Source organism: Diabrotica undecimpunctata, chromosome 7 (assembly GCF_040954645.1).
Source record: "Diabrotica undecimpunctata isolate CICGRU chromosome 7, icDiaUnde3, whole genome shotgun sequence".
NCBI lineage: Eukaryota > Metazoa > Arthropoda > Insecta > Coleoptera > Chrysomelidae > Diabrotica > Diabrotica undecimpunctata.
The window spans coordinates 154,196,667-154,268,755 of NC_092809.1; the positions used below are offsets into that span (position 1 = coordinate 154,196,667).

Sequence of the window (72,089 nt, forward strand, 5' to 3'; positions counted from 1 at the left end):
GGCTCGGTTATTGTATCTGGTATATTATTGGCTGTTGGTAGAGATGCATACCATCCATGCAGTTCCTCTGGTATAATTTCTTTTTTACATAACTTCATTAAATCCACCTTTTTTTGTTACTAATAGGCAGTAGTTGATTATAAGCTCTTTTTATTTCATTCGCACAATTTTTCCGATCTCTTCCGCGTACGTTCAGTTCAATATAGGGCTCTGTGTAACTGTACCGAAATTTTATTATGTCTTGATTTGATTTTTCATATCGTAAAGATTTGATTTCAAGCCATCTGACTGTGTTACCATTCTCATCTTTCAGACGATTTTTAATTGTGCGTATTGAGAGATCTTTAAGATCCAACATATCGGAAAAATGCAGCTGTTTAACATGGTAGGGATTAGCGGAGCTTCTGTTTCTGTTTGATCTGGCTCTTTTCATTATGTTCATTCCCTCTATAACAGAATTAACAGACACATGCCTTTTTTCCCTTTCAATGGCACTATGCATGCTGTCAACTTCCATGAAAGAATGTCCGGATTCTAGGTATTTCTGCTCTATGATTTCAATAGGAGTAGTTTGGGTCAAATAGAGCAGAAGCGCAGAGATGTGCTGATTGCGATTTTGACCCCACAAGTGTCTGAAAACAATGAAATCTCTTTAATATTCTTTGGAAGTCCATTAATCCACTGCATTAAAGCTGTACCAATTTCATTGCTGCCTCTTCTACCATCCACCTCAGACCACAGCATGCAATATGCTTCATTTGAAAACCGTGACTCGTAAACAGTGAAATTATAAAGGCAAAGTTTACGACAGTAATATAACAGAGACTCTTCACCAGACGGTATTTGAAGAACACTCTGTAAGTCAAGCGTTGCAGACATAAATGTGGGGTCATTTTCAGATCTGATCTTATCTTCTTCTTTAGCAATTGTGGCTTGCTTTTTTCTTTCTAAGTGGGCGTTGTATTTTTGTTCTAATTCAGGTGTTACAGAATCTATTCGTTTTGCATCCCTAAATTTATTACAGAGGGTGCATTGATCCTTTTTTGGCACGAAAAATGATAAATTGTAACACTCGCAAAAAATTTTTCTGTACTTTGAATGACTCATCGGAACTCGATTATTCTCGTTACAATGGACGGTATACAATGAAAACATTTTTCTAATAGACAATTTTTCATCTAAGTAACATCTGTGAGTAGTTTTCCTACAATAATGAGACTCTATTGTAGGAAACATCTCGATGTGTTGTTTCACAAAAGCCACATCTTCTGGTTTAATTTTATTATGAGGAGATTTTTTACCTCGTCTATCTTCTGCCGTAAAAACACCATCGTTAGAACCCTTAAAGGCTTTATTAATAGGACCGTTACTAATATTAAAAGTTTTTTGAAAGAAATTCTGACAGACTTGATATTTCTTGTCATTGCTTATAAGAAAGTATGCTATGCTGCACTTTCTCTTTTTATTAATTGAAACATTTGCCAAAGGTGTCGCCGGTTCTTTTGTTTGAACCATTTTTAAAATGAAATCTTTCTGTCTTTTATAATTAGAAAGAGACCAGTACTTTTACAAATGCTGATCCTATCCACTTCCGAAAAATGTTGACCACATTTAAATTTACAAGATTAACAGTTTGCTAGTTGTGGAATCTTTGCTGGCTTTATACCTTTTTTTGTTTTATAGGACAAACAAACTTATTTTTCTTCTCAATATTTTTTAAACATTTAGAAGGATCAGATTTTATACATCGAGAAGACACTTTCTTTAGAGGTGTATTCTTATCATTATTCCCAACAGAATTATTTATGTCGCTTGTTTCTTTTATATTAGTTAATTCTTCATACTGCATAGACTCATTACTACTTTCTGAGATATCAGTTTGAACCCAGTCCTTATCTTTAACGGAGTCGTCTTCTGATTCATCCTACAAATAAGTATTTATTACTTATTGTTTTTGAAACTAAGTGAAATAATACGTGTTCACTCACTAACTGCATATCAATAACTGAGAAATAGAAGTGTAAAATCAAACACAGCAGTGATTTATTATTCTGGAAGAAGTCACTAAGTGCCATTAATGAGTTTTAACGCATATCTCTACAATTTGTTCGTATGTAAAAAGTTACTAAGTCACTTAGGTATTTTTATCTGCTTAATATTTTCCGTATTAACGGGTTAGTGATTTTTTAACACACAAAAATAGCCATTTAGAACCACATTTAGCAAGTAGTGACTTTTATAATAGAAAGATATGATGAATTTTATGTGATCGGCGAAGTTAATGAGTTTTTTCACAAAATGTCAGTTAGTGACTTTTCGCCGGGATATGACGATATCTATAATGTATTAAATAAGATTTATAAATGTTTTATTTTTGGGAAATTTCGATTACTGCTTATATGAAACGTTTTTTATGGAAATATGAAAAACTAAATAACGAAAATTTTATTAACCGTTATTGTCTTGACCTACGATTAGTTTACCGTGAGATATATTTGCTATAAGATATTATTTTATTGAATTAAAATAATATACGACGACAATTTTCCTAGAACTATTTATTGCTTACTATACATGTGTACAGAACTGAGTTTCATTCGATATTAGAGATAGTGCAAGCACTTGTGACCACGGCGCATTAGACGAAATTTGGTTTAGTCTCCACTTCCATGCGAAACGCATTGTACTATGCACTGTATAATTCCACTTACAATAGAACCTTTCTGCATTTACGTGAATTTGACTCCGCTTTCGAGCAGCTCCATGGTCATGAGTGTTTGAACTATCTTTACTAAAAATACATTCCAAATTGCCTAACAGAAACCCCTATTAGAGGAAAGGTTTTTACTAAGAACTATATATTTTACCTTGGGGTAAAAACGTAAAATACAAAATCATTGGTATTGTCCTTATCAGAACCGTATACAGACGTAGCGGATGCGACAACAATAGCCGACGGATTTGCCGAGTACATACTTTCTAAAGGGAGGTATTATAATAGACAATTTTCTCCAGAAATATGTAAAACTAATAAATATTTTAATCTTTTAATAGATTTCTCCATAACTTTAAAAATTACAACTATGAATCTAAATAAAATAAAATCGAAAAATAATATGAACTAAATTATAACGAGACGGAACAGTTATCCTTAAAAGAATAGAGACATCTAGAGGAAATTTCTTACACAAGTTCCGTTAACAGGCCATTCACGTTCTGATTTTTAGTCCGACTAGTCTTCCAACTTTCACAGTTGGATCTGAAATCGGACCGTGAGAGGGCTGGTTGGATTAGTTGGACAACTAGTGGTACGAGTTGGAACATCTCTAGACTAGAGGGACGACTTGAAGGTCCGACTTCCGACTGGCGATGAAGTATGAGCTTGAATGGTGAAGTTGGAAGTCAGATCACAGGTCGGATCGAAAATTTCCTCAGTTAATAGACCTTCGGCACCTGTTACGTATGAGATTTCTATGCAAATGAGAGCAAATATTTAATAGAAAATAAGCTTTCAATTGCACGAAAATTGCCCCTATTAAAATACCCGATTCTTCGTCATCATCTACTTTTTGTTAGGGCAAATCATTTTCCTTTCTGTAGATCTATTTCGAACACTCCCATACAGGTACAATTTTCAACACTCCGGATTAAATCATAGTTGTACTGAAAATAGAAGTAACTGTTTCTTTATTGTTCTGAAGTTATTTCCTTGTGGCATCTTATGCAAATTTGCTATTTTAAGTGGAAATAAGCCTGAATATTAGTTAGAAATTAAATTTATTTGACGGTTTGACTTCAACTTCGGAATATTTTGATAAGGATCTCCTCCTAATTATATTTTGCGTAGTGTTTACTCGATACATTTTTTGGTTAAGCGATGTACACCTTCGTGAAAAAGACTAGAACTGAAGTTGGATCGCTAGTTGGATAGCAAGTCGAAGCGTGAGTGGAGACGAATACCCAACTAGTAGTCCTACTAAGTGGGACCGCAAGTCAGAACGTGAATGCCCAGCTTTATAATATTTACCTTACTTCTCATTAGTTGGCACCTTGACCTTATGTTAACATTAAATATAATGTAAACTGAAGAATTTTTTTTCTATGACTATCTTAAAAAGATTTTTTATGAATAAATTCACTTCTATTTTACCAATTATATCAACTGTTCTATTTATATTTTCACTCTTAAGACTTCTGTAGGAAAACAACTATTTATTCAATGTCAACTGTGAAAAAATTTCACATTATATATTAACTTTTTTCTATTAACCTTCTGATTGGGTAAGTAAACTTTTAATTTTCCCTGTGCAATAATCGCATCGTTAAAAATTATTTCCATATTGTAGCGTTCGTAATAATTTCTTATAATACTTACTTTTACATTTAAAATGTGTCTGATAGACAACGAATGCAAATGTGTTACGTTTTGATGATCTATATTCTCCACATAAACAGGAATGGTCTTAAAATTGTAGTTACTTGAAGTAGCATTAAGAAGATTAATTTCTGTAATAGCCAACAGTCCATCAACATAACGAGTAGAAGGAAAAACAGCAAGTTGTATAATCGCAGATAACCTAAGAGTGTCGTAACTTTTTTATAGTGGATGACTGGGACGTGTTCCTTTGAGAAGGAAATGACTGTAAAAAGGCGCCAATTTGTCAATGATCGTAAATAGTCTGGACACCATTATATTTTTACGTCTTATTGGAAGATAAAATGTAAACGTTAAATATCCAATCTATTAATGAAATTATTAAAAGATGTCTAACTTTTTCAGGAATACTTCATAAAAATATTATTAAAACGTACTGTCATGGTTGGAGGAAAACTACAGGGAACGTTTTTGCAGTCGAACAACGTAAAGCTGTAAATTTACATCACCTTTAAAGCCATTTCCTTCTTACTTTTTTTTTCTGTTTTTCTTTTGTTAAAAGTTTGCCTTTTGTGTAAGATACATAGTTTATTGTGTTTTTTGTTGAATGTCCCAAATGGGGATCGTGGCAGCTGCCATGAAAAACAAAACGGTTAATTATGAAAAACATATTTTATTCAAGATAGGCATTGAATTACACTAGACTCAATATATTTACGAATGCCATTTTACCATACACTCTATATGTAATCCGACATTACATTTGATGCATTGTTTTCTTACATTAGTCTTACATATTGCACATTTTCTCTGTTTTCCTTCGTTGGTCCTTTCCAAAAACTGACCTATAGAATCTTTTCTAACTGACTGTAGAACACGTTTTGGAGATAACGTTTATGAGGATCGGTCAAGATTTTTTGGATTGGAAATTGTCTTTACTTGAAGATAAGCTGTATTTGCCTTCTTAATGTCAAGAGCGGTATAGTCTTATTAGCGAGAAAATATACTACATATGCATTTACAATTGTCACATCAATAACGTTTGTAAAAATGGGGAACTACCATTTTTTGCTCCGTATACGTATTTGATATTTATTGATGTACCAATCCAATTTATCCATGCCAACCATGAATATATTGTAATTATGTATATAGTGAGGTTGTGTAATGTTGATCTGGTTTTTTCAGTCCGTGACCATCGATTTCCTTTATCTAATGGACTCATCCCTTGGTGTTTTGACAACATTCTGATACATTTATTGTCTTTTTATATGACACCAAACACTTAATTTTTAGTATCAAATCCATAATCTATGACACCTCGGTTTTTCTTCTTCAAGTCGGTTTCTGACTTCAGCGGATAATTGTTTATTCTGTTAGATCTCACTGTACCGGTGGCTGCTATTTTTTCCGGTAAATCTTCATCAAGTTAAAACTAATGAAAACATTGTCAAAATAGAAGACGTGGTTTGAGGGTTTTTTGATTAACAGATATATTATTCAGTATCACGCATTAAACTGTGGATCAGCAGAAACACGTGGAAAGTGATTGAACAAAGAAAGCAACTTAAAGTTGGCCCCTGTGATCAACAGACATATAAAGCTCTCTCCAGAGATATTCAACGAAGATGCCGAAAAGACAAACAAGAATACATCTCTGAAATCTGTCAAGAAATAGAAAATCACGGATATCGAAATGAAACCAAAGACCTCTTCCGGAAAGTGAAAATTCTTGCGAGAGAATTTAAACCCAAGAACTATGCAATAGAGGACAAACATGGTATTATCATAAGTGATATCGACGGAGTGTTGGAAACATGGAAAAACTATTGTTCAGAGCTCTACATGGAAGAACACGTAAATCTAGGCCACACTTCAGCCCTCGAAAACATCGCATACAACCCTGAACCTGAAATTCTGCTGTCCGAGATTGAAGAAGCTGTAACTCACCTCAAGAAGAATAAATCCCCTGGCTGCGATGATATCACGGGAGAGCTCCTTCAGAACATGGGAGACAAAGGATGTTACATAATGTGGAAACTTTGTAATAAAATTTGGAGATGCGGAAAGTGGCCCAGAGAATGGCGCACATCATTGTGCATACCAATCCATAAAAAAGGAACAACTACAAAGTGTAGTAATTATCGTACCATCTCACTGATTTCCCATCCAAGCAAAATATTACTAAGAATCATTAAACGCCGTTTGCAACAATACTTAGACAAACAAATTCCCCAAGAACAAGCAGGCTTTGTCAAAGGGAAGGGTACGAGAGAGCAAATCCTTAATATGCGGCAGCTCATAGAAAAGGCCCGCGAATTTAAAATTCCAATAATAATCTGTTTTCTAGACTACCAAAAGGCATTTGATTGTGTGAAGTGGAAAGTTCTCTGGACAGTTCTTCATGAGATGGGAGTTCCAGATCATTTGGCAATATTAATTAAAAACTTATACGAAGATAACTCAGTTAAAATAAGAATTGAAAACCAGCAATCTGATACCTTCAAAACCAGCAGAGGTGTACGACAAGGGTGCATACTATCTCCAGACCTGTTCAATTTATATGGAGAATACATAATGAGGAACGCACTCGATGGATGGAGAGGCGGCATCTCCATTGCAGGAAAAAAGATCTCAAACTTAAGATTCGCAGACGATACAACACTGATAGCAACATCTGAAGAGGAGATGTCGAGACTGATAAAGAGAGTAGAAACCGAAAGCAACAAGTGTGGGCTCAAGATTAGTAATCAGAAAACAAAAATCATGATTGTGGACCACGCGAATATCCTCCAAACAACAGGCGCCCTAAATCAATTCGAGAAAGTAGACGAGTTCACGTATCTAGGATCTAGGATGCTACGCGTCTCGTGGACGGAGCACAGATCCAATCAGTCGATTCTTGAAGAGCTAAACATTCAGACCAGACTCTCCTCTCAGTGTCTTGCAAATGTTTTAAAGTTTTTTGGCCACATTGCGAGAAGAGACAATGACAACTTAGAAAGACTAATTGTGTGCGGAAACGTAGAAGGACGTAGAGGCAGAGGACGCTCACCTATCCGATGGTCAGATCAAGTACAGAAAGCCACTGGAGAGACGTTTTCCGAGTCCATGAGAGCAGCCCAAAATCGCAAGAGATGGAGAGAATTGACAGCCCGCATTGTAGGAAATCACGATCCTCAGCAATGAGGAAACGACAAGAGAGAGAGAGAGATCACAGATGCTCCTAAATCTTAGACTTAATGGTCATCATTCCTTTTTCTAGTGTATAATTCGGTATGAAAACAATACCCACTTTCAACGGACTAATTTTAAAATCTGGTTTACGTGACTTTGTATGTAGAGAAGCATTATCATTGAAATGTAAATTTCTTTTTATTTCTAAATACCTGTTTCTTGATAAACATTTTCTTACACTGTCTATACATAAACTATAAACCCTCATCTTCACATCAATACATTTGTTCTTGAGGTAACGAATGATGACCGGTAAGCATCAAAAATCTCAGAAAATTTCTTCCAAAAATCCACCGAGAACGTAAAGTTATGCCTGTTATTCTGTCCAGCATATATGACAGATTGTTGTATTATATCACACATAATGTCGTCATCAAATAGCATCTCGAACACCTCTACAGGAGTTTTTACCTTTAGCGACTGGCTTATTTGTTCTTTAGCTTGTACAAAATCCGTATTATCCCCAAAGCTTTTTATAAAGTCTGACCTACATTTTTGCCAATCTGAATTTGGTTTTAGTTTCCGAGCTTCAGTTTTCTTTTGGCGCTTCTGTGGGATTTCGTTTTGTCTCATCAGGTGTCTCGTTTACCGGTGATAATGATTCAGTATTTAGAGCAGCTGAACGTATTTTCCGGGAACATTTTTTGGGTCTTCTAGAATGTTCTGATCTATTTCTTTCTCCACTCACTATCCAAATAGAAGTATTTTAGTTGACACAAAGCCATTTACCTTGAAATTTATGATAACTGCTACCAACTGATACAAAAAACAACTTGATCCCCAAATTTTTTTACTTTTTTCACGGACAAAAAATTATGACATTTCGAAAAAATAAATGAAAAATGTTACTCAGAAAGTTGAAACTTTTTATTATCAATTTTAGAAAAAGTTCCTCCGTATCCTTCCTGATCCTCCGTAACATACTGAAGCAGGTTGGTCGTGTAGAAAAACAAGATGTAGTTTAATGGCTTTCAAGATATTCGGTTCCCTTAATCTTGCTAGAAGATATCGACTGTTCAAATTATTGGTTAATCTAACTCTAATTATAATTGTTTATAGAAAGGAAGAAGAAGCAGTTGATAGTAAATCCTTAATTTTCGTAATCTTCGATTAATGTTATTGTATTACCCATTTATTACTAAAAAACTAAATGAAAAATAAGAATTGTTTTTTCCCACATATTCTTTGAAGCTAAGGAGTTATGCTCTCTACTATAACTATTTTAATTATAAATACAGCAATGTAGTTACAACACTTCAAAACACATCTTACATACATCGCCTTGTATATTTCATGGACTATTAAATCAAATAATGGGCCGTATGAATACGAAATGAGTACTGTTCGTAAATAAATTAATATGTGTATGTACTTCAAAGGATTTTTGAATAACAATTTAAATTACTGTCTAGACTGCAGTGCGTTATTGTTTGTTGGCGAGTTCACGGTTGGAATGCCATCGTTGAAATCTGTTTTATCTCACATCTCCTCGGAGTATTTATGAACGGGTAAAAGTTAAATTGAATGTAAATGTATAATCGTTACATTAAGGTTTATTGAGAGCTTTGTGTTGTAGATAATTAGAACAAAATGTCGTAGTATCTAAATCCTGTATGTTTACGCATGACGTCCATAGTTAAAACTTTAAAAATTTTACAATATTTTTCTTTTAGTAATATATCCTCATTGAACGATGGCAATTATTTTTGCTCACAACAGTTTGTTTACAGCAGGTCTGAACACTTTCAGCTTTTTCAGCCCCACCTGGCATTGTGCTTCCTTTTCATTTATCTCACATTACAAACTAAAGATCTTCTAAAAGTACTGGAGAGTATCAAGAAATGCCTTTATGGTCTTTTTATCTCAATGAAGGGAAACCCATAATCTGCACCTCTACGAGGTAGAAGACGGGCAACATTTAAGTAGATAGCTTAGGTGGCTGACGCAGATAGGGACCGAGTGTTTGCTGGTATAAGAATTCAACGTTATTCTTAGGAATGACGCAAGGGCACCCTCTAGTCCTGGGGAGGAGAAATCATCCCCAAAGGCGGATGAACGACATCCCGTCGTCAACAGCATAGGATGCGAAAGGGAAGTGGGAACCCATCGCATTAAATTCCCAAGATAGTTAATATGGCAAGTCAAAATCAAAACATGGCCCCTAGTTTCCGGCAGGCGTTCAATCGTCAAGGGGTGCTAAGAATCCCCGGAAGGAAACTTCAAATTGCTACGTGGAATGTTAAAACTTTATATAGAGCAGGCAAACTAGCAAATGCTGAAAACGAGACGAATGAAGTGAGACATACTTGGTATGTGCGAGGTGAGATGGAAAGGAGAAGGATATGTAGATACAGTAAATGGCAACCGTTTTTATTATGCAGGCAAAGATGATAATGCCCAGTCAGGTGTAGGAGTGTTGGTAACAGCATCCATAAAACAACACATAAAAAGTTTCCTACCAGTCAGCGACAGATTAATAATTATCAAATTAAATGGACAACCATCGGACATCAATATAATACAAATATACGCACCGACATCAGACAGCCCAGACGAAGATCATGAGATTTTCTATTCCGATATTGAAAAGATCAAAAAACACATGAAATCAGACGACCTCAACATATTTATGGGAGATTGGACTGCCAAAGTAGGAGTAGAAAAAGTCGAATCGATCATCGGCCCATATGGTTTAGAGACCAGGAACAAACGAGAAACACGCTTTGTTGAATTTTGCCAAGAGAACAACCTAGTGGTTCTTAACACATGGTTAAATTACCTAGAAAACGTCTATATACGTGGGGGTCTCCTCAAGATTGCGAAGGAAATATTGCGAGGAACCAAATCGACTACATTACAATTAACGAAAGGTTCCGTAATGGTATTCTAAATGTAAAAACGTACCCAAACTGTGACATAAATTCAGACTACAATCCTGTAGTCGCAACCATCCGATTAAACTTAAAAGAGTAGACAAGGCTAAACCCAGTCAGAGAATAGCATGAAGTAGTGCTAACCGAGGACAGCAACAGAAGTATGAAGACATGGTAGACACGCAGTTAGAGTCTAAGACAATAGCTCCCACTAAGGAGAAGACAATAAAAGAAAACATTAAAGACATGTGGGGGAAAATTAAAAATACTGTCTTGGAGGCAGCAGATCAAAGTATACAGAAAGAAAACCGTAAACAAAGAAAACCATGGATGACAAACAAAATATTACAAATTATGGAGAGGAGACGGATGGTAAAAACAAAAACCTAACAAGATACAAAGAACTCAACAGGGAAATTGAGAAAAAAATAAATGTAGCTAAGGAAGAGTGGATGAAAGAAAAATGTAAAGAGGTAGAAGATCTGCATATGAAGCACAAAGATAGAGAACTACACAGAAAGGTTAAAGAAGTAGCTGGAATATGGAAACCCAAACACTTATCGATTGTAACAAACAAAAAAAACCAAATGGAATTGGACCCTGAAAAACAGAAAGAAATATGGGAGTAATATCTTAAAGATTTGTTTGGTGATTAGAGAACAGAAGAACCCCCACAAATAGATACAGATGAAAAATTAAACATTCTCACCGAAGAAGTTTTGCAGGCAATAAAAGACGCAAAGAAAAACAAGGCACCCGGCAAAGACCTAATAACAGCCGAACATTTTAAACACCTAAGTGATAATGCTGTCAGGAAATTATAACATCCCTTTACAACATTATATATGAACATGGCATAATACCGCATGACTGGCTAACATCCACATATATAGCTCTTCCTAAAAAACAAAAAGCAAGGAAATGTGAGTGCCATCGAACTGTATCCCTAATGAGTTATGCCGCTAAGATTTTTATGCGAATAATTTATAACCGAATTCAAAATAAGTGTGAAGAATACCTGAGTCGTTCTCAATATGGCTTTAGAAAGGGTACTAGAGAAGCAATTATGGGATACACTGATGGCAGAAAGGTATCTTGAGGTTTAAAAACGGCTGTATCTGTGCTTTGTCGATTATAGAAAAGCCTTTGACCGCATCAAACACGGAAAATTGATCGAGGTGCTAAAAGAAGTAGGGTTGGACGAACACGACATAGCTATTGTAATGAAATTTATTTATGTCTTTATTTAATTTATAATGTCTTTATTAAAAGGTTCTTATTTTAATTTATTAAAAAGCACAATAATTTATATCAATTTATTTAAAGAATAATACATAATTTATAGAGCCGAGCGCAACAATTAAAATCGCGGGCGCGGTATGAATTTCTGTTATTCGAGAACGGCGGCGATCTCCCCAGAATCTCAGACCGGTTTTATTTCGGCCTACCTGAATCGGATGATTCATCTAGATCCTTAGCCGAAATTTCTACAACAAAACGGAATTAGTCATAATATTTACAGTTATTTTAGACCATGATATTTATCGTAACACTATCATAAGTAGTACATACTGGAACCACACAGGATGCGTTCGAACAGAGAACGGAAACACCAAGTACATGAACATAGAACGAGGAGTGCGTCAAGGGTGCATTTTATCCCCACCATGCATTTATGTGTCGTGGGTTCCATGGACGATCCTTCGCATTCAGGTCACCAGCTATGACGACCGTTACAGGCTCCATCCTAGCCTCTTGCATAATCGAGTCAATGTACTCTTCATATACTCGAAGCGGGATGTTTGGTGAAACATAGGAATTATACACTACCAGGTTTCCGACATATAACTTAACATAACCATTCTTAACGGAGTGTCTGGTAATGCCAGCTCCTCGATTCACAACGTATACGGCCACGTCAGATTTCCTATCTTTAATGATCCCCTGTCGAGAGACCAACTTTACAAGAGGGTGGTTTAAGGGCGAAGCCCGGGGTTAGAAGTGGCAAACTTTTTTGTATTTTTTTTTTGGGGTCGCAAAATTAATATTCTCGGCGAAATTCAGCTAGTTTTTATGATTTTTAGACGTCAAATCTTTGACGACCGGACTACGCCTTGGCTAATATGTAGTTTATATATTTAAATTAAAAGTAAAGTTAACAAAACAATAATTCATAAATAATATGGATTTACTTTACATGCGTTAAGATTTCAAAAGTTTGGAAGAGAGGGTGTTGAGCCAGTCAGGCCCTGAGTATACCCAATGTTATTTTTAAAGTTAAAGTTTCATTTAAATGTTATTAGTGTTAAAGTTATAATTATGAAAGTATTTGAGTAATTTTGTCCATCAGTGTGTATAAATGATCATTATTTTAATGTACAATCTCGACAGAAAACCGTATTAATATTAAAATTATACCAGCATATCTACTGAATTATTTAAATATTTTAAAATTCAGAATATGGTAATCATACCTCGCAAAACCGCATTCAGGCTCAAGGTATGGTACTTTTTTGACGACCTTCAGTGACAAGTTTATTTGTGTCTTATCAATTAACATTCCCAAGTAGGTAATTGTTACCTTGGTAGCGTATTAAATTGATAGGCATCATTAACTACCAGCGATGAAAGAAATAAATTGACGACGATCGTTAAATTCTCGCATACGATTGGCTGGCAGCCAGAAATCGTTAAATATCTGTGTTGGGGCTATTTTTATTTAGAGATAAGCAATGAAATTTTTAGAACCAATTAAGTTTAATATTATTACGGCAAGATATCGACCAGTAGCTGAGTTTCTATTTCTATTATATGATTGAATATGGAAACATTTTATTTTACACGATCTTCTTTCGTTTTGTTACGGGCGAGAGTGGCGAAAATTATGATTGATTACACTTGCATTGCCAAGGTTGTCTCTTCGAAAGTACTTGTAAAACAACTGAGCTGTAATTTAGCTATTATAGCACGGCTTCTTTAAACTTTGTATTTCAAAATCGACGAAAAACTGGATTCCGTATAGTTATGTACACTGGCAGACGGATTTATATCATAAGTAGTTACTGGGCAAATGAAGTAGTTCATCCTCTATTACTCATCATCATCATCATCAATGGCGCTACAACTCTTCGTGAGTCTTTGCCGCGTTTTTTATTGCCTTCCATGTTTGTCGGTCCTGTGCCAGTAATTCCCATTGTCGCACTCCCATTTTCTCTAGATCTTCTTTGACTGCATCTTTCCACCTTTTTCTAGGCCGCCCTACAGACCTTCTTCCCTCTGGCCTTTCCCAGAACACATTGTTTATAAGGCGATTATCGTTACTGCATATCACATGCCCTGCCCATCTGAGTCTATTGGCCTTTATATATCTGACTAGATTTTCTTTTCCGAATAGAGACTCTAGCTCGTTATTGTATACTTCCATACGCGACTGCTGGTCGTATTATGGTCTTATATATCCGGATTTTTGTATCTCGTGAAAGAAGTTTTGACTTCATTAGATGTTGCATTGCAAAGAAAGATCTGTTTCCTGCCATTATTCTCGTTTCAACTTCTTGCTCTAATTTGTTGTCATTTGTGTTTGTTGTTCCTCTATTACTACCAGTTATCCTCTATTACTACCAGTCGCAATCCCAGATAAAGGAGAAAGGTGGTAGGGTTAGGTTAGCAGTCTGCCATACATAAAAAAATAACAAACACTCAAAAACCGGTGAACAGACTCGTATAGAACGGAAAATACGTTAACAACAGAGAAGAAGAATGTCGAACTGGAAAACGAAAAAAAGAATGTGAGTGGCTACTTGGAACATAAAAAGCCCTAACAACAGAGATCAAAAAATAGAAAAGGAGTTGAGAAAACATCAAATAAACATCTACGCCCTGTAGGAAACAGGGCGCAGATGTGGATAGGCTTCATCACCTATGATAACATGGGGTACAGTGATGTCTGAGTTTGGTAAAGCACATTCGTTGGGCTCATCTAACAAGTACAAAAACAAGGCTGAAGACCTAAAAGTTTCCATCACTCTGTTTGCCGTAACCTCCAACATCAATGTTTATAAATCTATAATTAGCATCAACCAATCCTTGCAAAACAATTGAAAAATATTTTTTATAGTTATAAAATGTTGTGCCAGAATGAGCAGGGCAGTTTAATCTAATATGTTTCCCGTCGATGAAGCCGATGTAGTTAGGAAAGTTCCAAAGATTATAATAATCGTCTGCTACTTTCCTAACATCATCTTCTCTGGGGATTATCATGTGTATCGGTTGAAGTGTTTCCCAGATTATTTTAAGCATTTCTCTAACAATTTCTGAAACTGTTGCGACTCCCATGCGGAAAGTAAACGCCAAACTTCTAAACGATTGACCAGTTAATAAATACCTGTAATGTAATATAACGTTGCTACCGTGGAAATATCTTCTATGTGTTGAAACCTAAAATTTTCAGGACACAAAGAAAACACGTTTATGTAAAAATAATACAACTTGATGACATTTTATAGTGTTATAATTTTATTTTTTTTTGCTTTTCTTAACGCCGTAACACAATAACAAAACAAGCAAATGTAATTTTGAAACAAAACTTTAATATTTAAAGTAAAATATACACGTACGAGTTTTTAATATACTTGAAAATGACACATAGGAGGTTTAACTAAGTTTAATGTTTATTTTTTTGTTTTCTTATCCGGCTGGTAAGGTAGGTTATCGTAAAAACTATGATGATCTCTTTCTAACACGAGTTTAAGGTCTTGTAGGCATTTCCATTTCGATTCGGTTATTGGAATAGGACGTAAATATAGCCGGGTTGGTCTTTGAATAATGTTATTTCTCAATGTCTCAAAATTAAAAAAAAGCTGTGGTCCAAAACTTTAATATTATAAGGTTGTTTTGACCGCGCATTTCTCATTTGAGCTATCTAGTCACTAGGAGAATTTATGGGAGGTACAATATATTTTTCAAGTGTAGCACGAACGCTGTCGCATTCCATCATTGTATGGCCTTTCTCAAGGAACAGCTGTTGGCTTAAAATATTTTTCTGAATTGCCAAATCGCTTAAAACACTAGCTAGTACCTTATTGCGATTTTGATAATTACATCCATCGGATATAATTGTAAATTTTTTGTATATATCTAATTTTGATAAAAGAAAATCCACAATACATGATGTAAACTCGTTAGAAGATACGCCGCTATTTGATTCATGCCACACATATAATGAAACATCTTTGTTATTTAATTCAAAAACTGTAAAATTGTGAAGCTGAAGTTTTGGCTTATAAAACATTCTTGAAGCTTCAGTCTTGGGGCAGAGCAAAACACTTTGGAGATCTATAGTCAACACTAAGTGCGAATCATCAGTTTCAGATTTAGCTGCATTTTTTGCCTCTCTTGCTTCATTTTTCATCACGATATGGTTCTGATATACATCTAGAGCAACTGTTTTTACTTTATACCCGCAAAATACATCGCAGTGGTCTTTGCGAGGCTTATGTATTTTAATATTTTTATTTTTTAGTACATCCAAGAAAAATGTTCTTGAAACGCTTTTAATTGTATTTTGTTTGCAGCACTCTTCGTACACACTGTGCATGTGTGATAAAGACCCAAAAACAAGACCTCGAACTAAAAGAAACTTAATAGCGAGCTAGATTCAAGAGAGTCTATGAGTTTGTTAATGTATATCAACTATTTATTTTTTTTTTGCTACTGTCCTTATTTCGAAACGAGGTATAAACACATTTTCTGTAGAATTAGATCGTTGTTTGGAATAAAAGTTTTAAATATCAATAAAAGAATACATATTCTTTCCATATTCTGCGTTTAAAATAAAATAAAATCCAAATTGAAAAAGTCCAAAGCACATTTATAAAAATTATAGTAGTGTTTTTAGTCGAGATCTCACTCTAAGCATTGAAATGCGGCTTATAAGAGATTATATCATGTCAGTGTTGTACTACAGCATAAAAATATGGACACCAAAGAAAAACAATATGAATAATATGGAAGTTTTTCATGATGTTCATGGTTTTAAGATCCCTCTCTACGTCGTCTTCTCTCCCTCGTATCCATCTTTTACGGGGTCTTCCTCTTGTTCTGTTTCCTTGGGGCTTCCATCTCTGAACTACTTTTACAGCTCGATTATCTGGCATTCTTTCTAGGTGACCAAGCCAGTTTAGTCTTTGTGATTTTACAAATCTGACAATATCTGCGCTCTGCATTAGTTCATCCAGCTCGTGGTTCATTTTAATTCCCCACGAACTATCGCTGCATTGGGTTGGTCCAAATATCTTCCTTAGTATTTTGCGCTCAAATATTCTCAGTTGATTTTCATCAGTGGTTGAGAGGGTCCACGTTTCACATCCATATGTGACCACTGGTCTAATTACTGTTTTGTAGATTCTCAGCTTAGACTCACGATTCAGTAACTTACTTTTCATTAAGTCTTTGTATGCATAAAAGCACTTATTACCGCTAAGAATCCGTGCTTGTATTTCTTGACTGATGTTGTTGTTGTCATTTATTATTGAGCCTAGGTAGGGAAAAGTGGAGGCATATTTGTAGGTATGGTTGTCTACCTTCAGATTCTCATGTTCATTCGATTTTGTGCACTCCATATATTTTGTTTTGCTTTCATTTATATATAGACCAAACGTAGCAGCTTCTCGTTTCAGTTCTATAACTTTTTCGCACAATACCCTTTTGTTGCGGCTTATTATGGCAACATCATCCGCATATGCGCATATTTGCATAGATCTTATATTAATACAGCCGTTTACATCCAGTTTTCTAACAACTGCTTCTAAAGTTAGATTAAAAAGTGTTGTTGATAAGGCATCCCCTTGTCTAACTCCATTTTCAATATCAAAGGCCTGCGTCATATCTCCATCTATTCTCACCATAGCTTTGGAACCCTCCAGAGTCATTCGTATAAGTTTAACCAACTTATTGGGTATCCCTAACATAGATAGTTGCTTTAACATCTTTTGTCGATCTACTCCATCAAACGCCTGTTTGAAATCGATATACAAGTTGTAAATAGGTATGTTATATTCAACACATTTTTCATGTATACCTCTTAACATATGTATTTGGTCTATAGTTGACCTCTTTGGTCTGAAGCCACATTGGTATTCACTAATAATCTCCTCCGAAAACGATTCCAGGCGGCTATATATAATTCCTGATAATATCTTGTAGATGACATTTAAAACTGTTATGCCCCTATAAATAAAAATTAAGTTAGAGACGCTCAACTACTTATCAATAATACACCAGTGGACCGAGTAAAATAGTATAACTATCTTGGAACAACAGTAAATGAACAATGGGATCACTTACAGGAAATAAAATGTAGAATAGAGAAGGCTAGGAGTGCATTCAATAACATGGCCAAACTCTTTAAAAGCCACAATCTTAATCTGGAGATAAAAGTAAGGCTCCTACGATGTTATATCTTCTCAATATTGTATTACGGAGTTGAATCCTGGACACTAACTGAAGCAATGGAGAAAAAACTTGAAGCCTTCGAGATGTGGCTATACAGGCGAATTCTAAGGATATCATGGACAGACAAGATAACCAACGAGACCGTATTACGAAGAGTGGGCAAAGAAAGAGAGGTGATGTATACCATTAAAAGGAGAAAGTTGGAATATCTCGGACATATAATGAGAAACAGCACTAAATACAGATTACTGAAGGTAATCCTACAGGGTAAAGTATTCGGAAAGCGAGGAATTGGGAGAAGGAGAATATCATGGTTGAAGAACCTGAGGAAATGGTTCTCCACAACAACAACGAATCTATTTAAAGCATCAGTCAATAAAATAATTATAGCCAGAATGATTGCCAATATTCGGAACGAATAGGCACTGAAAGAAGAAGATGCCCCTATAATTTTTGCAGAGTCGTTTGTCTCTCCCTTTGTACATAGGAAGTATGATTCCCACTTTCCAATCTTCTGGGATGACTTCTAGTGTCCATATGCGGTCGATTAGTTTATGGATACGCCTCCATAGCGCATGTCCACCATTCTTTATCAGTTCTGCAGTTATTCCATCTGTGCCAGGTGCTTTGTTATTTTTTAGATGTTTTATGACGTTTATCGTTTCTTCCAATGTTGGTTGCTCAACTAGTTGTTCTGCTGTGTGGTGAATTATCTCTTCATCTTCGTTTTGTTCTTTTTCTGGGTTTAACAGCTCTTGAAAATGCTCCTTCCACCTTTTCATTATTTCCTCTTTCTCGCTGATAATTGCCCCATTTTTGTCCTTGCAAACTGTTGATCTTGTTATGTATCCTTGGTTGCATTGCTTGATTTTCTTGTAAAATTTTCTAGCCTCTCTTCTGTTATTATAATCTGTAATTTGTTGTATTTTTCTATTTAACATTTCTCTCTTTTTCCTTCTGCATATTTTCTTTGCATCTTTTCTGAGTTCTTCATATGCCTTTCTATTCGATCGGGAATCCCTTTGTAGACATTTCTGTCTAGCTATATTATTGCTATTTATTACTTGTTGGCAATCTTGGTCAAACCATTCCTCGTTTCTTTGGCTTGAGGTTTCACCTAATGTTTCCTTTGCCAGGGCTCAGGATGTAGTACAGAATATTACGAATATCATGAGTACAGAGAATCAATCTCAAGGTGTTAAGATGAATAAAAAACCAGAATATGGGACATATTATGAAGGAAAACTAGATAAATGGGAAGGAAAACACATTGCTTATTACAAAATGTGCGCACATTTTTCAACATTACCAATATCGATCTATTTGTACCCATTTAATACAACATCATTCTTAAAAGTACGCATAGCCTTTGTGATTGCTAACCTTCGAAATGAAGATATTACTTCTGAATCATTGGCTGTATCTATTTCCTACAATATCCTTCAATTTTCTATATTTCACGCTGCTTATATCTAGTCTCACAGTATTCTTTTTATGTCATCGGTCCATATGGCCCCAAACACTCCCAGAGCTCTCAAAAGGGGTAAGAGTAAAATATAACTAGTAAACATTCAAGAGTATCATAGTAAATTTATAACGGGTTCCTCTGAGATTTCACATCAATTCAGTGTTTTTAAAAATGAGTTAAATCAAAGAAAGAAGTTTAATTAGGAAAACAAATTCAATGGAGCTTGGAAAATTTAAAAACAAAACCACTTTAGGGCAAATAAAATTAACCAGTTTGGCTTACAATAATTAGATTTATTACAATTTCAAAAAATATTTATTGTTACAACTACAGGAAGAAGAACTAACCGACCCTATTTAAGCTGGCAAAGGGATAATACAGGGAGATTCGTTGAATCCTCTATTGTTTAACTTATGGATGAAATAATAAAGAAAGTAAGAACTTCAAAAGGATACCAAATAAAAAAAGAAAATAATCTGCTATGCAGACGACGCAAAACTACTTTTTTACATTTACAACGTATGCTGCACCAATTTAATATTACCGCCAAGAGATTTAACATGTTAATTTTCCCAAAAAAGACAAAATGCATGGTTACAACAGAAAATTTACTAAGATGTAAATTGGAGCTGGAAGGTCAGATAATAGAACAGGTGATGGAGTTTAAATATCTAGGCATCACATTACCTAGCTACGGAAAGCTCGAAACTGAAGTGGAAGATCAAGTGAATAGAGCAAACAGAGTCAAGTTGCCTGAATGAAACAATATGGAGAAATAAAAATAGGGGGAAGAAAATGAAAGACAGAATTAACAAATAATGACATACGCGGCAGAAACACGACCTAACACAGAGAGAACAAAAAGGATGTTAAAAACAGGAGAGATGAAAACACACAAAATTGATGGCAAGACACTATGGGACGGAGCTAGTACAGATATACCATGTAGATGCAAGGTGGAGAACATCAAGAACTGGGTAAGAAATAGAAGAGTAGAATGGAACGATTATATACAGGGTGGTCCTTAAGTAATTGTACAAAAAGAAACCGTAGATTCTACACTTTAAAATATTACGATTTAAACCAAATTGCTTTAATAAAATGTTGATATTAAGAAAGATACAGGGTGTTAAAGTGTAAATTTAAAATTTTAATTTTCGCTATAACTTTTATGTTTGTGAACATTTATGTATCAAAAATTCATAACTTGGTACTATTGAACATCATAAATTATAATTTGATGCATACTTTAATATAGCTGATAGAGGGCGCCACATATATAACATATGTGGCATACATTTGCACCTTAACTTTTTTGCTCTTTAAGATACCGGTGTTTGTGATATAAAATATTAAAGATACATTATTTTAACAAAAAAAAAGTATACTTGTTAGTAACTTCAAAACTCAACAGTTTTCGAGATAATCGCATTTTACAAATCAACTACATAATTCAGATTTAACGCAATTACTCCAAGCAACGAAAGAAAATTAAACAAAAACATCAATACTTCTGAATTTTGGTATAAAATGCCTTTAATAAAGTTAATAGTTAACGAAATATTAAATAAAAGAAATATATTAGCAGGATAGAATAATAGGATTTGACAAAATAACAGAATAATTGGATTTTACATCAAACATTTTACGTTTTGTAGTAAATTAAAGTCATAATCAAAATATTTTATTTATAAACCATATTAAGAAATAGTTAAACTAAATAACATTAAACTTTTTGTCAAAGTAAGTGTTCGATATGTCCATTTTCTTTAATTCATTTGTCAACACATTCCATAAAAGATTGTCTCATATCAAATAGCATCATTGGTTCTAAAGAAACTGCTGCAGTATTTATAATAAGTATTATAAGTATAATAATAAGTATTCTTTGGGGATTTTTATGCATTAAGTAATTATATTAATATCTTACCACATGACCAAGGAATATGACTACCACGAACAATCCAACGTTCAGGAAAGTTGTATTTAGGTATGTTTTCACTTTCCTCTCTCTATAATGTGGTGGTGTACCATCTTGCATAAACCACATATTTCGCCTTAAGTTTGATGACAATTCTTCCAATAAATCAAATAAAATCATTTTATAAAAAATGTAAATAAATCTCACCATTCAAATTACAAGGTAATTCGCATGTCCGTAAAAAATAATTACCAATTGTTCCAAACCATACGTTTATTTAAAATTCATGTTTAAAATGCATATCGTATGGTTTGGTACCATTTGTAATTATTTTTTTATGGACATGCGAATTACCTTGTAATTTGAATGGTGAGATTTATTTACATCTTTTATAAAATGATTTTATTGATTGGTACACCACCACATTATAGAGAAAAGTACAGTGAGAACATAATTAAATACAACCTGAACATCCTGAACGTTGGATTGTTCGTGGTAGTCATATTCCTTGGTCATGTGGTGAGATATTAATATAATTATTTAATTCATAAAATTCCCAAACGAATACTTTATTATTATATTATGTTTATTATATATTATACTTATAATACTTATTATAAATACTGCAGCAGTTTCTTTAGAACCAATGATGTTATTTAATATGAGACGATATTTTATGGAATGTATTGACAAATGAATTAAAGAAAATGGTGGACATATCGAACACTTACTTTGACAAAAAGTTTAACTGTTTCTTAATTTGGTTTATTAATAAAATATTTTGATTATGACTTTAATTTAATACAAAACGTAAAATGTTTGATGTAAAATCCAATTATTCTGTTATTTTGTCAAATCCTACTATTCTATCCTGCTAATACAAATATTTATTTTATCTAATATTTCGTTAACTATTAACTTTATTGAAGGCATTTTATAGCAAAATTCAGAAGTATTGATGTTTTTGTCTAATTTTCTTTCGTTGCCTGGAGTAATTTCGTTAAATCTGAATTATGTAGTTGATTTGTAAAAGGCGATTATCTCGAAAACTGTTGAGTTTTGAAGTTATTAACAAGTATACCTTTTTTTTGTTAGAATAATGTATCTTTAATATTTTTTATCACAAACACCGGTAACTTAAAAAGCAAAAAAGTTAAGTGCAAATGTATGCCACATATGTGGCATATGTGGCGCCCTCTATCAGCTACATTAAAGTAGGCATCAGATTATAATTTTTGATGATCAATGGTACCCAGTTATGAATTTTTGTACATAAATTTTCACAAACATGAAATTGAAAGTGAAAATTAAATATCAACATTTTATTAAAGCAATTTGACTTAAATCGCAATATTTTAAAGTGTAGAATCTATGGTTTCTTTTTGTACAATTACTTAAGGACCACCCTGTATAGCCGAATGACAACAAATAGAGTAGTACAGACGGCAAGAGACGGCTCCTCCCGATTAGGAAGACGATCAGTAGGAATACCATGAAAACGATGGAACGACAACTTACTGGAGGCACATTGAAAAACAGACAGAGCCATGTGTACATAAAAAAAAGCAGAAGAAAAGACACCTAATTGAAGAAGAAGAAAAAGAGCATTAAATTCATAATTAAAGACATTAATTAAGCTACCGGCCAGTGTACTTCAGTATCAACCATTTGGAAAATATTAAATTTCTACGAAACTACATTAACCGTTTGACTAAAAGTAAAGATAATTAATTTAAAACACGTTTTACAAATAAATCGCCGCTTGTCGGAAAAGCAATTCTGTATCATTTCAATCTTGAAGTATTTTCTATTTTCCGTCTCATACATCACATGCCAAAAACGTTTCCAACAAATATTGCTCGGTCACGCGATACCGCACAGAGGGCGATAATTTGTTGGTCTCCTTGGTAACCGGGAGTTTCACCCCAAGGAGTTTTCCAGCAACTCACCGGCGTCTCCTGTATGGAAATGGGAAATACGCAATTCTCTAAATTGAAGTTGTTTACGCTTCGCCTAGAGTGGAAGTTTTACATTTCCCCAAGATTATCTGGATTTAAACGAAGGTCGGCGCCGCTTCGGCAGTTTTACGAGTCGGAAAGTTCAGGAAGTCGTCTAAGTTTTGAGGGGAAAAGGACTGAAGTTTTAATCGATAGGCTGACTTATTGAATTAAAAGTTCGGAGTTTCGAGTTGCGAAGTCGGTTTATTGGAATCAACAGGTTTGTTATATAATGCTTTATTTCAATGGCTGAGTTCAATATATATATATATATATATATATATATATATATATATATATATATATATATATATATATATATATATATATATATATATATATATATATATATATATATATATATATATATATATGTTTTAAATCATGTATAATAAAATTGTTTTTTCTAAAAACTCAATCAATATTTCTCCAATTATTTAAGGCCTCCTTAGGAGTACACTGTAAAAAACCATTTTAATATTACAAACAACTGACATACAAATAGATTAAAAAACACGTACAGAAATTAAGAGATTTCACAAATAAAAATTGACATTAAAATATTGCATTTTAAGATTTAAGGAAGGTCTTAAGGGTGTTCTTTGCAACTATAACATAAAAAGAAACATTAGAAGGATGATAATTCTTTTTTGAATAAATATTAAGGTTAGCTGCTGCTAAGGTGAGGTTGTATCCTTTTCCAAGTTAATTTATTGATATTTAGCATACGTTGTATATTTTATGTACGTTCCAGATAACCTGGAAGACGAAAGAAATGAGGTAAGCAAAGCAGACGAGAGAAAAGAGGAACTGCCAAGAAATCTTGAAGTTTAAGACTTTTACTTAAAGACGCAGTTAAAAAGCAGTTCATTAAAGAAATATGGACACAGATATCCAGTGATTGGAATATTGGAATCCGTTGCACCACTTACAGAAAGGAGATTTTTTGAATGCTCTAACCACAGGGGAATACAGTGTATAAAATATTTCCCACTATATTATGCCACCGCATGGCACCCTATGCAAAACGAATACTAGGAAAGTATCAGCAATCGGCAATTCATCAGATTGCAATCCTGAAACAAATTTTAGAAAAAATACTGGAATATGGCATAGACACTCATTACATATTTACAAACTACAAAACAGTCTACAACTCTCTAAATAGAAGAGAACTGTTCAAAGCAATGAAAGAGCTAAGAGTACCAAATCAGTTGCTACATTTTAAAAAAATTAAGTCTTGAAAAAGTTGAATGTAGAGTACGAGTCCATGGGCACCATCTGAACCTCTTAAAACAAATAACGGACTCTGCCAGGGAGACCCGTAGGGAGTGCAAATCTTTGCATATGCGGATGATATCAATATTGTTGGGAGAACGGAAAACGAAGTCGTATGTAGCACTAAAAGAAGCGGCTACAAAAATGGGTTAAATAATAAACATCAACAAAACGAAGTATCTGAACATAAGCACGTAACCAGAATTCCCACGGCCACTTGTTACTGAAACAGCGGCGGCTCGTGGCCTAAAAAAGTGGTGAAAATGAGGAAAGCTTGCCGGAGCCAAAAGGAGTTTTGGTACCTACTTCGCGCCCAAATCTCATTAAATATTCCTTAAAAAAAAATGTATAGAGTTTAGGGCCCTAATAACTTGAAAACAGTTTTTTGGGGCACTTATACTAGATACAATTTGTTCTGCTTACTGAGGTATTTTAATTCTGAACCTTGACATTTCATTGAGGGATTTTTGGCGATTAAAACACCACTCCTGCTAAAACGGGTTGGTTAGTTTTGATTCAGCCCCCCACTCTGGGTCAGATGCTGATTGCAGCCGGCCACTCTGAATCAGACGCTGCAGTGTTTACTGGTTTTGGTCTGCCCCGAGTATTTCATTTCCCCGGTACCACCTATATCTAGGAGGCATTCCTCTATCCGCCACCCCGATGGAGGACCAACAACCTCTCACGAGATGACAGCGAGAAAGAGAGAGAGAGAGAGAGAGAGAAAGAGAGAGAGAGAAAGAGAGAGAGAGAAAGAGAGAGAGAGAGAAAGAGAGAGAGAGAGAGAGAGAGAGAGAGAGAGAGAGAGAGAGAGGACTAAAGTGACAGATGTCATAGAAAAAATTTCACAAGCCAAATGGAAATGGGCTGGACATGTAGCACGTTTAAATGATAATAGGTGGACCAAAAGACTCATAGAATGGCGACCTAGAGAAGATAAAAGACACCGAGGTACCACCAAAAAGATGGATGGATGGCTTGAGAAAAACAGTGGGAAATTCGATACAGATGGCACAAGATAGAGAACAATGGAAGAATATGAAGGATACCTATATCCAAAAGTGGATGCAAGAGGTTGCGGAATGATGATGGTGATGATACTAGAACCGAGAGTGAAGAGATACTTAAACAAAAAAAGCAGTATTAGATACACTAATAGAACTGACTAACCTAGTTTTTATAAATCAAGTCGATCCTTCGGTCTTTTAGGGAGGCAAATCTATCAATAATATCCTCGTGGAAAGGATGCTTCTGCATAAGTTCATTCAACAGTTCTTTATGAAGTGCGATAACAGTCAAACTGGATAGTCTATCTTGTGAAAAAGTGTTTCTTGCAAAAGTTTTTAATCTTTTTAAGCACGAAAAACTTCTTTCTATGGATACGCGTGTCGATGGAATTGTCAGAATTAAACAAAACAAATTATAGGCTTCCGAAACAATGTCTTTAATAATTGGTTGTAACTTTATAACCAATTCTTGCAAATTCACATTTTTGTAATTTTCGTCGGCATAAAGAAGGCAGAGCTCACTTTTAAGTCTTTGATGTTTAGTAAATTGTGTGCCATAAAACTCAAATAAATTTTGAAAAGCGTCGGAAGGAAAAGTCAAACTGTATAACTCAAACTTTGTTGTATCGACTAAGATTACGAATTTTAATTTATCACAATCCTGAAAACGTATATCCATTTCCATTAAAATATGATCATATATTTCAAAAAATAATGCTCTGTATTTTGTGCTTGCTTTTTCAAAAATAGAATTAAAAAATTCTTCATTTCTTTTATCACTTATTAATTGACGAGTTCTCCTTATCTGGTTTAAACAAAAATTAATATCTAAGGACTTTTTATAAAATATCTGTTATATGAAAAATGTCGCTAAAAACTGTTGCTAAAAATGTGGACTCAAAATCATTTAAATCTCTTAAAAAGCCTTTAGCCAGCTGAACTGATTTGCAGTCTTCAGAATTCATTATATTATCAAAAACCTCTTTTAATTTTTCCCAATAATTACACTGATTAATTTGAAGTAGACGACCATCTTGTCTCTGTAATTGTTGGCATACGTCTAGCCGATGTAGATGCAAGAGCGTACGATCATTTTGCTGAACTATAAAAAAACGATGGGATTCCGGAAATAGTTGCAAAAAAAATTTGACATTTTCTTTGACAATTTTATTTTTTTGGTGAACCTCACCTTCACCTACTTCACCTGGTCGGCCGCCGCTATAGAAAACGACGTTATTAAAGCAGATAAAGAAATTGTATACCAGGGAGCGCTCAACACTAAAAATAAAACTACCACAGAGATAAACCACAGAATTTGCACTGCCAACAGGTGCTATTTTGGCCTCAATATTTTTCTTAAATCGATAAATACAAAAGTAAAACTCTACAAAACAATAATACGTCTAGTCCTAACATACTGTTTAAAAACACTAACAAAAAGTAATGAAAATGAGTTAAGATGTTTAGAAAAAAAGTACTAAAGCGAATCGATGGAGCTGTGAATGACAACGAAATGAGGAGAAGACCATACAACTTCGAACTTTATAGAGTATACCAGGAACCAGATATCGTACAATAAAGTAAGTTAGGACGTTTGAGGTGAGTAGGTCATGTAATGCAGATGAAAGAAACTGTCCCAGACAGAAATACGCTTGATAAACTCATTGATCAGAGAAGAAGAGGAAGACCCAGAACAAGGTTCCTTGATAACAGCGATAAAGACATAAGAAGTACAGGAATACGCCCTTGGCGAAGGAAGGTGATGGATAAAGACGACTGGAGAATAATTCTTTAGAAGGGTAGGACCCACACAGGATTGTAAACCCAAAATGATGATGATGGTTTCTTATTTTATTAAAGAATGTGGTTAAACTGGTGATGCTCCGCCTGGTTTAACTTCTGACATCAATATACTCCCGCTGTTCATCTCGTTATTACAATTAGGCATACTGCACACGAAGCCTATCATCATAGACGCGTATTAGATGCGACGTACTAAAAGCATACGCTTTCGTGCTGCTCACTTGTGTCTTTATGAAATACTGTACACGAAGCGTAAGCGGCGCGGAATCGTCAACGAATTTTATGAGAATGGCGGATCAAATATTAAAATTTGTCTAACTGATTGAAAATTATCAGTGTTTATATAATAATACCCTACAAGAGTACTCCAGAAAAGATGTGTTTTAAAATTTACCATGGCAAATTCCATTGCCATGGTAAAGCAGTATTTTGTAATAAAAATTAATTTGCCAAGTAATTTCGTAAATGTTGAGGTAAATAATTTTCATCTATATTTAAGTTATCCACGTCTGGCACATTTCTTCCATTTTGTGAGATATTTTGTGTTGTAGTAAGTGCTGAAGGTACTGTATACAATGCACCGTCCTTTTTTCGAATAAAATTGTGTAATACACAAGCACACTGGATTATTGAGATAATAGTTTCGTATTGTCGACATCTGATAGGTGTCAACCAAAACCTGAAATCTTTATTCCAAATGTGCACTCTATAGGTTTTCTACCTCGATTAAGTCTGTAATCGAAAATTCGCTTTTTATTATTAATATTTCTTTCAGGGTATGGTCTCATGACCTTTTTTCTTAGAGGAAATGCGGCGTCTGCTGCAAAATAGTATGTGAACTTATTGTCACTTTCGTCATGAGGAAGTTCAGTTGACGGTGGTAAAGTATTGTTGCTTTCCAACCAACGACCAAATGTCGACACCCAAAGATGCTGCCGTTACTATTTCGTCCAGCATACCCACATTCTATTAAAATAAAGATACCATCAGCATCACAGCAACCCAGTAAAATAACAGAATTATAATTTTTATAATTAAAATTTGAAGATCCTGAATTTGGATATTTTGTAATTCTAATGTGTTTTCCATCGACCGCCCCTAGATAGTTTTGTAACTGCCATAATTCAAAAAATATATGTGCCCTATCTTTCTATTTTTCTTTATTTGGTTGACCATATATAGTTCTTTTAACGAATTCCATATGGCATTTGTAGTTTCTTCTATAATTAATCTAATGGTACGTTCACTTCTTTGAAAATATAAAGCTAGGGCAGCAAATGTGCAGCCAGTAGCTAAATACCTAAAACAAAAAACAAAAGTGAAAATGTATAACAACTGAATTTTAGCTTGTATACATATTCTAACAATATTTACTCTTTGCAGAGGCTGACTGTGAAGAAAAATGGAAGAACATTCGCAATGGGTTTGTCCGGAGCCTAAAACCATCCCCATCTGGCTCTTCAGCAAACGCAAAAAAACCAAAAGCACGACGTTATGTAGTTTGTATTGCCATATATAAGACCGGTACAACATTTAGAAAATACTGGAAATATTTCGCTACCAGACACTGAGGTATTGACGCAGCCAGATGAAAACGAATCATCTCAAGCACCGCCAAACGAAAACATAGCTGAAAATAATACTGAAGAAAATAATAACAGTTCAGTAATCGAATCATCAAAACGTGTTCAGAAAATTATCTCTAGCCAGAGAAAAAAGAAAAAATGTATTAGACAAGGTGACGCTGTTGATCAAGCAGTTTTACAGTATGTAAATAAAAAAAAAAGATAGGAATACCCTAGAATCACCAGATGATGATCGAAAGATGTTTCTTCTAAGTTTACTACCTGATGTAAAAAGGATATCTGACAAAAATTTACGAACGTTCAAAATACAAACTCTAACGTTAATCGAACAGTTAATCAGACAACAAGGAAAAAATAATCTAACTCAACACTTTCCGATACATGATACTTCAAGAATAGACTATCACCACCACGAATCAGCATCACACACCTCAAGTGGATTTTCAATTAATACAGTCGGTACACCAGATTCTTCGCCCAATGATGTTGCCACTTCTTCATTTCATAGAAGTAATTGCAGCACAGTTACTACTGATGACATTTCTCCTTCTTCGACCAATATGTAACAACATAGTTTCTTACAAATATTAATGTAATATTTGATTCATACATACACCTAGATATAGTACGTCTTTTACTTACCTAAGTGTTATCATAAGTCTTCTGAACTAACACACTCACGCATGTTAGTATTGTGCTTTTGAATGGCAGGACCTACAATTAACACCAATTCTTTAAATGTATTTTTAGACATTCTGTAAAATGTGTGGAATTTAGAGTCATCTTCCGACAACTGTTTGGCGGCAATAAATAACCTTCTGTTGTAGTTTTTGTAGATATAAGGATGCACCCAAAATTTCCTCTGTTTCTTTTTTTTGCGGTGGCGAAGATAGTTTAACAAAAGTAAGTTCTCTTCACCACTTGACATCTTTACAACTACTGTAAAAGCATGGAAAACCTTAAAACAAGACGATCACATGCCGCTTGCAAATCGAACTGTTTGCGGATTTTAAGGCGTAAAGGAACCGTCGCTGAATGACGAAATTTAAACGCGTTTATGATGATAGGCTTCGTGTGCAGAATGCCTTAGTGTGTATCATGTTTTCCTCAGTTGCCATCTGTAAAGAAACCACTAACGTATTCTTCCCATTTTTGGGTTGTTGTTACTGGTTAATCATTTTTCCAATATCGTTTTTAAATAATTGATTTTTAATCTTGTGATTCGTAAAGTATATTTCAGTTTCTTATGAAGATTGATTTTTTTATTTGTAGTATTTGCTAGTGTTTTTAATTTGTTATATTTTCTAATCAGGCCCAGAAATCCTGTATCATATTTTTTGCTTCTTGAGATGGTCTAAATCATCCCTTTATTTGATACAAAATTGGTCTTTTGTATATCATGAAAATATTCATTGGCGGATTGTGTTTTTAGAAACAATAAACGCGTAATAGTTATTTATGTACCAAGGGTATTAAATAGATGTTTATGCCCAGAGGGCGACGATGTTATAAGTTGTTACTTTGTAAGTCGCCCGAGGGCATATACATCTATTAATACCCGCGGTGAATACAATTTTTTATGTCATACTAGTTCATTATTGCATCTACAAATAAATATGTTCTGAAAAATCCGAAAATTCGATTTTATTTTGACAATTTCAATTTACTAGTAGACATTCTATGTTATGTTGCTACGCTACGGAAATGCTGTCAAACGTGAAAATGCAAGATATTTTTGAGATCCCTTACCAAATTTAAAAAAAAAGCTGAAAAAGCAACCCAAAGTTACTACCACATAAGTCGAGAGATGCCTACGACAAGGAATATGAAAAATTACAGCACTGGATGACAGAAAACCATGTACAGTCGGTTCACAATTTGTTGATAGCTCACTACAAGTTTAACCCTAATTAGAAAACTGAAATACAGAGAGGATAGGTAATACGATATAATAGTAAAAACCAACCTAAAACTGACGGTTTAAGACGTTTTCGACTAACCCACCTTATATCTGAAGGACTACAATACCTTATAATCCTATTACAGGGGTATTTTGAATGGTTAGAGATGAACGACCAGTGTCGTAGAGTATATGATTGAAACGTTTATTTGAACTAAATAAATATATTTTTTAAATTGTACTTATGTAAATTGTATTTTTTAATAAAACTTATTTATTTTATTCAAAAATAAAAAGTTTCTTGCCATTTGTAAAAGATACATTTATTTAATTAAGGAAAAACTGGAAAAAGGCGCCAAATGTCGCCTGGCAAAATTTCCAATGTGTTTTAAATGTATCCATTATTTTCGAATCCGGAGAAAACGAATAAATATTTTTAAAAAATTTAAACGCAGAATGAAAGATTACATTATTACTCAAGGCAGAAAGTCCCTCAAAACTTCTACAATGTTTATTTTAATATGTTATGTAACAGGGGTGAAAATAAAAGAGAAAATATAGTATAATTTTTAATTGAAAATATTGCATGCAAAAGAAACTTTTTATTTATTCTAAAAAATATTTCATTTTGCCTTTAAATTTTTCTTAAATGCTGTTTAGTTTTCTCAGGATTTGAAAAAAAATGGATACATTTAAAACGCATTGAACATTTTGACAGGCGACATTTTGCGCCTTTCCCCTTTAATACCTTACAATTACAACTATTATTACTTACCTTATATAATTACGATTAGAAAACTATTCAAATTCAAAATAAATAGGATCAACTTCGGAATCCGAGTTATCTTGAGGGTTAATAATTAGCGGTTGTGTCTCTACGGTCGCATCAATTATGTTATCAAGATCCCACATTTTTTGTTCTTCTTCTATTACATGCCTTACTGCATCTTTCCAGTTTTGTTCTGTAATATGTTGTAAAAACTCGTATAACAATTCACGTACAGCTTGTATTTTATATAACGTATTTTTTCTAGCCACATAACTTTTCATTTGTGCCCAAATGAGTTCAATTGGATTTATTTCGCAGTGGTAGGGTGGAAGTCTAAGGACTGTAATGTTTCGTCTTTCCGCCATTTTGTCAACTACGTATTCCTTGAACTTAGATTTGTGTTGCCGGGCAATTTTTAGAAGTTCTGCTTTTACCATTCCATCTTCGTAAGGCAGATACTTATTCCGCAGCCAGTTAAGAATATCCTGTTTCTTCCACGCAGTCGTTGGAAGTCTTTCTACTAGTCGTGAATGATAAGGTGCATTATCTAATACTATAATTGAATTTGGTGGTATGTGTTCAATCATCTGCTCAAAATACTCTTCGAAAACATCAGCTGTCATCTCCTCGTGATAGTCTTTTGTGCTTTTGGACTGAAATTCAAACAAACCATGCTTAACAAATCCTTTTTCACTGCCAATGTGAGAAATTATTAATCTACTGCCTTTACCAGAAGGTGGGGAGATACCAGTAGACCAACCTTCTATAAAGGCTTACCTGGAGCTTAATATATTTTTATCTGACCAAATTTTTTTTAGCGTATGACCGGAGTTTACCCACGTTTCATCCTGGTAGAAGATGGGCCTTCCTTCAGCCCGGAATTTTCGTATGGATCTTAGATAATTTCTTCTCCAACATATTATCTCCTCCCGGTCAATCAAAAGTGATTTTCGGTCTGATTTCTCCCACCGGAAATTTAATTCTTTTAAAACTTGCCACAATTTAGTTCGTCCGATATGAGGCAAATCCGGGTCGTCTCTAACTTCTTGTAAAATTTTGTTTAGGTTTGGTATTTCTTTTTTGAAAAAAAAAATCCATGAATTTTCCTTCGAATACCATTTTTGGCAAATTCATCTATTTCACTAGGCTTTTTCCCTCTCTTTAAGTGTTCGTTTGTGTTTGGGTTAGCTATACCGTGTTTTTTTCTTTCTGATAGAAACCTATATATAGTTGACTCTCCTACGCCAGTTATGTTGGCACAACTTTCGACTATGTTGCGAACAGTGTTTGTGGGATTCTGAGAAACCAGAGCATCGTGAACATTCAGGACAATAGTCTTCTCTCTTGGTGAATAGACAGACTTACTGACTGTACGCAACAGTACCGGTGTAAAACTTGATGATGTTGATGATGAAGCCATCACAAACAATCCAACAAAACGAGCACTAGCGAAAGGTACGTATATGTTCGTAGGTATATGGAATAAAAAATCAGTCACGCACTGCATATAATTCGCAAAATAAATATTCGAGTCGCTAATTACTGCCGTAGACGCGGACACACCGACGAGCCGTAAATTACATGCGATCAAAAACGTACTAAACAAAAAAATTGTTTTCGTTCGTAATAACTTCACCCTTTTAAGTTAAGTTTCAAATATAAACTGAACAAACGAGGCACGTGGCCAAAGCATACCCAATATATTATTAAAAATCTGGGGAATTCCATCCTAATTATCTTGCAACGAATAGTACCTTCGGATATGAATTCCAGGTTTTCTAGTAAAGTGATTAAACGCGAAAATTAGTATTGAAATATCCAAAGAGATAAGGTATTCTTATTTACAAAATTGTTAATGGTTAAATTCTTATTTTTATTAATATAATTACATAACAGCCGTGAAAGTTTTGTTTTTTTGCTAAATATATTAGTATTAAAATATTATTAATATTATATATATAACAGTATTAAAAAATATTATATTATTATTTAATGAATAAACACCTCAGGAACGCCTATGGTTTACGACCGTTTTATGAGTTTGAGGCACATTTCGTGCTCTCAACAATTTATGAACGGAGAATAGAACACATTAGTGAAACTGTGCACTTGTATACTTTGCCGATCTCGCCGAAACATTTTCTCCGAGTTCCCTGTGGTCCAAATATTCAATGGTAAAGAAGACTTTAATCGTAAATAAGAATATTAAAATTGCCAATTTGAAATGTTGTTAAATAAAGATGTTTCTAATAAGTTATCTTTTTGTTCGTATCTTAACACTCGTGCGGGCCATAAAGTACACTTTATGCCCGCGCGGGCATAAAGTACACTATTATAATACGTATTTGGTAACTAAGCAATAAAAACACAATAATAAACTAGTATGACATAAAATAATTAAAATACTCCATTAATTCAGGTACCATTTTTTTATAATAATTATTCAATTTAATTTGAGTGTAAAATCTAACGTGTGATTTATTTTGGGTGTATTTAGATAATGTCTGAAACATTCACCATCAGAAATTCTACTATTAATCATTGATTTTATGAAAGCGGCACTTTTGATTGACCTCTCTGCATTATCGAGGGATTAGACAAAATCAGATTTATCTTCCCACTTTGAATAATATTCAGAGAAAGCTCTCAAAGAGGGGCCAAAAATTTACGACATGGTCGACAACGTTTGGCCCTCTGGGTGGTCCCTCTTGATTTATTACTCGCCAATCGCCCACCTTTGCGCCCATATACAAACAAAACTTTGCGGTGAAAAAATTAATTGAGATGTTTTTGTCTGGATTGGATATCCTAGTAATATAAATATCATATGATCAACAAGGATTAATACCCTATTTTTATTTCACATTGACTTTTCGATTCCAGGAGACGAAAAACGAAGACAATAAAAATATAAAAATTTCAGCTCTCTGAAGAACCTTTAGTTGACTTTTTGTTTTGAGAAATATTTATACTTAAACTTCTAAGGAATTTTAATACAGAGTAAAGTGAAAAAATTTTGGATTGATGTCAAATGGTCTATTGTTAATAATCGTCAAACTGTTCAAAATATGAATAGTTCGACTCGAGCAGTCAAACAGTACGGGTCTCGCGACGGCCAGCGTTGAGAGAGGTACAGACGAGAAGTAGCTAAAGCGAAAATCGTCCCGTGTATTATCGATACGTAGATGAATGGTAAATCAGAATATAACTAAACCGAGGGGTGTTATTTTTACCGACTCCTCTCGGAGGTTAGACCTCTGAGGAACCGTTAAAGAAAAAAATCGGGTTAAACACAGCGTCCGTTCAGGGATGACACTGTGAACGTTGAATAATTGCATTTAACGTTGGCAGAAACGGCCCCTGTGCCTGTGTTCAGAGAACAGCAAGAGGAACCCTGCCTTAATAGGGTAGTGAACAACCGTGTAAGGGCCTGGGAGACACCCAGAATCCAATCGACAGCGGTCGATTGGAAAAACAAAAAACAGAGTCTTTTAAATAGTAAATCCAAAATTTCTGTCGATTGCAACATGCAATCACCAAGCGCTTCCGCTTACGAAGTCGAAAGCCTTCCACCCCTTTCCCCCGATCCACCAACGGATTCAGAGCTAGTGTCCTTAGATGATACGGCTTTTGACTCCGCCCCCTGCAGTCCAGAGCCCACATCTGAATCGGAGGCAGATGCGGGCGAACAACAATACCCTGACGTCACGGAATCTTTCGTAAAGCGTCAACAAGACAATAAAACCGAACCGCTAACGGTAATTTATTCCGGATTACAGGCCTCTCAGGCAATAGAAACAAATTTTAACACAAGTAGAAATGAAAAACAGACCCCTCAGGTACTAGAAAATAACTATAACATTAAAATAAATTCCCTTCAGGATAACGAAATATTTATAACTCCGATTGTAAACCCTTTGACTAACTTAAAAGAAAATGTAACGTACCAAGCAATTATAAATGTCCCTCAGGCACTTAATTTTGTAGAGAAAATTAACCATAATGACAATCTAGGAACTGCTCAGGACGCCGTAGATGAGTTTGTTACAAATAAGCAAAGAAACAAAAGGCAGCACGCTATAAGAGATATCTACTCCGAGGAAGGAAAAACCAAAAAATCGAAAGAAATGGAAGATAATGCAATGGCACAGTCGATTAAAACGCTAACAAAAGAAATAGAACAACTAAGAAAAGAAATACAATATCTCCACACATCCTACGGAGACCAAATACGGGGATTAAGTGGTCAGATAAATCAGTTACAAAAAACCATTGACTTCAAAGACAAACAAAATAGCGAATTAACAACGCAGATACTAAAAATATCTAGTGACATAAACTCCAAACACGATAAAAAACAGCCAAGCCAAAAGCAAACAGCCACCCGTAGTGAGGAGCCTGAAGACCAGGGAAAAGACTCTGAAATAGAGACAATAATGGACATAGAAGAAAACCAACCAAGCTCAGATTGGAAAATACAACAAAACAGAAAATCAAAAAAGGCGAAAAAAGCCGATAAACCTGTCGAAAAGACAGACGAAACCGTAAAAACAAAAACAGTGAAGAACAACAGCACTAAAAAAGTAGAAAAAACTGACAAAGTCACTCTAAAAATCAACTGCGAACCAGCAGAAATAACAAAAGAAAATAAGTCAACTGAAACAGGGACAAAACCAAAACCAAAGCCCAAAAAAATCGAAAAGCCGGAAACTGTTTCTGAAACAGAAACAGTACAAGAGACTGAAATACCAAAAAAAGCAGAGCCTAAACCTCCAGCTATAATCCTTAAGTCTGTGGATTACAGCCAGCAAATCTTGAAAGTAGCAGCAAACAGAGGTATCGGTTCCTCAAACAAATTTGCGAAATCAGGAAGAAGCATTATTATGCAAACGAAGGATAGAGTTAACTACCTGAAAATGGTCAAAATTCTGGAAGAATTTGACGAAGAACTAAAAAGAAAAGAAAATAAAAATATAGAATACATCGCGTATCCTATAGACCTGGAAAGGACAAAAAGGGTAGTGCTCAGAGGTTTAGGAGCCAAAACTGACGTCGAAACCATCCACCAAGCATTGGAGGATCAAGACATAGACGTCATAAGAGTGACTAGCATGATCTCGAAAAGAGACAAAAAGCCAATGCCGATGTTCTACGTCACGATCAAAGAATCAGATGACCAGAAAATAAAGAACATAAACAACCTATGTTACATGAAAGTGTACATAGAAGACGAGTATAAAAACAAAAAAGAGATCATGCAGTGCTACAACTGCCAGGGTTTCTTCCATGGTTCGAAGGCTTGTCACTGCGGTTCGAAATGTGTAAAATGTGGAGAAAACCACAAGTCAGGAGACTGCGAAAAGGATAGAAACACTCCCCCAAAGTGCGCTAATTGCAACGAGGCTCACACGGCAAACTACAGAGGGTGCAAAAAAGTACCTAAAAGAAAGCCAACACAACAACAACAGGCAACAAATAGGAATACACAAAGTATTCCTACAAAACAAAACGTAAGTTATGCCCAAATGGCCAAAAAGAACAATAATGTGGAACAGGAGGCAAATATAAACACAAACGTGCTGAATGAAAAACTAATTGCTACCTTCCAGGAGCAAATAAACCACGTCTCAACAATGTTTGAGAAATTAACAACCGTTATGAGCGCCTTGAGCAGTTTCGGGACAAACCAATAATGCCAGTACAATTGGACGATCTACAAATAGGATCATGGAATTCTGGCGGATTGAGACAAAAAATTAACGATCTGGATGAGTTTACCAACAGACTCAATCTAGACGTTGTAGCCTTACAAGAGACTCATCTTACGGAAAGGGTGAAAACCAAATTTCCGGGTTACAGCGTCTACAGGAATGACCATAGATCACGTTCTGGAGGCACGGCCATTATGGTGAAAAAAGGAATAGAACACCAATCAATACCTACACCAGGTGGTCTGGTCACTATGGAAGCCACCATAGTTCGGATCATTACGGCCAACGACACGCTGAAGATTGTCTCAGCTTATGTCCGACCGAATGAACCGATCCAGGGCGAGGATCTGGACGCCATTCTTGATACAGAAGAACCAACCGTCATAATTGGTGACCTAAATGCGAGATCGCCCAATTGGTTTGACAGAACTAGTAATAGAAACGGGAGACTCTTGTGTGAATATCTGGAAAACCAAATAAATACAGTTGTCACAGGTCCTATGGAGCCCACATGCTTCCATGGAGGGGACAGACTACCTACCTATTTGGACATTGCAATTCTTCACAACGTGGGACAACAACACGATATAATCTCACTCAATGAAGGAGACTCCAACCACAACCTAATCGTGCTAACTCTAGGCGTCGTAGAAACAAACTACGTGCAGCCATACAAGAAAAAGAGGACAAGCTGGCCCAACTTCAAACGTATCGTCTCTGAAACAATAGGAATAGTTCCTGACATCAACAACAAACGGGAACTAGAAGAGTATGTGTTGAAATTCGAAAGAACCATACAAAATGCGCTGGAAACCAGCACAAAAGAAGAAACCTCAACAACACCCAGAGGAAGGTTCAGAGACATCAGCAACGAATTAAAAACTCTTATAAGAGAGAAAAACAGACAGCGAAGAAGGGCAAACAGGACTAGGAACATAGAAGATAAAAGAATTGCCAATGAACTAAATAGGGAGGTTAAAAAACAGCTGGAAATCCACAGAAATAACAGCTGGGACGACTTCATCCAACAGCTAGACCCTAATAAATCAGGTTTCTGGAAGCTTTCTAAAGTCTTGCGAAAGGATAAAAAGCCAATACCCACCTTACATGGGGAAAACGGCCTAGTTTATTCTGAACAAGACAAAGCGGAGGTCATGAAAGATACACTAGAAAGAGGATGCAGAAACAACTACCATCCCGATGAAGATCCAGACTTCGAAGACGAAGTAGAAAGAAGGAGCAGACGTCTAAAGAGAAGTAGAGGCGACATAGCTCTCAGGCATACCACCCCCGAGGAAATCCAGCAGTTTATCAAAATGACCAACGCTAAGAAGGCTCCAGGCCCAGATAACATCACAAACAGGGCCTTAAAAAATCTGCCACTGAAAGCAATCGTTCATCTAACGAACATAATCAATCATATCATAAGATTAAGATACTTTCCTGACAGGTGGAAGGAGGCCCATGTTATAATGATAGAGAAACCGGATAAAGACGGAACTTTTCCACAGAACTACCGACCCATTAGCCTACTATCATCAGTAAGCAAAATTGCTGAGCGAGTCATCTTGGCAAGATTAAGAGAAGAATCTGAGGCAACGGATGCAATCCCTGAAGCGCAGTTTGGATTTAGGAGCAATCACTCCTGCGAACTGCAAATACTAAGATTGACAGAGTACATCACTAAGGGGTATAATGAAAGAAAATATACAGCAACCGCCTTCTTAGATGTCAGTAAAGCCTTTGACAGAGTATGGCACGACGGATTGCTGTATAAAATGAACGAAATGGGGTACAGTGAAGCGATGACATGTCTCCTCTCCTCGTACCTAGCCAACAGAAGATTCAGAGTTCGAATAGGGCCCACCCTATCCGAAGTCGGAATCATGGAGGCTGGAGTGCCACAGGGAGCTGTGCTGTCGCCTTACCTGTACACCATATACACTTCAGATACCCCTGGTGGTGATCAACATACTATGCTCAGCCTTTACGCCGATGACACTGCTATAGCTGCTAGCAGCATAAATCCTGATCTGGCCACTAGATACTTGCAAACGGCACTAGACCATTTGCAATCTTGGTGTGTTACGTGGAAAATTGCCGTCAACCCGGACAAAACTCAGGCAGTCATGTACAAAAGACGGCACGGAATCCCCAACAGGGAACTATCTATCTTCGATACTTCGGTCGAATGGCAAGACGACGCCAAATATCTCGGAGTAACGCTAGATAAACGTCTCACCTTTACTAAACACATAAACAGAACAGTTCAAAAGGCAAAAATCCTTAAAAGTCAACTCTCCTCGCTTATAGGGAGGAAAAGTAATCTGAGGTTCAAAACGAAAATAAGAATGGCAAATGCCATCATTCTGCCAACCCTCACATACGCCTCAGCAGCGTGGGGGCATGCATGTGAAACAAACAGAAAGAAAATCCAAACTGTACAGAACTACATGATCAGAGAGGCTCTTAAAATTCCTAAATATGTGCCACTAAGGTACGTATATAGGGATTCGCAGCAAAAGAGCGTCCTGAACATGATGGTCGAACATGCATATGAGCTTTTTGAAAACCTCAGAAACCATCCGAACCGTTCGCTAAGAGAGTTGACAAACTACGATCCTAATATAAGGACAGTACATAGACGGCCAAAACAACAGCTGGCTGGATACAGGGGAAACCCTAATTGAACGTAAAGAAAGATATTCACATGAGAAGCCCTAATCTATGGCTTAGCAGATTTGGCCCATAAAAACACAAAAACACAAAAAAAAATCAAAAAACAAAAAAGAGCTTAGCTCACCAAAAAAAAACACCCTAAATCCCATCCCAATCCCCCAAATTTTTCTTTTTTTTTTTTTTTTTTTTTTTTTTCAGTTACATTTATTTCACTAACCAGTTAAAAACAAAACCAAAAAACCCAAAAACATATACACGGGATGTGTGAGAGCATTATACACTTGGGAATGCACATCCCACCCACCCATTAAAACCCCTACCCCTATTATTATTTCACCCAAAAACCCACTAACAAAAATCTGTATAGGCCAATAAAGTAAAATCAATAAACAGGACAAAATCCTAATAAGTAAAGCCACAAGGCTGAGGCCCCTCAGGCACGCCCCTAAGGAAAAAGACCCTTCAGGAATAGCCCTTCAGGACTAAGTTGCCACAGGCAACTCGCGAAAACTGAGCATCGAGGTCGTGTGCGACAAGCACGGGCTCGATGGCCAGGCCTATCGATCGCCCAGTCGGCAAGGAGACCAAAACTTGTTTTGCCAAATTGACGACTGTGTGACCGAGCACACAACAACCGAACAGGGGGCCGACAGTTTGCTGTCGACCCCCTGATCGGACACACATTTTTTTAGGGTCACAGAGCCCAAAGTAAAGCCATAGTAAACTCAGTAAAGTAAATAGGGAGAAAAGCTACACTAAGCTACCCCTACAGATAGGTGGCCTAACCACAAGTCATGGAAAACGGAGGGTGTTTCTTTTCCCAAATCGCCCGACGTAACAGTTCAAGCCTCCTCTGCGTATGTCAGACGTAGAGGAGGGGTGGTGGAAAAACCTGGGGGTCAGATAGGTACCGAGCCAAAATGACTTGCTCTTTTGGAACGAGACCGGTCTGATCTTCGGACATGGGGGTCCCACTGTCTAGCAGTGGTACACTCATGTTCCATAGGGGTTGGGATGAACTCATGTGTGTGTGTGTGTGCAAAATATGAATAGGTACCTTCAATATGTTTATTAAGAGGCATTAAGAAGTTGTAGCTACTGAGAGGCTACTACTACTATATCAGAGGCTTGCAGTGACAATTTCGGAAGGGGAAGCTCTTAAATAAGGACATAAAAAATATTTTCTTACTAGGGTCGAGATCAAAATATGTAGCTACCTACTTAATATGTATATACCTAATATATCTTCTTCTTCTAATGGCGCTACAATCCTTTGTGAGTATTGGCCTGCTTAACTATGTTCTTCCATTCTGCCCTGTCGGATACTTTCCTTCGCCACTGCCTGATGTTCATGGTTTTAAGATCCCTCTCTACGTCGTCTATCCATCTTTTACGTGGCCTTCCTCTTGTTCTGTTTCCTTGGAGTTTCCATCTCTGGACTACTTTTACAACTCGATTATCTGGCATTCTTTCTAGGCGACCAAGCCAGTTAAGTCTTTATGACTTTACAAATCTAACAATATCTGCTCTCTGCATTAGTTCATCCAGCTCGTGGTTCATTTTAATTCTCCACGAACCATCGCTGCATTAAGTTGGTCCAAATATCTTCCTTTGTATTTTGCGCTCAAATATTCTCAGTTGATTTTCATCAGTGGTTGAGAGGGTCCACGTTTCACATCCATATGTGACCACTGGTCTAATTACTGTTTTGTAGATTCCAAGCTTAAACTTACGATTCAGTAACTTACTTTTCATTAAGTCTTTGTTTGCATAAAAGTACCTATTACCGCTAGGAATTCGTGCTTGTATTTCTTGACTGATGTTATTGTCATTTATTATTGAGCCTAGGTAGGGAAAAGTCGAAGCATATTTGTAGGTATGGTTGTTTACCTTCAGATTCTCATGTTGATTCGATTTTGTGCACTCCATATATTTTGTTTTGCTTTCATTTATATATAGACCAAACGCAGCAGCTTTTCGTTTCAGTTCTATAACTTTTTCGCTTAATACCCTTTTGTTGCGGCTTATTATGGCAACATCATCCGCATATGCGCATATTTGCATTGATCTTGTATTAATGAAGCCGTTTATATCCAGTTTTCTAACAACAGCTTCTAAAGTTAGATTAAAAAGTGTTGTTGATAAGGCATCACCTTATCTAACTCCATTTTCAATATCAAAGGCCTGCGTCATATCTTCATCTATTCTCACCATAGCTTTGGAACCCTCCAGAGTCATTCGTATAAGTTTAACCAACTTATTGGGTATCCCTAACATAGATAATTGCTTTAACATCTTTTGTCGATCTACTTTATCAAACGCCTGTTTGAAATCGATATACAAGTTGTAAATAGGTATATTATATTCAACACATTTTTCATGTATACCTCTTAACATATGTATTTGGTCTATAGTTGACCTTTTTGGTCTGAAGCTACATTGGTATTCTGTTCTGCAGTTATTCCATCTGTGCCAGGTACTTTCTTCCAGTTTCTTCCAATGTTAGTTACTCAACTAGTTGTTCTGCTGTGTGGTGAATTATTTCTTCATCTTCGTTTTGTTCTTTTTCTGGGTTTAACAGCTCTTGAAAATGCGCCTTCCACCTTTTCATTATTTCCTCTTTCTCGCTGATAATTGCCCCATTTTTGTCCTTGCAAACTGTTGATCTTTTCATGTATCCTTGGGTGTATTGCTTGGTTTCCTTGTAAAATTTTAAAGTCTCTCTTCTGTTATGATAATCTGTAATTTGTTGTATTTTTCTATTCAACATTTCTCTCTTTTTCCTTCTCCATTGTCTTTGCATCTTTTCTGAGTTCTTCATATGCCCTTCTATTCAATCGGGAATCCCTTTGTAGACATTTCTATCTAGCTATATTTTTGCTATTTATTACTTGTTGGCAATCTTGGTCAAACCATTCCTCGTTTCTTTTGCTTGTTTCACCTAATGTTTCCGCCATATTTGTAATAGTCGTTTGGATGACATTCCATTCTTCTTCAATGTTGTTTTGTTCTCCTCTTTCATTTAATATTACTTTTATTTTCTGCTGGTACTCATTCTTCTTTTTAGGATTTTTAAACATATATGTGTTCCATTTTCTTTGTTAGGCGCGTTTCTGTTTTCTTACTATTGATATTCTTTGTTTTATCTTCGATATAACCAAGAAATGGTCCAAATCGTAATTTGCGCCTCTATAAGTTCTAACATCTGTTACGAAGATTGCCCACCGCTTATATATTAATATGTGATCAATTTGATTAAATTTATTAGTACCAGGTATCATCCAGGTTCCTTTATGAATATTTTTATGAGGGAAACACGTACTAACAACTCTTAGTTTGTTTGCCATTGCCAACTGTGCCACTCTTATACCGTTGTTGCTGGTAATATCATGTAAACCTGTTGCCCGATTCTTGCCAGTAGGAAGTATGAATTTTGAGAATCGTCACTTCCTTTATTAATACAGCTTAGGTAGTTAAAATACAGACTTTCAAATTTAACCTCGTACATTTGAAATAATTTTATTAAGAAAAAAGAAATCAAGTATCCTTTTATATACGGCAACCTTATTTTCCTCGAAATTGCAGTCACGTCACGAGTGGAATTAAAATAAAGTAACAAACAAGTTGTTTTCGTATCTCAATGTCGCAGTCAAACCTTCTGGATTATATACCACATTCATTATTGAAAAACGTCACCGGCAATTTATTGCATTCTCGTGGTACTTTCCACGTATCACCGACGTGATAACATTGTTTTTTCAATATTTGTCGCTTCTAAAACGAGAAAGCCGATAATATGTTTATGTAAATTTATAAATTTTACAAGGTGTTCACACACAAATTCTATATTATTATTAAGTAGCGTCGCACACGGTGAGTTCTAAAGCATGTTTCATCAAAAGCTAAAATAACCAACATATTACAGTTGGGATATGTTATTTAAAGTAAAAAAAGATATATCATGTTAAAATTTTTAAATCGCACATGTGTGGAATTTTGAAAAACACGGTTTTCTTCGTAAAATCACCAAAATCGCCCATTTCATATTAGATCATGCTTAAAAATTCAATATTTTCTTTATCTCTACATTTGTTGCAATGATATTTTTGGTCTAATTGAGTTTACACAAAAGAATCGTGGATTGTCGATGATTAACTGTAAGTTAGGGATAGATGGGGGCGGAGGTTTTCTAGAGCTTTGTTTAACTATTCAGTCTCCACCTCAAATCGACTCTGATTTCCATGTACCACAACGTAGACGTACCTATATAGAAGGAATAGCTTCCAATTCAAAAAAATTCCGCGATTCTGGGATAAAGAAGCTACTTATTGTTGGACTTGTGCCCGAATGTAAAGAGACGTATCTTCTTCTTCTTAAAGTGCCTATCCGTTCCGGATGTTGGCGATCATCACGGCTATCTTTACTTTATTTATTGCAGCGCGGAACAGTTCAGTGGTAGTCGTGTTATACCACTTTCGTAAATTTTGGAGCCAGGAAATGCGTCTTCTTCCCGGTCCTCTCTTACCATTTACTTTCCCTTGGAGAATCAGCTGGAGAAGGCCGTAACGTTCTGGATTTCTCATTACATGTCCTAGATATTCCAACTTTTTAGTTTTGACGGTCATGAGAATTTCACATTCTTTCCCCATTCTACGCAGGACTTCCACATTAGTAACTCTGTCAACCTAGGATATACGTAAGATGCGCCTATAACACCACATTTCGAAAGCTTCGAGCCGATTCATAGATGCAACAGTCAGTGTCCATGCTTCCATTCCGTAGAGCAGAACTGTGAATATGTAGCAGTTCAATAGACGGCATTTTGTTTTTAATGATATGTCTCGACTGTTGAAAATGGTTCTCATTCTAACGAATGCTGCTTTTGCTTTTATTATTCGCTGTTTAATTTCTGTTGAGTGGTCCCATTGGCTATTTAAATTGGTGCCTAGATATGTATATTGCTCGACTCTTTCGATATTCTGTTGGTTGATTGTAAGTTGAGCGTTTAGTATTGGTTTTTTACTAATTGTCATAAATTTGGTTTTCTTTATGTTAAGAGCTAGTCCGTATCTGCTGCTGACTTCTGTTATGCGATTTGTTAATATCTGTAAGTCATTCAGATTATCGGCAAAAACTATAGTGTCATCTGCATATCTAATGTTATTCAACCATTCACCGTTTATTAGTATTCCTTTCGCACAACCGTCTAAAGCTTCCTTAAATACCCATTCAGAATAAATATTGAACAACAATGGAGACAAAATATAGCCCTGTCGTACTCCACGTTCTATTGCAATTTTATCAGTTAACTGGTCTTCTATTTTGATTTTGGCCGTTTGATTGTAGTAAATGTTTCTGATAATTCTAAGATCTTTGTTGTCAATTCCAATTTCTTGCATTAGAGTCATTAATTTGTCATGTTTTACTCTGTCAAATGCCTTCTGGTAATCTATAAAGCATACGTATATGTCACAATTCACATCCCTGCATCTCTGAAATAGCACCTGTACAGCAAAAAGGGCCTCCCGTGTTCCCAGAGCATCACGAAATCCGAATTGTGTTCTTGTTAGTTGTTCCTCACATTTTGTATATATTCTTTTGTGAATGACCTTTAGAAATGTTTTAAGTAAATGGCTCATAAGGCTTATAATTCTATAGTCTTCGCACTTTCTCGCATTGGGTTTTTTTGGAAGATTTATAAAAGTTGACACTAACCACTCTTGGGGAACCACGCCTGTATCATATATACTGTTAAATATATTTGTCAACCATTTTATGCCATCATAGTCCATAAGTTTTAAGAATTCTGAGTGAAAATTATCAGGGCCTACTGCTTTACCATCTTTGGTGCTTTTGATGGCATATTTTACTTCTTCGACTGTAAATGGTGGTCCAGATTCGCAATTGGTGTTTGTTGTAATACAAGTGTTACTTCGTATATCTTCAAAAGTTTTTTCTACGTATTTAATCCAAATATCTCTTTTATGCTCTATTTCCAGTACTATGTTTCCCTGATTATCTGTCAGGAATCCAGTGTTCTTGTATTTATATAAGCCTGCCGCTTCTTTAATCTTTTTATGGAGGTTAAATGAATCATGTTTTTGTTGTAATGACTCTATCTCTGTACACTTCGAGCTAAACCAATTTTCTTTTGCTATTTTAATAGCCCTTTTTATTTCGTTATTTATGTTGTTGTAGTAATTCTTATTATCTTTAGCGTTTCTTCTGTCTTCCATCATACATAGAATCTCCTCCGTCATCCATTCCTTTTTATTTGTTCTTTCAGGTTTTAAGTATTTCTCTGTTAATTCTTGACACTTTGTGCAAATTTTCTAGTTCTACATCTGTGTTATCTGTTTCTGTATGGGCCCATGGTTTTTCTGTACGAGCCCACGTTTTTTCTTTTAGGCGTTTTTGTACCTTTTCCTTTACTGTTTTATTTTTCAGTTGGTTAATATCGTACTTCATAATTTTTGGTCTTTGAACTTTCTTTAAACTAAGTTTCATTTTGGCGATAAGTGGATTGTGGTCCGAATTTATGTCGGATCCCGGGTACGCTTTAACAGATGTTATAGAGTTTCTAAATCGTTTGTTAATAAGAATATAGTCTATTTGATTTCGTACTGTGTGATCTGGAGTATCCTGGGGAGATTTCCACGTATATAGTCGTCTTGGAGGAAGATCATAAAAGGTGTTTGTCACTACGAGCTGTTCTTCAGTTGCAAATTCAATCAAACGGTCTCCGCGTTCATTACGTTCCCCTAGACCAAAGGATCCCACTAAATTTCCACTTTGTCCTTTGCCAACTTTGGCATTAAAGTCTCCCATTATTAGTGTTATTTCGTTTTTCCGAATCCTTTTGACAATATTAGTAAGGTCATTGTAAAATTCTTCTATGATTTCTTCTGGGGCGTCCGCTGTAGGAGCGTAAACTTGAATAATGTTTGTTTTTATGGGAGTTGTGTTTAGCTGAACTAAGAGCATCCTTTCTGATACAGGTACGAAGTGACTGACACAGTTGGCGATTTTATTATTCATAATTAGGCCCACTCCATTTATATGTTCGTTCTTAAGATTTCCTGAGTAGAATATTTTGTGATCTTTGATAACTCGGTATCCCGTATTTGTCCAGCGCATTTCGCTTATTCCCATAATATTAATCGAGAGTCTTTCCATTTCTTGAATGGCATTATAGATTTTTCCCGCCTCGTACATTGTTCTAACGTTCCATGTACCTATCTTTAAAGAGACGTATAATAATATAAAAATGGTGTGTTCATCAATTAATTTACAAAATATAAATGGTTTTTTTTCTGTGGATTTGAAAGTTGCAAATTTAATATGTGGAATTGGACCTCATAGTTGTATGCATCCTTGCACTTGGTGCTTCGCGAGTAAAGATGAATTGGATAAACGTGGAAATCTCAGAACAGTAGAACAAATAGAAAAATATATTATAGAGACTGGAAAAATGCAGGTGGAAGCGAAAAATACGCTAGAAATTACATGAATTGTGTTAATTTGCCAAAAGTGGAGAAAAGTTTTGAGGCACAATCAGAGACATTGATTATAGATTTACTAGTACCTGCTGAGGTCCATCTAATTATTGGTGTTGTAAATACGATTTATAATCATATGTTTAAAAGATTTCAAAGTATTTCCTTAAAGTGGGCTACCTTATGTTACGTTCAGCTTAAAATTTTCCGTGGTTCTTCTGGTTTTGATGGAGGTGATTGTAGAAAATTATTGAAAACAGAAAGTACAAGTCTTTTACGTAGACTCTGTGATGATTACAGTATTTTAGAGTGTTTGGATTATGTGGAAGCTTTTATTGACTTTAATTCTATTGTTGAAGCTTGTTTTTCCACAGAATTAAAAAGCAACTATGTTAATTGTATCTCAAATTTTATGAAAAGTTATATCGATCTTTCTATACCTATCACTCCAAAAGTACACGCGGTTTTTTTTTCCATATAGAAGATTTTGGTACAAAATATTAAATCGGTTTAGGATATTTTTCAGAACAAGCTTTTGAAGCTGTTCACCATGATTTTAAGAATACTTGGAAAAACAAATATATTATAAAACCAAACAATCCAAAATATATGGAGCAACTAAAAAAATCTGTTTGTAAATAAAACTCGCTTCATATTTAAAATGTAAGTTTCATGTGAAAAAATGATTAGAAATACTATCTATTATATGTATAATCATCATTTCTTCTTCTTGAAGTGCCATATCCCTACGGAACGTCGGCGACTACCATGCTTATAATATTGTTATACTGATGTCGGTCTTGCGCTACGTGTAGCAATTGGTCCGCTGTCAAACCTGTCCACTGCCGCAAATTCCTCAACCAAGAGAGTTTCTTCCGTCCTATCCATTTCTTTCCTTCGATTTTACCGTTGAGAATTAGCCGAAGGAACTCATATCTTGGTCCTCTGATTATATGTCCAAGATATTCTAGTTTACGCCTCTTAATAATATTTAATAGAGTTCGTTGATGTCCCATTCTTCGAAGAACTTCTTCGTTTCTGGTTCTGCTAGTCCATGAAATTTTTAGTATCCTTCGATACAACCACATCTCAAACGCCTCGATTTTATTTATGATATCGGCGCTTAAAGTCCAAGTTTCACATCCATACAAAAGTACAGACCACACGTAACATCTTACGGATTTCCAAATTTAATGAGTTATTGGATAATAGAGGCTTGAATTTTTGAAATAAGTTTCTTGCCTGTTCAATTCTACATCGAATTTCGAAGGATGAATCCAAATTTTGGGTAATTCAACATCCAAGGTATTTGAATCTCTGAACTCTCTGCAGCGGTTGTTGGTTTAATATCAGTTGGGTTGCAACGATATCCCCTTTACTGGTCACCATGTATTTAGTTTTATCGATATTTATCAACAGTCCCCAATTTGTGCATTCCATGTCAACTCTATTGATTAGCTCCTGCAGATCGTCGATGTTTTCAGCTAGATTCACAGTATCGTCGGCGTACCGTATATTGTTAATTATTTCTCCTCCTATGATAATTCCTTTTTGATCTTTTAAAGCTTCCCTAAATAGATTCTCAGAATACACGTTAAAGAGGGTGGGAGACAGTACACAGCCCTGTCTTATGCCTCGTTCAATACTGATTGGCTTTGATTCTCTGTTGTTGGTATTAATAATGGCTGTTTGGTTCCAGTAAAGTTTGGCAATAAGTTTGATGTCTTTCTCATCTAGTTGGATGCTCTGCAAGGCGGTAATTAGTCTGGTATGCTGAACGCGATCAAATGCCTTTTCAAAATCAATGAAGCACATATATACGGGTTTTCTTACCTCCCAACATCGTTGAAGGAGTGTTTGCATAGAAAATAGTGCTTCTCTAGTTCCAAGGCATCTCCGGAACCCGAACTGCTCTTGACTAATTATTTCTTCGCACTTGTTGATAATTCGATTTAGAAGAATATGCAACAGTATTTTAACGGCATGGCTCATTAAACTAATGAGTCTACAATCGCTACATTTGTACATATATTATTTCAAACTATAATATAATGTAAATTAAAAATGTAACTTCCATTTGTAGCACAAATATTATAAAAAATATAAATAAATAAATTATTGGATCTAAATAAACATCCTTGATAGTGAATACATTGATATGGACATAAAAAATACTTTTATGCGTATAAGTATTTACACATTATTGAATTGAATTTACAGTCATTAATAAAAATCGGATAAAATTGGCGTTTAACTCGAAAATAAAAAAAATGTTTAAAATGCCATATTTTTGGCTCTATAGGTGCTTGAAACTTTTATCTAATTGCAAATTGAAGGTCTTAGAATCTAGTTTTATAATCCCCGGTACCACAAAATACTTTAATGCTCTATAGATGAAGAAAATATTAAATTTTTAAGCATGATCTAGTGTAAAAGGGGCGATTTTGGTAATTTTAAGAATAAAAACCTTTTTTTGAAAATTCCACAAATGTGCAATTTAAATTTTAGCATGAAATATCTTCTTTTACTTTAAATAACATATGCCAACTGTAATATGTTGGTTATTTTAGCTTTTGATAAAACATGCTTTAGAACTCACCGTGCGCAGTTTTAAAATCCTTTAAGAATAATAGCACATTGAAAAAAACTTATTTTTTTAAATCAAAATTCATTCAGTAGTGATATACTCGTATATTAATAGAATGTTATTCAAAATATCAATAATCGCTATTAGGAAGAGTGTTGGGCTAAGAACAGACCCTTGTCGTACTTCATTTGTTAAGCAGTGAGTTTTCGAGCACGAATTGGAAACTCTTACCCGAAAAGTCCTATTGGTTAAAAAATTGTTGATGAACGATAAACAGTGTCCCCAGATATTCCACTCATACAATGTTTTTAGAATCCTGTGTTTCCTGGCAGTATTAAAGGCATTTTTTAAGTCACAAATATCGCGGTACATTTTCGATTAGTTGCAAACGATTCCATAATATTGCCTTCGAGTTCCAAAATGTTATCAGCAGTTGATCTTCTTCTTCTTTGAGTGCCCCTCCTATCGGAGATTGGATATCATTAGGGCGATTCTAATTTTATTTACTGCTGTTTTGAATAATTCGTTAGTGGTACAGCCAAACTACTCTCTTAAATTTCTCATCCAGGACATTCTTCTACGGCCTGGATTTCTGCGTCCTTGGATTTTTCCTTGCATTATATTTTGTAGGAATGTGTACTTTTGTCCTCTCATCAGGTGGCCAAAGTATTCAAGTTTTCTCTTTTTTATATTCAGTATAACTTCTGGATTGTTATTTATTCTGCGTATTACCTCTTCATTTGTAATTTTATCCACCCAACTTATTTTTAGTATACGGCGGTAGCACCACATATCAAAGCTTTTAAGATTTTTAACATTCTTCGTAAAGCAAAATACTGAATACATAGCATTTTAACTTTCTAGTTCGTAGCTGAATACTAATATCACGATTACAAAATAATTTTTTCATTTTTATAAAGGTAGACCTGGCAATTTCAATACGTCTTTTTATCTCGTGATTTTGGTCACCTGTTTCATTGATGAGGGTTCCCAAGTATTTGTATTCGTTTACTTTTTCGAGTTGGGTACCGTTTATTGCGATACTAGTGTCATATATTGGATTCTTACTGATGGTCATATATTTGGTTTTTTTGACGTTCATCCTTATGCCGTAGTTATTACATATCTCATTCATACTTTCAATTAGTTGTTCTAGATCTTCCGCTGTTCTTGCCATTATCACAGTATCGTCAGCATATCGAATGTTATTGATAACTTCTCCATTGACTATTATACCTTCGTTTCCATGTGAGAGAGCTTCTTGGCAAGTTTGTTCGCTGTGGATATTAAACAAGAGCGGTGACAATATACAACCCTGTCGTACTCCTCTACGTATTTCTATTTCGTCCGATGTTTGGTTTTCTATTTTTATATTAGCTCGCTGATTCCAGTACAGATTTAATATTATTTGTATGTCTCTGGTGTCGATGTTCTTACCCTCCAGGATTTCTTTAAGTACATTGTCAAAGGCCCTTCCAAAGTCTATAAAGCAGGCGTGTACCTCTTGGTTAACATCTAGACATCTCTGTGTTAGGACGTTTAAGGCAAAGAGAGCTTCTCTTGTACCTAATCCTTTTCTGAATCCCATATTTGTATCGTTAATATCGATATCTAACTTTTGATAGATTCGGTTGTGGATGACTCTAAGAAATATTTTAAGCAGATGACTCATCAAGGAGATTGTTGTATGATTAGAACATTGCGTTGCCTTAGTTTTCTTCAGTATGGTGACAAACGTAGACAGCAACTATTCTTTAGGTATTATACCAGTACTGTATATTGTATTGAATAGATGTAATATTTATGCAGTTGATCGATTCTGCCTAAATCCATTTTGCTCATTACTCAGTAATTTTGTTCCAATGTCCACATTAATCTACTGTTAACGATTTTTTCTATAAGTTTGCACATGGAACAAGTAATTGAGATTGGCCTGTATGATTTCACACTATATCGTGATTGTCTTTTAAAAGAGGTAGGACGTAGGAATTAGTCCATATTGAAGTAAAATGCTGTTGCGTCCATATGAAATTAAATACGTCAAGTAAATGATATTTGGCTGAGTTCGGAAGATGTTAAATATGGTTGGGATATCATCGGGTCCAGGACAAGAATCTTCAAGGCTTGAAAGTGCTGAATTAAGTTCTTGATATGTAATGCGACTATTAATTGCTACGTTAGGATTTTCATTATTAGGAAGAGTATAGGTATCAGATGATGAATTTGAAGAATCGGTACGTGGATTTTTGTCGTTTGAGAGGCTTTCGTAAAAATCCGCTAGAAGTGTTCTGCGGAGTACCACAAATTTTTCTAATCTTTTACCAGACTTTCTTGGAGCTAGTTGTGTTATTTATTTTCTATACAAACTTCTGCCATGAATTCCTTTTAACTTGCGTTATAGTAAGATGCGCTTTTGCCTTTAATTTTTTTAAATTAATTCTGTTTTGCAGTGTCTTGTGCTTCTTATAATTATTCAAAGCAGATTTACTATTTTTTATGACCTCTTCGCATAATTTAGACCACTACAATATAGCACTTTCTAAAATTATGTCATTGAGTGATTTAATGGTCTCGTCAATATCATTGGTTTATTTGAGCCCTAGATATGTGACTATCGATATATTGAGACATCTGCGTTGTTAGTTTTCCACTTTGGACTAAATTCTTGATGTTTCTGCACATGGATGAGATTCGTAATAATTATGGGAAAGTGGTCACTTCCATATGTAAAAGGCAATACTTCCCAGTCTAAACCTATGGTTAAGTTAGGATCACATAAAGAAAAATCTAGAACTGATGATTCACCTGTCGATATATTAAATCTACTAGGGTTGCCATCATTTAAAAGTTTAGATGAAAATCTGTAATAAAGTACTCTACTATTTGACCCCTTAAATTTGTATTTTGTGAGCCCCAAATTGTATTATGGCTATTCAGGCCACCTAAAATTAGGCGTGGTGTGGGTATCGGATCAAAAAGTTTGCGGAGGTCTTCGTAACTAACTTGTATGTTAGGATGCAAGTAAATATTACAGACGTAGAACTTTCTATGTGGTTCTGAAATCTTTACCGCAATGGCTTTGAGATCTGTTATGAGGCATATTATTTCTGGGGAGTATTCTGATTGAATGATTTGTAACATAGGTACGCGATGGAATAGTCCGTCAATATTCCACTATAGTATAGGGTTGAAAATTATGCATCGAGAGAGAATAATTCACTGTCTGTAATATCGTTACTTAGGTAGTGTTGCAATTTATTTTTAAGACGAGTGAAACGATGTTTCGTAGTTTTGTTGGATATGTATAGATAAGATATGGTTAACAGATTTAATAGACCAAGAAAATCGGATGTATATTCCTTGGCAATTTCTATAGGTGATTGACTGGCTTGAATATTTTCAATTAGCATCATGAGTAGTCCAAGAGATTAAATCCCAACGTCTTAGATGGCTGGTCATGTCCATAGACTCCCTAATAACCGCCTTGCCAAATTAATATGGGAGGAAGCCCCCACAGGAAGAAGACCCTTAAGACGTCCACGAATGCGATGGAGAGACAATATATGGTCAGATCTAAGAACAATGGGGCTGCCCACTGACCCAACTATTATAAACGACCGTTAAAGATGGAAGCAAGTTGTGCAGTCAGCCAAAACCCACCATGGGTTGTAGTGCTACGAGAAGAAGAAGAAGAAGAAGATCATGAGTTGATCATAGTTTAATGAAAGTGATGTGGAGTTTTCATTCATGAATAATTTAAGAGAATCAGAGGTTGGTGCTGTGCGTTTGGATTTTTTTGGTTTCTGGGTTTTGATTTTGTGAGATAAGGGTAGGGGAGTAAATAATTCTTCTTCTCGTAGCACTGTAACCCGGGGTGGGTTTTGGCTGACTGTACAACTTGCTTCCATCTTGAACGGTCATCCATAATAGTTAGGTCAGTGGGTAGCCCCATTGTTCTTAGATCTGACCATATATTGTCTCTCCATCGCATTCGTGGACGTCCTAAGGGACGTCTTCTTCCTGTGGGGGCTTCCTCCCATATTAACTTGTCAAGGCGGTTATTAGGGAGTCTATGTACATGGCCAGCCCTTTTAGATTTAATAGTATTGTGGAGGCTGTACATACATCTGTTTGCTGCCTGAATTCTTCTTTTAATCTCTTCATTATCATTATCAGCAGTGATTGTTGCTCCGAGATATTTAAAACTCTCCACTCTTTCAAAGTTATATGGGTCTATTTTAACATTTTGTCCTATTCTATCTCGTTCCTTTTGTCTGTTGATGCACATGTATTTGGTTTTCTCTTCGTTTACCCTTAAACCAGTTTTCTTTGCCTCTACCTCCAATTTATTAAAAGTCTCCTTCACATTGGTGACTGTGTTTCCCACAATGTCAATGTCATCTGCGTATGTTAGTAGAAATTTTGGTCCATTTACTGTCAGTAATTCTGTTTTAAATTGTGCTGCTCTTACTACTTTCTACAGGATGATATTAAAGAGGAGAGGTGACAGCGCATCTCCTTGTTTCTGGCCACTGCTTATTTCAAAAGATGAAAGTTTGTTACCTATCCGTACTCTGGATCTACAGCAATTCACACATAATTTAACAAGCTGGATAAGTTTTTTTGGAACTGGAAGTTCTGCCATTGCATTCCACATCTGATCCCATTTAATGCTGTCGCACGCTTGACGGAAATCTATGAAGAGATTATGGATAGTTCTATTGAATTCCCATCCTTTTTCAAGCAGCTGTCTTAGAGTAAAGATCTGATCTATGGTCGATCTGTTTTCTGAAGCCGGCTTGGTATTCCCCCATGAAATTTTCTACAAACGGTGTCAGCCCACTTAATAGGACGTTCGATAAGATTTTATTTGCTGTATTTAAGTAAAAAGATGCTTCTTTAATTAGAGCATTTGGTAAAGAGTAAATAATTGGGTATTTGAATTTAGATTTTCGATGGGGGGAGATAATGTTTCGTTAATGCTTCTTTTCACGGACGAACATGGTGAATCTTTCGTGATTTCCAGTGAAACTTGTGGGTCCTTTTCTTCCAATAATTTTACAGTTGAAGTTTTAGTGGAAATGTTCTCATCGGCAATTGTAGTTATTCGTTTCTTTTACATTTTAGAGAAAAATGGTACAAATAAATATTGGTAGATCTTGTAATTTTTATTTTTGTGCGAGTTTTTAAATTAAAATGCATAAACAAATGACCGAGAAATTTGCACAACCCCAAATTAAAAATCCAGCCGAGTGCAGATTTTATAATCTTATACCGCTATAGCCTTTTAAAATCTTTTTCACTTGGTCAGAATTTCGACAAAAATGAACTTGAAACTATGTTATAGTGTATTTTTATGTATGAGAGAGTAATAAAACAATAAATTATGTATGCAAATCCCTAAACTGTTGATACGGGTGACTCAATGAAAAACAGATATTTGTCAACAAGTTTACAGAAGTATATAGGAAAACAATTTTAAATTGAGTATGACCACCAGGTATAAAGGTTGGAGCAGAATAGAATACAATAGTTGTGAGGGTTACTAATCCCTAAATAAGGTTGCCAGTGTCGGAGTGATGGAGGTTAACAGGTACTAATGAATTTGCAAGAAATGTAAGATGTTTATTTTATTGGTTATATATAACCAATAAAAGTTTAATAAGTACCTACCTATTTGCAAAATAAAGTTTAATTCTTTAGATAAAATAAAACGTTTTATTTTATCTATTTGCAAAATAAAGTTTAACTCTTTGCCTATTTGCAAAATAAAGTTTAATTCTTTAGATAAAATAAAACGTTTTATTTTATCTGAAATGAGTGCATTCCACGAAGTAAGGGTTTCAACAATCAAACATTTAATTCTTTAATTCCAGGAATCTACGACAGTAATTGACTAGATAATTACCTTCTAAACTTATTCCACAGAAAATGTGATAGTGGGTTTTTCCATTTTGTATATAGGAAGGTCCAAGTGGCGTATTCAAAATTCTTAACAGTTCACTAAAAGTAGGTACTTCAGTTGCAAGGTGCAGTTTATTGTGTATACTAGTGTTATGGAAAATTTGGAAGTGCCGTGTAAACGCCGAAAAATTGGTCCTTTAACAGTTAATGAAAAAACATTAATATTTAATTGTTTTAAATCATTTACAGACAAACGTTTATGTGAAAGTGTTGATGAGACCGTTGAGTTAGTTAGTAGTACACTTGGTGTTGGGAAATCTACGATTTACAGAGTTATTAAAGAAGAGAAATGTGGTAGTTTTCAAATGCCACGTAATGCTCCAGGGAAACCAAAATTTCAAATAGAATATCATTTTAAAGAACGACTTCGACGGAAAGTGCATGAATTCTTCTTTAGACAAGAATTTCCAACACTGGATAAAGTTCTTGTCTCAGTTCGAGATGATAAGGATTACCCAGAAATGAGTCGAAGTACGTTATGGAAACTTTTAAAAGAAATAGGCTTCCGCTGGAAAAAGAATCCCAGAAAGTCTATTTTATTAGAAAGAAGCGATATTGTCATATGGAGAAGACATTTTCTAAGAACCATAAAGGAAATGAGAAACCAAAAAAGAAAAATATTTTATCTTGATGAAACATGGATCAACGAGGGTCATACACCAAATAAATTTTGGCAGGATGAAACTGTTACAAGTCAAAGGCACGCTTTTGTAAATAACTTATCTACTGGTTTAAACCCACCATCAGGAAAGGGACGCAGGCTGATAATAGTACACATTGGCAGTTCAGACGGTTTTGTTGAAGGTGGTTTATTAACTTTTGAATCAACTCGTACCGGTGACTACCATGAAGACATGAACGCTGATGTCTTTCAAGAATGGTTCGAACAAATGATAGATCTTCTTCCTAAGAACTGTGTAATAGTAATGGATAATGCAAGTTATCAGTCCAGACTTATAGAAGGACTGCCCACAACCAAGTGGTTAAAAAAAGACTTGCAGAATTGGCTGAGTTCAAAAAATATTACGTACCATCCCGGATCTATAAGAAAGGAACTTTATTCGTTGTGTGCCCTTCATAAAGAAAAATTTAAAAAATACGAAATTGATGAAATTGCCAAAAATCGTGGAATGACAGTACTTAGATCCCCACCATATCATTGTGAATTAAACCCGATTGAACTGGTATGGGCACAGATAAAGAGTGAAGTTTCAAGAAAAAATACCACTTTTAAAATTCATGATGTTAAACAGTTGTTTTTGGAGGCCGTAAATAATGTAAAACCTGAAAACTGGGAAAAGGCAGTAAATCACACCATTAAAGAAGAGGAAAAAATGTGGAAGCTGGACAATATTACTGATAAAATGATCGAGCCAGTTATTATAAATCTTGGTTCTGAAAGTTCATCTTCTGAATCTGATTTGGATTTGTAACAAGTAGCTGTAAGTTTTATATTAATATTTTTATTCATCTATTTAACATACCTTAGACGGTTTTAAAAACTCTTTTTCTCTTTTGTAATTTTTAAAAATTAAAAAAAATGTGAATTTTTTAAAACCCTTTTTAATGTAGGCCAGTCAGTTCTAATATAGTGTGTGATAAAAGAGGTCACTTTTGTTTACATACACATAACACTTTATAACACTGAAATAATTCATTTATTTTTTACAATTATTCAAAGTAATTTTTCAATTAATCTTGAGCACGCCCATGGAGTGGTCGGAGCTACCAGTTAAAATTATGCTAATTACTCTCTCGTTCATAAAAATAAACTATAGAACTATTCTGCGCTATTTGTACGTAACAGATATGGGCTGCTATAGAGTAACAACAAAAATTGAGTTGTCATATTAAAAAAAAAATTGATTTTTTTTGTGCCATTTATGATAAAGGGTTATTGAAAATTTAATATTCCAATGAAAATAGTTGAACAAAGCTATTTTCATTGCAAGAAATATTTTAATGGTCCTATAATTTGTCGGAAATGGTTTTACAATAATTTAATTTGAGAATCTACCTCTCTATTATTTAGACAACTTTTCCGAATTCCAACTTGTTGGAAAATTAAGATGTAAAGATATAATAGCGGTCTACAAAAGCCCTTGCAAGATAAATGACATGGATAAGAGTATCGTGAATAATACATACATCCGTTCCTTGTTTTACATTTTCCGGACACTGGAGATTTCCGAAACAAGTTCGAGAGAATAAATTACCTGGCTTACATTCCCTCCACTACTATTCAGAAAATAAGGTATATTTATGGGTAAAAAAAGTTGAAAAATTCTGAATAATAAATTAGTTGTGTTATTCCTCAATATAATTCTAATACATTTATAATTATAAGGGTATATTTATCTAGATTATTACAATTATAAAAACGTAAAAACATTAAAAAAACACACAAAAAAGAGAAATCATACGATTTCCTTCCTGGCGAAACTGTATCGAAACAAAAATCTAATACCGTCATTATGTTTTACAATTATAAAGTTTAATCATCTATCATTTCAAAATCATTTATGAATATATTTATCTTGAGCTAATCTCATGATACTCTGATCCACTTTTAACTTTCTAATCCATGTGTCTCAAGTAGATCAAATTTTTTTTTATTTTATAGTTATCAGATGTGTAACTATATTTTTATTCAAAGATAATGCTCTATTTGTAGCAAATCTACGCATTTTTGGAAATTAGACATAAATCTCTACATAATCTACAGAATCCATAATTCTCATTCCTTTATAAAAACTTTTTACTGGTATTTATACTATCACTAATTGTGAATATTGCAATAACAAAATTAATCTATCCATTCTTATCTGCACGTGCGTTTCTGTATTTAGTCACGTATTTCTAAAAAATGAAATGATTTAAGTTCTGTATCTCCTAGATAGAAATGAAAGAAAGCTTAAAAGAAGATTCAACGAAATTTCTTTACAAATTACGACTGGCCACAAAATTACAAAACGTAGATCGAGAAAATATATCAGCTGAAGAATTATACCAGCAACTTAAAAATGCATTTATGAGGCTGCAAGTGAAGCTTTGGGGTATAAAGCCAAACATGAAACAAAAAAATCAAGATTGGTGGTCGGGGAATATGCAAACGTTAGTAAACAAGAAGATTACAAGATATATAAAAAATTAAATCGTGATGTAAAAAGAGAAGTAGGGAAAAGTAAAAATTAGATGTGGGATCGAAGATGTGCAGAGGTGGATAGGTATATGGGTGGAACAAGAGTTGGGCAAGCGTGGAAGGTGATAAAGTCTCTTCGGAGGGAAGAAAAGGAAAAATTTAACTTACAGTTAATAGATCTAAAACAGTGGAAACACCATTATGAGGTCTTACTGACAGAGGATAGATGTAAATTTCAAGAGATCGAAATGGAAGAAATATTCGAACATACACAAATAATTGAGATAACAACCGGAGAGTTAAGCGATGCCCTCAAAAGATCGAAAAACGGTAAAGCAGCAGGACCTGGAGACATCCCAATTAAGTTGGTAAAGTATGGACCAAAAATATTACATGAGATGTTGGTTCAACTATTTAACAAATGCTTAACAGTACAAAATATTTCTGATGATTGGAATGTTGGATACATCAGCTCAATATTCAAGAAAGGGTATAAACGCAAATGCTCTAATTATAGGGGAATAACTGTTATCAGCTCAGTGGAGAGGTTGTACGGTTGAATAATAAAAGAAAGAATAGAATAAGAATACGAAGACATAGAAGAACAAAATGGATTTCGTGCAGGAAGATCGTGCACTGATGGTATATTCGTTCTGCAGTAGGTAATCGAAAAACGGAAGGCAAGGAATCTATCTACCTATTTATTATTTGTAGATTTAGAGAAGGCATACGATACGGTACCTTTAAAAAAACTGTTTCAAACATTGACGAAAGTAGGTCTCAGTAGAGAGTATGTGGATGCTATCGCAAATATATACAAAAATGCAAGAAGTGTCGTTAAAGAAGGAAACTTTATATTTGAATCATTTCCAACAACAAAGGGGCTTAAACAAGGATATTGTCTATCTCCGACCTTATTTAAAATATATATTCAAAAGATGGTAAATGTCTAACAACTTTATTTTTCGCAGATGATCAGGTAGCCGTAGCGAATGATGAGGAAGACATGGACTACATGGTTAGAAAACTAAAGAAAGAATATGAAAAATGGGGTCTCAATATGAATATGTCAAAAACAGAGTATCTCTAAATATGAGATGATGAAGAAGATCCAGAGTTAGAAATTAGAAACACAAAAACATGTAATGAATATAAATATCTTAGATCTATAATATTTAAAGAAGGCACTACCAAAAGAGACATCGAAAACAGAACGCAGCCGGGAAAAAAAGCGGTAAACATTCTAAACTCTCTACTATGGTCTAAAGATATCAGACAAGAAACGAAATTGACAATCTATCGAACCTTGGTAGAGCCTATTATGACTTATGGGGCAGAAGTTTGGCAGATCACGAAAAAAGATAGAAAAAGAATAGAAGTAGTAGAAATGGATTTTCTAAGGAGAGCGTGTGGTGTATCCAAAAGTTCATATCAGGAATGAAGATATTAGAAGGAGGACAAATACTCACTGTGTAGACAGAATTGAAACGAGACAACTAGTGTGGTATGGTCACGTGAAGCAAATGAATAATAATAATAATAATATAATAATAATGTTTATTAATTTTTCATATACATTGTATAAAAAAGAACAATAATTTAAGTATGTTATTTACACATCAAAAAATAAACATCTGGTACTACCCGTTATAACCAAAAATGGTCGAGCACGGGCGTCGTGTGTGCATTGTGTATTTGATACATTAACAATCCAATAATTACATATAAATAATTAAATAAATCTAATTATACAATAATTCTGTATTTAAGTTATTTCAGTTTGTATAACGCATTTTTATGTTTTGATGATGAAAATTATACTTATTTTGATTTTATAACTTTCAGGTAATCAAAAACTATTACTAAACAGTTTAGTTACTATTACTATGACTGAATCATTATTTGCTTAATCCATTAAATTTTGTATATAGCTGCGATCCAAATTAAGAATATATTTTTTAAATATTGATTTTATCATTATCAGTGAGTTGAGAGTAGTTAGGTATATTTTATATTTATCAGGTAAGGCATTAAATATTCTTGGAGCTTGATAAAGGAGGTATCTTTGACCTAATCTTTTTTTGCTAATTCCAGTTTTTACATGTTTATTTATTTTATTGCCGGTTTCATAGGGGTGGCATAGTTTATGAAGTATATGTTTTCTATTATATATGTAAACTAACATGGAATACATATATAGTTGTCTTGTGTCCATTACTTTGGCTTCAATAAATAGAAGATGACTTGAGTAAGTACGTTGTTTATATAATATTATTTTTAGTATTCTCTTTTGTTTATTTCTTTAAAGAATATATTCTCTTTAAAGAATTGAAAAGAAATAAAGCACCGGGTAGTGATGGAATTCTAGCAGAAATGTTGAAAGAAGGAGGAGAAGAAGTCATCAGGTACCTAAAAATACTTTTTAATAAATGCCTATTTGAAGGAAACCTACCAAGGGAATGGAATACTGCTAACACAATATTAATACACAAAAAAGGGGACAATACAGATCTGAAAAATTATCGTCCAATATCACTACTATCACAACTTTATAAAACATTCACAAAAATAATTACAAATAGATTGACAACAAAGTTCGATGTATTCGATGTATTCGATATATAAACCAGTAGAGCAAGCCGGATTTAGAAAAGGGTTCAGTACATGTGACCATCTTCATACACTAAAGGTCCTAATAGAAAAAGTTAACGAATACAATTTACCAATCTGTTTAGCATTTATAGACTACGAGAAAGCTTTTGACAGCATAGAATTATGGGCTATTGAGGAAGCACTGGTCAACAGCAGAATAGATTCTAGATATAGGATATTAATACATAATATATACCAACACGCTGAAATGGTAGTCACGATGGATAACGGAATGAAAACGAGGCCAATAAAAATCAACAGAGGAGTAAGACAGGGAGACACCATATCTCCAAAACTATTTACTGCCGCACTTGAAGACATCTTTAAATCACTAAATTGGGAAACGAAGGGACTGTCGATAAACGGAAAGTATTTAAACCATCTAAGATATGCAGATGACGTAGTACTAATAGCCGACAGCTGGAAAGAACTGAAGACGATGATCGATGAGCTTCATACGGAATCCATAAAAAAAGAACTGAAAATGAATCTGAGTAAAACTAAGCTAATGTCGAATAAAGATGATCAACCGACGATAACCATCCAAGGAACTAAAGTGGAACATGTAGAAGAATACATATATCTGGGTCAGAATATCAAGGTAAACAAAGAAAACCAAACTACCGAAATAAGCAGACGAGTAAGAATGGGATGGGCCGCATTTGGAAAACTCTCATACATACTGAAAGACAAAAAGATACCCCAAAACCTTCGAACCAAAGTGTTCGATTCTTGTATCCTTCCCGTTCTCACTTACGGAGCTCAAACCTGGACATTCACAAAAAAGAACATGGACAAGATTCCAAAAACTCAGCGAGCCATGGAACGACAGATGCTTGGTATCTCACTAATATATCGGCAAACGAACGAAGCAATCCGGAACAAAACAAAAATAAAGGACGCCGCGAAACAAGCAGCTAAATTAAAATGAAAATGGGCTGGACACACCGAACGTCTCGAAGATGGTAGATGGAACCAAGAAGTCGGAAACTGGCGACCGTAAAGAGACCAAGAGGAAGACCTCAAATGCGCTGGAGCGACGATATCAAAAGAGTCGCAGGACCAATGTGGAAACGCCTAGCACACAGCAGGGATGAATGGCGAGAAATGGGAGAGTCCTTTATTCGACAATTCGGATAGAAAAAGGGCTAAAAAAAAACTTTTTTTAAGTATGTTTTTAAAACACCACCTCAGCCAAGTATTCCATATCTAATTCTAGACTCAACAAGAGAGTGATATAATATTTTTAAATATTTTACGTCAATTATTGATTTTATATATTTGAATTTTGGAACTAAAGCTCTCAAGCATTTTGCTAGTTCATTCATATGCTTATCCCATCTTAGATGTGAGTCTATAGTTATGCCCAGATATTTTATATTAGAGGTTGTTTTTATCGTTATGTTACGTTCCATGCAGTTAATGTTCATATGGTTAAATGAAGGTAGTGATACTTTGTTACTACAAAATGGAATAACAAATGTTTTTTCAAAGTTAATTGTCAATCCTTTATAATTGAACCATTGAACTATCTTAAACATATCAACTTCAATTTTATTTTTTAAATCTTTCCAAGTGTCTGCACTATACATAATAGCAGTGTCATCGGCGAAACTGATGGGAAACCGAAGGAAAACTATTTTTCCTTCGGTGTTTACGTTATATAAGTCATTTACATGTACGTTAAATAATAGTGGACCTAAAACTGTTCCTTGGGGTACACCACATTGTAGAATGAGCTGATCACTTTAAGTGTTATTTACCTTCACAATTTGTTGTCTTTTGTATAAATAACTCTGAATTAACTTATGTGAAATTCCGCGTACTCCGCACGCTTCCAATGCTTCTAGCAATTGCGGATGGCTGACCGTATCAAATGCTTTCGCTAAGTCTAGAAATACACAGGCAGTAGGTTCATTTTTGTCAACTTTATCATATATGTTATTAACAAGTTCTGTAATTGCATCACTTGTAGAAATACGATCACTTGTAGAATTACTACAACTGAACAACTAATTCAAAGAATTATGGAGCGTATGGACAAAATGTTTGACATCCTGATGATTCTTATCTCCAAGATATCTTATCTCCAGACTAAAGATTAGAATATGGAACGCCAATGACAAATTTTAGACAAGTAGGAAAAGCATTTATTTCCTAACACAAGGAAATAAAATAATGTACATACTATCAATAAAATGAACAGTAATAGGAGGGGAAAAAGATGATAATAGAATGTAATAAAAATACCAAAAATTACTTAAATTATCAAAATTAAGAGATTGTGAAAATAAGTAGGAATAAAGGTCATATTAGACCTAAAGATTTATCTAACGGATATGCCTAACTACTAGAGAGGAAATTAACTTTAACGATTTAACGATTTCTATAGAGAAAACTTCTCCGACCATTTGGAGGACCAAAAAAACTGCCAACAGAAGAATTTATGCAATTTTTTAAGAAGTGGATGAAAACTATTAAATAAAGGTTTTCAATCGATATACAAGGGTTTAATTAAACTAGTGTAACATAGTGTAGAACGGAGATAACGAGATAAAGAAATATTAAACTGGAAAGCAATACAACGTTAAGAGGACAACGTATCTCAAAACGGGACAAAAGAAGAAGATATCATCATCTCTCCAATCTCCCTCTTCTAAGCCTCTAGATTGTATTGTTTTTGTAATTTCTCTTCTCCAGGAATTTGGTGGTCTTCCCCTTTTCCTTCTTTCTGGCGAAACATACATTAACACTTTCTTTGGTCACCGCTCCTCCTCCATTCTCATCACGTGACCATACCATTGTAATTGCCTTCCTTCTATTCTATCTGAAAGAGTATCTCTAATTCCTGTACGGTTTCGTATTTCCTCATTCCTGATTCTTTCCATTCTCGATACTCGACATGACCTTCAAAGATAATTCATTTCCACAACGTCTACTTTATCTCGTTCATTCTTTGTCATCGTCCAACATTCGGCACCATATGTGGTAATTGGTTCTACAATTGCTCTGTATACGCGAAGTTTGGTATGCATCTTTATTTTATTAGACCATAATAATGAATTCAGTATTCGGATGCATTTTTTCCCTTGGGTTATTCGGTTTTGTACATCTATCTTAACTCTGCCATCTGCTGATATGATACTTCCTAGATATTTATACTGGTTGCAGTCTTTTATGGCTGCGTTTTCAAGCCTCAGATCTGTGGTATTTCTTCAAATTTTTAAATATTCTGTTTTGCTTATGTTTACAGTAAGCCCCCATTTGGCATATTCCTCAAATAATTTTCGATTCATATAATTTATATCTTCCTCATCGGTTGCAACCACCACCTGATCATCTGCAAACAACAATGTATACAGAGTTTCTTATCCCACTTCGATGCCCATAAATCTACATTTATTTCTCCAATTCCTCAATGCTTCTTGGACGTATATTTTAAAGAGTGTCGGTGACAAACAGCATCCTTGCTTTAGGCCTTTAGTGACTTTAAATTCATTTGAGGTTCTGGTTCCAATTTTTACACAACTAATTGCATTTTCGTACAATTTATATATCGCTAGGATATACGTCGAATCCAATCCGGACCTTTCGAGGACCTCAAACATTTTTTTTAACGGGACACTATCATATGCTTTCTCAAGGTCTATAAATACCAAATGGGTCTCTCTACTTCTTTCGACACGCTTTTCAATTATTTTGTCGTAGGATAAATATATTATCAAGGCAGGATCTCCCGGTATATCTTGTATCTGTCTTTCAACCCTCTTCTTTAATATTCTGCCCTACAACCGGCCCACAGAGCTCGTCACACTAATACCTCTATAATTGGAACAGTCTCTTTTATTCCCTCCCTTATATATGGAGCTTATATAAGATTTATTGCAATCTTTAGGAATTTCCTGGTCTCCACACATACATTTATTGAAAAGGTCTACTATTAATTCTAAAAGTGCAGCTCTATTAACCAGCTCTATGAGAATGTCTCCAGGCCCTGCGGCTTTTCCGTTTTTAACCTCTTTTAAGGTTTCCGTCAATTCAGATAATGTTATTATAGGGATTTCCTGTCTTTCGTCTCTGTTGTCTATTAATTCCCTTATCTTTTCCCATCTGTACTCTACTCTATCCTCTTTCAGCAGTTTCGTATAATATTCTTTCCATTCATTTAACTTTATGAGAGAAATGTTGTCTTCATTTTTCTCATTTTTCCTAAACTGCTTTAATGTTTTCCAAGCTTGTGCCACTTTTGTTCCACCCATAAATCTGTCCAGTTCATCACACTTAGCCTCCCAGTTCATATTTTTCTCCTTATCCACGTCTTTTTTAACTTCTCTATTCCATTTAGCGTACATTTCTCTGTATTGAGGATATTTGGATTGAAGCCATATGTGATATGCTTGTTTTTTCTTGAGAACTTTTTCTTCTAGTTCCGTTGACAACCATTCAGGTTTTCCTTTTTTCCGATTTTCAACTTTTCCCAGTTCTTCATTTGCCGCTTCATGAATACATTTTTTAATTACCTCATACACACCTTCATACTCATACCTACTTCTCATACAGAAGAAGATATCACCAGATAGACTCAGGTACAAAGAGCTAATGACCACCAATTTACGTCTAATCATTAAAAACATAAGTTTTGTTTTACAAACACGCTCTTATTATAACACACAGTGCGTCAAATAATGTTTCATAGAATATTTCACAATAGAACTATTATTGTTTCCTAAATAAAACCAGTAATAATTAAGTTACAATGACTATTACTTAACACAATGATATGTGAACACTTTTAACGGAAAAACGTGACATATTTATGTCTTGGAAATGTGTTAGTGAAAATGTTACTCATATTATTATCACCGTTTCGTCATGCACCATTAATACGAATCACTGACTATACATGTTTAGAGAAATATCAACAAATCCGTGTTAAATAATAAACTGTTAACTTATATGGAAAGTTCAAAAAATAATTAAAAGATTTTTAATAATATAAACGCATACATACAAATCCTCCTTCCACAAACTTTATCATAAATACAAGGATTATTAATGCTCTAAATCTACCTCCGTTGACCGATTTCACTACAGTCGGTTCACAATTTGTTAATAGCTAACTACAAGTTTAACCCTAATTAGAAAACTGAAATACAGAGAGGATAGGTAATACGATATAATAGTAAAAACCAACCTAAAACTGACGGTTTAAGACGTTTTCGACTAACCCACCTTATATTTGAAGGAATACAATACCTTATAATCCTATTACGGGGGTATTTTGAATAGTTAGAAATGAACGACCAGTGTCGTAGAGTATAAGATTGAAACGTTTATTTGAACTAAATAAATATATTTTTTAAATTGTACTTATGTAAATTGTATTTTTTAATAAAACTTATTTATTTTATTCAAAAATAAAAAGTTTCTTGCCATTTGTAAAAGATACATTTATTTAATTAAGAAAAAAGGCGCCAAATGTCGCCTGGCAAAATTTCCAATGTGTTTTAAATGTATCCATTATTTTCAAATCCGGAGAAAACTAATAAATATTTTTGAAAAATTTAAACGCAGAATGAAAGATTACATTATTACTCAGGGCAGAAAGTCCCTGAAAACTTCTACAATGTTTATTTTAATATGTTATGTAACAGGGGTGAAAATATAAGAAAAAATATAGTATAATTTTTAATTGAAAATATTGCATGCAAAAGAAACTTTTTATTTATTCTAAAAAATATTTCATTCTGCCTTTAAATTTTTCAAAAATGCTTTTTAGTTTTCTCAGGATCTGAAAAAAAAATGGATACATTTAAAACACATTGAACATTTTTACAGGCGACATTTTGCGCCTTTCCCCTTTAATACCTTACGATTACAACTACTATTACTTACCTTATATAATTACAATTAGAAAACTATTCAAATTCAAAATAAATAGGATCAACTTCGGAATCCGAGTCATCTTGAGGGTTAATAATTAGCGGTTGTGTCTCTACGGTCGCATCAATTATGTTATCAAGATCCCACATTTTTTGTTCTTCTTCTATTACATGTCTTACTGCATCTTTCCAGTTTTGTTTTGTAATATGTTATAAAGACTCATATAACAATTCACGTACAGCTTGTATTTTATATGACGTATTTTTTCTAGCCACATAACTTTTCATTTGTGCCCAAATGAGTTCAATTGGATTTATTTCGCAGTGGTAGGGTGGAAGTCTAAATACTGTGATGTTTCGCCTTTCCGCCATTTTGTCAACTACGTATTTCTTGAACTTAGATTTGTGTTGCCGGGCAATTTTTAAAAGTTCTGCTTTTACCATTCGATCTTCGTAAGGCAGATACTTATTCCGCAGCCAGTCAAGAATATTCTGTTTCTTCCAGGCATTCGTTAGAAGTCTTTCTACTAGTCGTGAATGATAAGGTGCATTATCTAATACTATAATTGAATTTGGTGGTATGTGTTCAATCATTTGCTCAAAATACTCTTCTAAAACATCAGCTGTCATCTCCTCGTGATAGTCTTTTGTGCTTTTGGAATGAAATTCCAACAAACCATGCTTAACAAATCCTTTTTCACTGCCAATGTGAGAAATTATTAATCTACTGCCTTTACCAGAAGGTGGGGAGATACCAGTAGACCAACCTTCCATAAAGGCTTGCCTGGAGCTTAATATATTTTTATCTAACCAAATTTTTTTTAGAGTATGACATGAGTTTACCCAGGTTTCATCCTGGTAGAAGATGGACCTTTCTTCAGCCCGGAATTTTCGTATGAATCTTAGATAATTTCTTCTCCAACATCATCTTCTCCTCCCGGTTAATCAAAAGTGATTTTCGGTCTGATTTCTCCCACCGGAAATTTAATTCTTTTAAAACTTGCCACAATTTAGTTCGTCCGATATGAGGCAAATCCGGGTCGTCTCTAACTTCTTGTAAAATTTTGTTTAGGTTTGGTATTTCTTTTTTGAAAAAAAATCCATGAATTTTCCTTCGAATACCATTTTTGGCAAATTCATCAATTTCAATAGGCTTTTTCCCTCTCTTTAAGTGTTCGTTTGTGTTTGGGTTAGCTATACCGTGTTTTTTCTTTCTGATAGGAACCTATATAAAGTTGACTCTCCTACGCCAGTCATGTTGGCACAACTTTCCACTATGTTGCGAACAGTGTTTGTGGGATTCTGAGAAACCAGAGCATCGTGAACATTCAGGACAATAGTCTTCTTTCTTGGTGAATAGACAGACTTACTGACTGTACGCAACAGTACCGGTGTAAAACTTAATGATGAAGCCATCACAAACAATCCAACAAAACGAGCACGAGCGAAAGGTACGTATATGTTCGTAAGTATATGGAATAAAAAATCACTCACGCACTGCATATAATTCGCAAAAGAAATATTCGAGACGCTAATTACTGCCGTAGACGCGGAAACACCGACGAGCCGTAAATTACATGCGATCAAAAACGTACTAAACAAAAAAATTGTTTTCGTTCGTAATAACTTCACCCTTTCAAGTTAAGTTTCGAATATAATTATAATATTAAAAATCTGGGGAATTCCATCTTAATTATCTTGCAACGAATAGTACCTTCGGATATGAATTCCAGGTTTTCTAGTAAAGTGATTAAACGCGAAGATTAGTATTGAAATATCCAAAGAGATAAGGTATTCTTATTTACAAAAGTGTTAATGGTTAAATTCTTATTTTTATTAATATAATATAATAACCAACATTAGTTGTGAAAGTTTTAATTGTTTTTTTGCTAAATATATTAGTATTAAAATATTATCAATATTATATATAACAGTATTAAATCATTATATTATTATTTAATGAATAAACACCTTAGGAACGCCTATGATTTACGACCGTTTTATGAGTTTGAGGCATATTTCGTGCTCTCAACAATTTGTGAACGAAGAATAGTGTAGATTTTCTGTTATTAAATTTTTTTTTAATGTTTATAATTTTTGAATTTGTTTTTGCATCAACACTATCTTCTTCTTTTTGAAGTGCCTATCCGTTTCGGATGTCGGCGACCACCATGACAATCTATACTTTGCCCACTGTTCTGAAAAAATTTGTAGTTGTTGTGTTGAACCACATACGTAGATTTTTAAGCCAGGAAATCCTTCGCCTTCCTAGTTGTCGCATTCCTTCTACTTTTCCTTGTAAAAATCAACTCTATAAATGGTGGTGTAAATCACATATTTTTCAACTGCCCACTACATCGTAATGCAAGCACATGGCTGCTAAAAGAATTGATAAAAGAGGATTTAAGTACACCATTAAACGTAAATCTTCATTTCTTGTCAAATCATCATATTTACATAACCGTGGTTTATGTCTTGTTTGTTAAAATAAAGCCGCTCTGATGAATCCCTGAGCGTGAAAAGTGTCCTCCTTGTACAATCCTGTATGGATGAATATACTTATATTTAATATGCATTATAGTTCACAGGGTATAAGAAAATGAGAAGACCCGTAACTGTGATAATTATTGCCTAACTACTGATAAAAAATGAAAAAGTGAATAAAAGCTCTACAGCCCAATTTCGACGTCTGAAAACTCATAAAAATATCAGAAAAAGAAGATGATTTATTGACCCAAAATTCAAGGTTCTTACATAGGCAAACAGTAATCTATGTACCAAGTTTCAAGATGCTAGGACTTTTCGTTCAAGAGAAACAGAGTATAAGAAAATAAGAAGAAGAAGATCTATTGAACTCAAATACATTAAATTTCTTCCATACACAAACAGAAATCTCAGTAGGTACTAAATTTTAAGATTCTAGGACTTTTCTTCAAAGACAAATAAAAGAATATAAAAGATGATAAGAAGAAGAGGTTTTGTTCAATAGGGTTCTTCCTTACAACAAGAGGAATCTATATTCCTAGCTCCTAGACTCTAGGAATTTTCTTTTAAGAAAAAGAATAAACATACGTTTCCAAAAAGAAGGATGAAACCTATTGCCCCAAATTCAATAGCTTACTTTTTTGACCAATTGGAATATATGTACTTCTTCTTCTTCTTCATGTACCATGTCCTTTCAGAACGTTGGTTACCATCATAGCTATCTTAATTTTATTCACTGCCACCCTAAATAGCATGCTTGTATCAACACCATACCAATCTCACAAGTTCTTCAACCATGAGGTTCTTCTTCGTCCTGGACTACGTTTGCCTGCTATTTTTCCTTGCATGATATTTTGTAGCAACCTATATTTGGGACCTCTCATTACACGCCCGAAATACTCCAGCTTTCTCTCTTGATGCTTTTTATAATCTCAGTAGTCTTGCTGAGACGTTCTAGTATTGTGGAGTTTCGAATGTTCTCCACCCAGGAAACTTTTAAAATTCTTCTATAGCACCACATTTCGAAAGCCTCAAGGCGATTTAGATCGATTTTATTCACAGTTCAAGACTCGACACCATAAAGTAAGACCGAGAACACGTAGCAGCGAAGTAGGCGGATCCTCAATGCCAATTTTAGGTCTTTGTTACATAACACCAAAGAATATAGACGCTTAGCGTCTATATTCTTTGATAACACCTTGGACATCCTTCTAAACGCCGCTCTGTATATATGTACCATATTACAAGACTATTGAACTGTTCTTTCTAGAAAAAGAAAAGTTATGAAAATATGAGAAGAAGAAGACCTACTCCACCAATATCAATAGTGTTCTTTCTTACACCAAGAGAAATAAATGTATTACGTTTTAAGTCTAGGACTTTTCCTTCAAGAAAACGAAAAGCGATAAGAATATGAGAAGAAGAGGAATATATATTGACTCCAAATTAAATAGGATTTTTTATTTAAGTCAGAAGAAGCTATGTAAAAAATTTCAAAATTCTAGAACTTTTTCTTCAAGAGGTATCAAACGGATAAATGGACAGATAGTCACCGACTTCATTAAGGATCTATCCTCGTCCTTAGCAACTACAATTTATAATTTATGAAAAATTAAAGAGATCAGAAAATAAATAGACAATTCACTGTTAAAATCAAATTATCACCGAGTTGTTGCAGTTGCGCTAAATGTATGCAATTTAAACTACTGTATTAACCAATTGTATGCTAACGCTAAGTTGAAATTTTTGCACGAATGTCTATAGTTCACAACAAAATCTATCACAAACACATTTTATAAATTTTTTAAAAAATCATAGTCAAAATT

The 72,089-nt window shown here is 34.6% G+C and overlaps 1 pseudogene; it reads right to left on the minus strand.

Annotated features, from left to right (window-relative positions):
- Window positions 1-14,493: 14,493 nt before the first annotated feature.
- LOC140446688 (uncharacterized) lies at window positions 14,494-29,925 on the minus strand (annotated as a pseudogene).
- Window positions 29,926-72,089: the final 42,164 nt, after the last annotated feature.